We start from the raw sequence: 72,089 nt of genomic DNA, 5'->3' as shown, positions 1-72,089 counted from the left end.
AACACAATCACATCATTCACACGATGAAACGCCTTTAACGTGTTTCCTGAACCAAAACACACGGTACCCATTTTTTTTTTATTTTTTAAAATTTGAGTTTCATAAAAATGGGAGGAATCCTGGACAAATTGCACGCCAATAAAGTGACAACAAATGAATGTGAAAAGATGGGGACCTCAGTCGATCACGAGTGTATGACTACAATACGGAAGATTCGCAGCAATTCATCTGAGCCGTTAGGAGATCTATTTAAGCCACCCAATGTTCTCCTTCAATCCCCCTTCATTTCATTAACATCGTTAACTTGTTTATGCCCCTTCTGTCTTACATTTTATTCTGCGAGTCCCTGTTTCTTTCTTTCAACATATATTGCCTCCTTCCCTAGTGCATTCGCTCTTCTCCCCATATTCAACATATCTGGTATTCTTTACAGCCAATCTTCTTTGATTCTTCTGAAATTATCGGAGTTTCATAATTGGAACATAATTTTCTTGTTTGCATATACTTCAGTGTATCGGGATGATAATTTTTTGGTATATGTATTGCAGAGTGATCCATAATGGTGCTAGCTGAGAATCGACTCGAGACAGAGCAGGGCCCTCAATTTGACTGCCTTCTGTTTGGTGAGCATCACACTTCTTTCTTTGTTTTTTAAGTTTTCCCTTTTCAATGGTATTAAGCTAAAGCTGTATGTATTCGTTTCTGATTCCAATCTGTTGTTCTAGATCTGGATGACACATTATATCCCTTAAGCTCCGGACTAGCTGCAGCATGCACCAACAACATCAGAGGTAATCTTGTAGCTAATCTTCCCCGCAAAAATTATGTAATTTAAGTGTTCTTTTTAAGGAAATATTAATCTTTAGATTTTAATCTAAACCAGAGTCTGAAATGCAAACCGGAAAGCTTGGAGTTGCATATTTAGATTGCCACTGATTAATTCCTTGGAATTTACATGAGCTTGTTATATGCATCTCCAACTTTGCAACTTGAAGGTCATCAGACCCAGATGGACTATGGGCTTAGTGTTCATATTCAATACGCCCAATATATTATCTATATCTAACGCACTGTTGCACACAGAGTTGGATCACCCCACCCCTACTGGGGTTGTAGATGCAATATACACTTCTCTTAAGCCATCGAGGGAACTTCTGAGGTTTGAATTGTGTGTGATCTGGTTGTTGTATGACAGATTATGTGAATCAAAAACTGGGAGTTGAAAAGAGTAGAGTCCCTGACTTGAGCAGAGAGCTGTATAAAACTTATGGAACAACCATGGCTGGACTCAGGGTAAGCATTCAATCCCTATTGTTTCATGTAATTCAACATGGTAGCTTTGGGAGCCTTCTGTAGCTGATTACTGATTTTTAGCATTGGGAGGCTTCTGTAGCTGGTTACTGAGGAATTCTGCAGCCCCCTTATGCCTCATTGGTTAGCAAGTAGCTTAAGAGTGGGGTTATGAGCTGCTTTCAATCAGAACCTGCTTCCTGGAATGACTGCAGAACATCTGAGACATACTATCCATAATTACTCTATGGTTTTCTATGATTTTACTGGCCACTACTCTGCCAAGATACCTTTTGCAAATTCATGAGACAGAAACCCTGTTTCTCATCCGTGATCTTTAAGCCTCACGGAACTCTCTTCTTGCCCCACTAATGATGATATATGAATGTAAATATAAGGAGTTCTAGATGTCTTTATTTAACAACTACTACCCATATCAATTTCTAAAATATGGAATTATGATCAACGTCATGGCTAGGAATTGCAATTGGATTGAGATCCTTTTTCTCGACTTTCATGTTCATGAATTCATTGCATATTTTTTACAATATTCTTTGTTCTTCGCAGGCAGTGGGCCATGAATTTAACTATGACAATTACCACAGGTATCTAAGAAATCTTGTATCTTCTGGTTGGTAAATTTACAGCTATCTAATGTTTCAACTTTCAACAAAATGAGAGAAAATGCCAGTGATTTGACTTTCATTGTTTAGACTGTTTGGAATACCATTGATTGCTTTTGGCCTTAAACGCTATCCTGCTTCACTCACTGGAAACAAACATTTCTTATACAGTTTTGTTCACGGAAGATTGCCATATGAGAATCTTAAACCTGATCCTGTGCTGAAGAACTTGTTATTAAGCATGCCTCAGAGGAAAATTGTAAGATCATATGGATCCCTTCAAATTCTTTTTACGACGATAACACATGATGAAGTCCTAGGTTTTGTTTGGAAACTTATTAGCGTGCTTGTTGACCGCTTATAACTTTGTTTTGCAAAAACAGATATTTACAAACAGTGACAAAGTTCATGCTGCAAAGGCCCTTAACAGGCTGGGATTGGAAGATTGCTTTGAAGGCATAATATGCTTTGAGACACTTAATCCTCCTTCAAAAATTACTGAAAGCAATAATGAATGGAATATGCCCGCTAATAACTCTACAATCCCGAAGACACCCATAATTTGCAAGCCCTCAAAAGATGCCATGGAGCAGGCTCTTCGCCTTGCAAACGTTGATCCACAAAGAACGGTATGGTACTAAAGATTTTGATGGCCATTTTCCTTCAGCTATCCATTTTTTCATGAAAATGAATTATATAATACATTAGCAATCAGTATAGATCTACGTTAAGATTGACTCATCAAGGTACTGTAGAAAGTTTATACCAAATCCCCCTTAGTAAACAAACAAGGATAGCTAACATCTCTGCTTTGGCCCCAGGGTGAGGGTATAGGGGTATTCTATATCTAGACGTTTTCTAAAAATGGGCATTCTGGCCGAAATCCCCCAAGGTGAATGACCCAGTCGTCTTTTGAGAAGTTATGTTGCAGTGGTATTTTCACAAGAAAAAGATGCATGTTGCTCTGGTCATGTCCCACATACTGCACAATTATCCACTTGTCTCTGAAAACAGTCCTTTTTCAACGAGGAGGATCTACAAAGAGAATATTGTATTAAGTCCCAAAACATAAATCTGAAGGTGTGTGACAGAGATGTTTAAACAAGAAAGAGATGTTTGTTAGTCTGATCACTTCGCAAATACTGCTCAATTATACATCTGTTTCCGAACAGCCCCCAGCCCCTTTTCAGTGGAGAGGAGCTACAAAGGGACTGTTGTATGCAATTGTAATCTGCAACCTGCAATTCGACATCATCAATTTTTATTTACCTTATAAATATCATTTCAACAACATCTATTGTAAGAGTTTCTATTTAATCTATTATGTTTCCGTGCAGATTTTCTTTGATGACAGTCCCAGGAATATAGCCGCAGGAAAGCGTGCAGGCCTCCATACCGTATTGGTAAAGACCATATAATTGTAAATGGGATATAATGCTTTTGTAAAAATGCATAATTGGTTGAATCTTCATCTAATTTTAACATTGGCTTTCACCGTTTAACAGGTAGGCACTTCGTTCCGAACAGAGGGAGCAGATTTTGCCCTTGAAAGTATTCACAACATTAGAGAAGCTCTGCCCGAGATTTGGGAAGAAGCAGATGCAGAGAGCACCAAAAGTGTTGCGCATTCGAGAGGAGCAGGGGCAACTATTGAAACTGTTGTCACTGCATAATCCATAGTCTGATTGAATGAGGGGATAGAGTAGACTATCCCCATTGGAGTGTGACTCTGGTTAGAGGAAACTCCTGTTCTCTGTAATCTTGAGTTTTGCCTCTCGACAAAGGAAACTCCTGTAGTCTCTAACCTTGTTGAAATGTGTATCTGATCTGAAGAATCCCATTACTGGATGCAATAATATTAATTCCAGACAGATTGATCAATAGATGAAATCCATGTTTATCTGGAACAATAACTCTTCTCTCAAGATTAGATGAGATGCTTTTTTAATGTTTCCTCTTTTTGGGAGAGCTCTGTTTTAAAATTTTACCCGCAGTACTCTGGGTACAGAGTGATTAGATGAGATGTGTTTTTCATGTTTCTTCTTTTTGGGAGAGCTCTGTTTTAAAATTACCGACAGGACTCTGGGTACAGAGTGAACCTCTTTTTAGGAGAGTTCTGTTTTAAAATTACTCAAAAGACTCTGGGTACAGGGTAAAGCTACTAAATTAGTGTATGAAATTCTGGGTACAGGGTAAAGCTACTGAATTAGTGTATGAAATTTTGTTCATGAGATAAGAGATTTATTTTTATTTGGTAATTTTACAGCAAAATTTATTAAGATATATATATTTTATTTTTTGGTTTTGAACTTATACCTTTCAGAAAAAAATACGTACTATCCACTATCAAATCTACTCAAACTATATAATTCTGATTATCTTATAAATACCATCACATCAATTCAGATCAGAAAAGTCACTAATAGCGATGTAACGATGCAAAATGGCAATTAAGTACTATGATAGGGAAGTCACTGACAACGATGTAACGATGCAAAACAGCACTTAAGTAGTATGATAGGGAAACACAATTATGGTATTCATAAATAATATGACCGCCAAATTGAGCTTTTTCATTATAAGATGCGTTCCGAAAAGGGCCATTCGCAGGAAATTGGTCAGTTTGGTCATGCGCACCCAAAAATGCCAAATGTGCCCAATGTGGGGCTTGCAGAAATTTGTTCGGTTTGGTCGGGAATTAAAAATTATAAAGACATTTAGTTATTATTATTTAAAAAAAAAAACTCATAGGTTTGGAGTATGTTTTAAATGGTTGTGGCTTAGTTGGAAGTGTTCTTTTTTAAAGCTAAAGAAACCAGTTAGATATTTAATAGGAGGGAAAACCATTACAGGATAATTTCAGATTAAAGATAATTTTTTTACTAACATTAATAATAATATTCAGAAATAATAAGTTCTATGGATTAATTATTTAATTATTTTGATTTTTTTTGTTATAATAAAAAATAAAAAATAGAAATAATTTAATATTTAAAAAAATTAAGTTACAAATATGATGGAATAGACTTGTCATTTATGGGCTAAGACGTTGAATGCATAGAACAAAAATATAAAAATCTTGATTTAGGTTGGTTTTAATAAATATAAAAATTTACTGAAATTGGCTTTGGTTTTGATAATATAAAAATTTATTGAAATTGGTTTATTATTCATTATACAATTGGTAAATCTAATTTTAAAATTTAAAATTTATATAAAATTATTTTTTAAAATTATAGGGATGATAAAGTGGTTGTATATTTTTAAATACTATATTTATAAATTTAAACAAATATAAATGATTTTAATTATTTTTTAGGTATTTTGTTAGTTTTGTTGTGAGAGTGAGTGCTTTTTGGTGCGATGTACTAATCAACATCATGTTTACTTATACCATTCATGAAGGTTGAGAACAATTTCTTGGGTTTCCCATAAGATGTTCAATGTATGTAGATAGGAATCAAAATATGAATGTTGGTTTAATCATAGAGATGACATTAAAATGATATTCTCATGAACACCCTCCGATCAAGGTGCCTCTCCCAAAGACTCACACGAGAGAGCAACTGGGTGAAGTGACATAGTCACTGCCAGCCACCCCCCTCAGTAATTATCCTTAGTACACATGTTAATGGCCTTAACTCAAGCATAAAATGTGGCCGTCATGTACCTTGAAGGTCCCAATTTGGTGGTTTTTTACATCAAACTTCTACTTCTGGTGGTGTTTTTTTGTCTGACATCCATCCTTTCCTCTCACAATTTCATTCATAGTACTCTCTCCCTCTGTTAATTCAAGTTCCTGACTTTTGTTACTCGCTTTGTTCCATCTCTCCAGCCTTTCAGTCGAATTATCAAGGAAGGGCCAGGTCCTCTTGACCTAGCCTTCCCCCGTTCACCATCCTTTCCCTGCACCGTAACTCTGAGTCCCCTTACACATTGGAACAACAACGTGGAAATCATAATTGGGAGTATTTACTTCAAGGGATCATACTACGCGGCTTCCAACATTTGCGCAACACTTGTAGTCTGACTCAACATCAAGGTATTAGCTCATATTTTCAGGCATCAGCTCGTATTACCAAGTCCGTCTCATGCATTTAATTTATCAATATGGGGCATCCTTGGTAACTCGTGGCCAAGTCTTCAGTATTTCATTATTTTCACAATTTTGGTCAAAGTCATTGCCTCTTTAGAGGTTGTCTTCCTACTTTCCATTGTCTTGTCTCTTCGTCGGGATATCACTTGTTCTCGAAACCTCAACTCTTTGTTTTTAATGCCACCATAACCCTCCTTTTAGGGTTGAAGTCATCTTGGATGTCCACAACTCTCTCTTTCTCCATACTTTGTAGACACAGACTCCTCTCTCAACACCTTCAATCCTCCCTTCTCTTTGCCTGCGTATCTTCCACCCACCAACCTTGACATTGTATTTGCTCCCTCGAGCTTTCCCCCCTTAATTCTAACATGTAGTGACAATGCATGTGATGTCGTTGAGGTTCTGCTGGTAGAGGAGCTAGAAGCTCCAGAGACCGAACATGTGCCCAAAATTCTACCCAACAATATCAAGAGGCCACTCTTGAACTTATCTTGCACATGATGGGACATGCAAAAAATGAAACCATGAATGAAAGAGACTCCATTCTCGACAAAGGCATTCTATCTCAAACTATTCACTGGTTACCCAACCATGCCACACTTGTGGTTGTCCAACCATGCCCAACCATGAAAATGAAGACCCTCATCAGAATGGCCCTTGTAGATAAAGAGGAACACAAAAGAAGGCTTTTCTTCCAACTTAGTATTCTTCAAGCATAGATAAGGCACCTATCTTTAGAGCACTAAGAAATGGCTAGACAAATTAACCGTATTGAGGCCCTCATCTCCAAGGGAAAAGGACTAGCTTCCTCGGGTACCTCTGTAGCAACCATTGAGGTGTCTACTTCAGTATGATCAAGATTGGTTTCTTTGTGGCTTACATCACTTCATCCTTTTTTGATAAATTCTCTTTTAGTGGTGATATACTTTCAGCGGGGTAACAACAACCTAGTTACTTAGTTGTTTTTTGGTTAGACTTTATATTCTAATGAATCTGGTCATACTCTTATCTATTACAATATGTATGTAATTTTTTGGAATCACGGTCTACATTTCCACTGTTAATTTTAACTACGTTGTTGTATATTTTTCATGATTACCCATCTAATCTACTTAACTTACAAAAAAAGAGATATTCTTGTGAACACATGATGTTAATCATAAAATATGAATGTGATTCATATACAAATTTTGATTTGTTATGAGGAGCATCTATAAAAAAAATTGAAAAATGAAAAAAACCAGTTTCATTTTTGAACTCCCAACATTGGTATAAAAAAATGTCACATTGTTGTAACTTACATGTTAAACTTGATGATTACCACACTCATAGACTATAATATCACTAATATGAAGATTGCATTTTTCCCCATTTGGTCATATTCTCTCTTTTCCCAACACTCCTAGAAGATCGACATTGTCTTTGAGCCACAGGGTGGCCACATAATAATTGTGTTGGTCAAGTATAGTCTTTGAGCAAGTGTCGTGCTTTTCCCACTATCCAATGAAGAAGTGATTATAATCAATAACATTTATATAACTATAGACGACTGTGCTATCAATTACAACTATGCCAAGATAGTTTTATTATAAGAGACTACTTAGACACTTGGCCACAATTAGAAGTATTTAAAACTATAAAGGAAAAAATGGAAAAATAATAGAAATAACTGTCAAAGTCTAATTTTATAGTCACCCCTCCATTTTTATTACTCTGGATAATATTTAATGCTTAGTTTTTAAAACCCTATATTTTCAAACCCTAATTTTGAAATAAGTACACCCATTGGCTAGTTAATATTCCAAATCAAATAAGGTAGTAAAGACAAAAATTTCAACTTAAATATAAAGCCATACAATACATTTTGATAATTGAAAAAAAGAAAAAACCTATTATCTATTTCAATAATTGAAAAATATATCTAAATGTTATATATATTAATGTAATATTTTAACTTTATCACGTCCTAAATAATTAGAGTTGATTTGGTTTTGAGATTTGGCATTCCATGATTTTTTTTTTTTAGAGAAATGATAAAAAATAATAATTGTTATATAACATAACTTTGTGAGGACACTACGAAGGGGATGGAGAATGGAATCATGGGAAATTTTGCTTACAAAGTTCTCCTATTTGGTTTGTGCAATGCCCTTGCCACCTTCTAGAGGGTTGTGTTGAGTATATTCTCTGACCCCGTGCATGATTCAATGGAAATCTACATGGATGATTTTACACCCTACGAGGATGATTTCTAAGAGGCTCTCTCAAACATATGCAAATTCTTACCAAGGGGTAAAGAAATGAACCTCTCCCAGAGCGATGGGAAATTCCTATTTCTAATGAATGGGGGGATTGCCTTAGAGAACTTTCTCTCTTTTAAAGGAATCCAAGTGGACCCTGACAAAATAGCCATCATAAAAAAGTTCCTTATTCCTTAAAAACATAAAGATTTTAGAAGTTTTCTAGGCCTTGTTGGATATTATTGAAGATTCATCAAAGATTTTAACAAGATTGCTTCTCCTTTATTTTCGTTGCTAACAAAAGATGCGGAGTTTTGGTGGAAAAATTTATACCAAGAAGCATTTGAGGAAATTAAAGAGAAACTAATGATTGCACTTGTCCTTAGAGGTCCAAATTGGACTTTTCCCTTCCATATCCATACATATGCATCGAATAATGTAGTTGGGGAAGCAATAGGACAACTCGAAAGGTAAACTTCCCTATGAATTTATTTTATTAGCAAACATATGTCCAAGGATGAACTTAACGATACAATTACTGAGAAATAACTCCTTGCTATTGTACATTCTTTAAACAAATTTATGCATTACATTACTTGCTATCAAGTCTTTGTACATACTGACCATGCAATGATCAACTACTTAATGAATAGTCTGGATGTCAATGCTCACATAAGTAGGTGGTTACTATTGCTACAAAAATTTGATTTGACTATTGTTGAAAAACTCAGAAAAGAAAATGTTGCTGCAGATTTTGTTTTAAGACTAACCTTGTCTACAAATGATGAATAAGTGGTGGATTACTATCTCCCGAATGAGAATATTTTTTCCATATCACTTCTATCTCCATGGTTTGCTGATATTAACAACTTCCTAGCTATTGGTCAATTTCCTCCTCACTTATCTTCAAGGGAGAAAAGTAAGATTGTTAAAAAAAGCTTCCTACACTTGCATTGGGAGAACCCTCTTCAAGTTAGGACTATTGAAAAATATGTAACTAGGTTCAGTCTTCATAAATATGACATGTACTTTTGATTCTTGTATATTTTAAAATGAAAGAAAAATTATTATTGTTATTTTTGAAGCATGGGTTTCATGGTCAAGGTCTTTTATTTTAGAGGTTAAGCACCCATTGAGTGCTTCTAGGATTTGTCCTAGTTTCAAGGTGTCAAAAGATTCATTGTCATATAAGGAAGACTCCATCGGGCACATTATAACTTGTAAAAAGAATTATTTTTGTATTTTAATGTGTCAAGATACCTTCCAAGACCAAGTCGGTTTAGCACCTAAGAAATTGGCCTATTCTAGGGCATTTCGTCCACCTTGGAGGCCTATATATAGGAGGGAACTCGACCTTCTTAGGATATCATTCATTCAATCATAATTCAAGCAAAGGAGAAGAAGAAGAAGGCTAGTGAAGAAAGAAGAAGGACGAAGACAAGTGTTTGGTTTATTTCTCTCTCTCTTTTCACAAATTTGAAGGAAAGAAGGCTAGGGTTTTGTTGTTGCAAGATCGATTTTGAAGAAAGTGCATAAAGAAGGTCAAAGGAAGGCTCATTGGGTTATCCTCAAGCCCTAGAAGAAGGAAAAACTCAAGTGAAGGTCAAGAGAATCCCTAAATTAGCTCACACATGTGAAGGAAACAATTGCAGGAGGGGCCAAAAATTCCAGACCTACAGTAGAGGCTAAAATTGTATAGTTGGGGGTCGAAGTTGTGCTGTTGGAAGAGATTTGAATGGGTTTGACTTTCAAAAAGGAAACACATCATCAAGAAGGATGGACTTTGTCTTGGAAGGGTATTGGTATTGGTTTAGAGGTCTTGGAATTCGTCAATTGAAGAATCTGTAAGAGGAGAAGAGATTTGTAGTTTTCCTCTCATCTAGAGAGGTTTTGGCTCTAGCTTGTAGACTATATACTTTCTTCTTGTGTATTATTGATCTTATTGTTTTGGTAGCTATTTTATGATAATAACAAAATAATAATTAGAGAAGAAGATAATAAGTAAGAAAATGTAAAAAACATCACAATAAATTATCAAGTATAATAAAAATAATTCTAACTATTACCCTATAGATTTTTCAACATGTTATCAGAGCTAAGGTTGACTAAAGGCATGATGAAGATCCCTACTCCTTTGAAGAAGTCTCTACATAAGTGTTCTATGGTAGAAAGTCATCTCAAGAAAGGTATTAAGGCATTGTGGAACCTCTTGTTATCCATAGAGAATAATATGACCAAGACATCTATAAAGGATGGAGGATTATTCCCAGCACTTACTAGCACATTTGAAGATGAGAATAATTGGGTAATCGATAGTGGAGCATCAAGACATATGACTGGTGAGCACAAGCAACTAAATACCTTATCAAGAGGAAAATCCTCTTACTCCGTTGAGCTTGGTGATAAGAATAAATATCATGTAAGAGGAATTGGATTAACCTCGTTGGAGCTAGAAAATGGAGGAATTAGACAAGAGGAATTGGATTAACCAGACATTTGTTTTGTATTGAATGTTCTTAGTCAGTTCCAGGTAGAGCCCAAACATGATCATTGTGTTATGAAACCAGCTCACAAAAGGATAGAAAAGATAGATCAACGCCTTAGAAATAAGCCTCTTCGAGGGGGCAACCTCCTTTACATTACACAAATGAACAATTATTGGATGATACAAATGAAAAGACCTCCTTTCTATGTATAGGAGTCTAAGGGGTCATAATATAATCAGAGCCGACATAACAATAATAATGTAAGGGCACAATAATAACAATAATGGGATTCTATGGGGCACAATAATAACAATATGGGGACTACATGGGTACAACAATATAACAAGGGGGTTGTACTAATAACAATAAGGGGTTACACTAGTAGCATAGGTGCCTAACATGCCCCTCTCCTTCAAAAAGTGTTGTCCTCAATGCTTCAGTAGTTCTTGATGATTCTGTATAAAATTCTTGTCCTCCCATGTGGAATCTTCAGTGGGTAAGTTCTTCCACTCGATGAGATACTCTGAAATTGATCGATTTCGTAGATGTCGAGTTCTTGTTTCTGTGACTGCTCCAGGTTCCAATATGAGTTTTCCTTCCTCTTCAAGTTTTGGCAATATTGTTCGAATTGGGATTTTCTACAACTTTTGAATGAGTGGCCACAATTCTTCGTCCTTCTTCCATTCATCCCTTGCTTCGTTTATCCAATCTGGTTGGATAATAGAAATAGCACAAAACAATGCTTCCACATCCTCATCCTTTCTTGAGAGTGCATATGCAACAAAATGTTACTTACCTTTTCTGTAGATGATGTCAAAGTCGTAACCCAACATATTTGTGACCCATTTTTTCTATTCTTCTAAAGATAATATTTGTTCTAAAAAGTATTTAAGACTATCATGATCCATTTTTACCTTGAAGTGTCTTCCCATTGGCTAAGGTCGCCATTTATTAAGTGCATGTAGTATTGTCAACATTTCCTTCTCATAAATAGCTTGCTTGAGCAGTAGCCGTAAAAATACCCAATCACCTACATCAAAACTTTTTTCACTGCGATGTTGATTTTCCTGTTGTTTTTTTTTATTCTACATTGAAGTGGCGTTATCCTTTAAAAGTTGGAGAAAGTGTTGTTGATGCTCGATGTGATTTTTCACTTCTTGAATCATTTTCTTCTTGATATGTCCTTCTATCTTGAGAGTTTGAGGAGTGGTAATTTCTTCGAGTGCATTACAAGATATGGTCAGATTTATTTCTTGATGCTCTATGTGATCTTTCACTTCTTGAATATTTTTCTTCTTGATATGTCCTTCTATCTTGATTGTTTGAGGAGTGGTAATTCTGGCCAATGCATTAAAAGATATGATCGGATTCATTTATTCTTTCTTAATGTGGTCTTTCACTTCTTGAACCTTTTTCTTCTTGATATGTCCTTCTATCTTAAGAGTTTGAGGAGTAGTAATTCTTTCTAATGCTTTACAAGATGTGGTCGGATTCATTTCTTCATTCTCTCTGGTTGGTTCCTGGTGTCTATCCTCTTCTTTTGACATTTCTTGATCCTTTTCTTCCTCGTCTCCACAATCAATGTAAAATAATTTCTTCTCAGCACACTTACGACCTTTAACGTATTTGTTATCACAATTGTAACAAAGCCCTTTTTCTCTTTTTCCTTCCAATTGTTGTGGTGTAACCCTTGTAGGTTGTGGAAGGCTAGGAGAAACAACACTTCCATCTTTATAGTTGTGAGGGGTAGACTTCCTTATTTCCATAATTTTGCTTTCCACTTTGTTACAAATCCCTTTTGCTCTTTTTTCTTCCAATTTTTGTGGTGTTTCTCTAAAGAAGGTGTTGCTCTTTGTATCCTCATAATGTGATATCATTTCCTCTGTGAAAATTGACCACGTAACAAGTTGTTTACGAGAAAAAAGCCCTTTATACAATAAAAATTAATCCATTCTAAATATGAAGATGCAATACGTACCTTTTGTAACAGTTTCACCTCATGTAGATCAAAATATTGCTCCATATATAGTATCCAATTTACTGGATCCTTGCCATCAAACTTCCTCATATCGCCTTTTCTTGATTTTAGGAGCTCGATCTTGAAACGATTGTAACTCAATAATTTCGGATCTTCCAATTCTGAAATTACAACCTGCAGTAGCCCTCTATGTCCTTTTTCCAATGCCACTTGTCTCATTGAATTGGATTCTCCAAGAAAGAGTTATGCACAATCTCCCAAGATGACCTGATTATATACTGTTTCGGAAGAGCGAACTTGTATGAAGTGCCATGTATCACTGTTTTGACCTTCAGATCTGAAAAATATATACATAATACTACAGTCCGTGCTCTTTTTGAAACTTTTTACGAAATTTCGATCTGATTCTCAGAGAGATAGTTATGACGATTTTCCCCTGGTCACCTGTTTGGGATGTAATTTGGGAGCCTGCAGAAACCCTAAATTCCTTGGCCTATATCTCCGAAAATATAGCCAAACAAGATTTGAAATTTGGAACCGAGATTCCCCATGATTTTGGTTCAAATGGGTTTTAATTTCAGAGTTTGAACCTTCATAGAAAAGAAATTATAGCAACAATTCCACGATGACCTGTTTGAGATGAAATTGTGGAGCTTGCTAAAACCCTAACTTCCTCATATCATATCTCCGAAAATGTAGCAAGACAAGATTTGAAATTCAGAGCTAAGGTTCAACGTGATTTTGTCTCAAATGGGTTTTTGTTTTAGCTTCTGAAACATCGCAGAACAAAAGTTATAGCGAAAATTCCACGTTGACCTATTTGGAGCAGCGAAACCCTAGAATCCAAAGCTCTCATACCAAATGTTATGAAACCAGCTCACAAAAAGAGAGAAAAGATAGATCAACGTATTAGAAATAAGCCTCTTCAAGGGGGAAACCTCCTTTACATTACACAAATGAAAAATTCTTGGATGATACAAATGACAATACCTCCTTTCTGTATATAGGAGTCTAAGGGGTCATAATATAATTAGAGCCGACATAACAATAATAATGTAAGGGCACAATAATAACAATAATGGGATTCTATGGGGCACAATAATAACAATATGGGGACATGGGTACAACAATATAACAAGGGGGTTGTACTAATAACAATAAGGGGTTACACTAGTAGTATAGGTTCCTAACACATTGGATAGCAGCCAAACATATATTGAGATATTTGCAAGGACTAACACACTATTTCTTAAAGAATGATAAGAGGAATGATGTACACTTGATTGGACATACAAATTCCGACTAGGGAGGAAGTGAGCAGGATGAAAGAAGCACTACTAGAGGATCTTTTAGTTGGGATCCTCCATGGTCTCCTGGATGAGAAAAAAGTAAGAATCAGTTGCTTTGAGTAGTGTTGAGGTTGAATATATTGTAGCCTGTGAAGTAAGAAGATAAGTTGTCTGGTTGAGGAAGTTGTTGTCTGACTTGTTTGAAGGACCAATGGACCCTACGGTGATACATTATGACAACACCAGCTATATAAGGTTGTCTGAAGACCCAATGTTTCATGGAAAGACAAAACACATAAATAACAAACATCACTACATTCAAAGGATGGTGTAGGATGGAGTGTTACAGCTATGGTATATCTCCACTAATGAACATGTAGCTGACATCTTGAAAAAATCTCTTCCTAACAAGAAGCTTGTGTACTTGAGATAAAAGCTTGGTTTGGTTGAAATGTCCTCCCTAGTTGAAAGGGAGCGATAGCCACATCATTCTTTTATTCACTTTGTGAATAAATAATGGAGGATTGGGTAAGAATTTGGCATCCAATAGTATTTGAGGATTAGGTAGGGAATCCAAAATAATATTAGTCAAAGAGGATCGATATTATTTAAGGACAGGGAATCCAAGATAATAATAGTCCTGGAAGGACATACCCTGTGAACACCCGGGTGGGGTATGTGCCTTGAGAGATAATGATGATGGTGTCTATTAGTCATTGGTATCGCTAACATTATGCTCTGATCTTATGGAGAGATAAATTTGTTATTCAAGGCCTTGCTATGTGACAATGATGGATGATTTGATGCAAGAAAAAATGACCATTCTGACTCGTTTTATGAGATCTCTTTAGATTGAGAATGTCCATGTACCATTTATGAATACCTCCCTAGTTAAGAGGGAGTGTTGAAAAATATGTAACTAGGTTTGGTCTTCATAAACATGAAATGTACTTTTGTTCTTGTATATTGTAAAATGAAAGAAAAAATATTATTGTTATTTTTGAAGCATGGGTTTCATGCTCAAGGTATTTTATTTTAGAGGTAAAGCACCCATTAAGTGCTTCTAGGATTTGTCCTAGGGTCAATAATTCAAAAGAGTCATTGTCATATAAGGAAGACCCCATCGGCACATTTTAACTTGTAAAAAGAATTATTTTTGTATTTTAAGGTGTCAAGATACCTTCTAAGACCAAGAAGGCCTAGCAGTTAAGAAGTTGGCCTATTCTAGGGAACTTCGTCCACCTTGGAGGCCTATATATAGGAGGGAAATCGAACTCCTTAGGATACAATTCATTCTTGTCATCAGTCAAGCAAAGGAGAAGAAGAAGAAGGCCAACGAAGAAGGAAGAATGAAGAAGGAAGAAGATAAGCGTTGTGTTTGGGTTATTTCTCTCTCTCTTGTCACATGTGTGAAGGAAAGAAGGCTAGGGTTTTGTTGCTACAAGATCGAATTTCAAGAAAGTGCAGAAAGAAGGTCGAAGGAAGGCTCATCAGGTCATCCTGAAGCCCTAGAAGGAGGAGAAACTCAAGAAAAGTTCAAGAGAAGCCCTAGAATCCCTAAATCATCTCACACATGCGAAGGCAACAATTGCTAGAGGGGCCGAAAATTTCATACCTGTAGTAGAGGCTAAAATTATCTAGTTGGGGGTTGAAGTTATGCTGCTCGAAGAGATTTGACTAGGATTGACTTGGAAAAAGGAAGCACATCATCAATAAGGTTGGAATTTCTTGGAAGGGTATTGGTCTTGGTCTAGAGGTCTTAGAATTCGTCAATTGAAGAATCTATAAGAAGAGAAGAAATTTGTGGGTTTTCCTCTCATCTAGAGAGGTTTTCACATTGGCTTGCAGACTATATCTTGTGTTCCTGTGTATTGTTGACATTCTAGTTTTGGTAGCTTTTTGATGAAAAGAACAACATAATAATAAGAGGACAAGATAATAAGTAAGAAAAATTAAAAAGACATCACAAGCAATTATCAAGTATAAGCGAAATCATCCTAATTATTTCCCTATAGATTTGTCAACAAGGACCAGATCAAAACCTCAGAAGATGTGTGAGGGAAGATAAAGTTTATGAAGTCCTCTCAGCTTATCATGATGGACTCTGTGGGGGAAATTTTACTGCTAAGAGGACAACTTACAAGATCCTACAAACAAGATACTATTGGGAAACTCATCACAATGATGCATAGAGATACACTGCACAGTTTGATGAATGCCAAAGGATGGGGAAACCCACTCAAAAGGATGAAATTCCTTTAGAGCTTCAAGTTTATTTTGAGCCATTTGAGAATTCGAGCCTGGAATTCATTGGTCTTATTGATCCTCCATAAAAAAACAAAGATAATATTATTATGTGCAGTGATTCCCTGATTAAGTGAGCTAAGGTGAAAAAAGTAAAGGAAAGACACCAAGCATAAAGTAGTTGAGTTTCTAAAAGAAAAAATATTCTACAAGTTTGGTTTTCCAAGAGAATTGGCGATAGACCAAGGCTCCCATTTCAACTCCAATATGATCAAGGGAATAATGAATCAACACCACATTCAACAATGGAATTATAGTCCATATCACCCTAAAGAAAATGGACAAATTGTGGTTATTATACTAAGCATTAGAGAGCACTCTAACCAAGGTGATTAGAAGCAACAAAAAGGATTGGGCAGAGAGACTTGTTGAGGCCACTCGGGCCTACAACACTACCAAGAAAACCACTACAAGATTCATTTCATTACAGTTATGATGGTTTTCCTTCCTTTATTACAATTAACATAGGTTTTCGTGTTGCCTTTCATTCCTTGCAATTTCAAGTTTTTCTTGTAGCATAAAACAGTTAAAGTGACTTTTGTATAACTATATTTCATCTCAGCGCTTCCACCTCCATCAAAGTTAGCAAAGAAAGAGATATTGCTCACTACACATATAATGTTGACTCTTCTTAAGTGTACAAACCTCAAGTTAACAATTAAAGCTCAGACCATTTGGAGTTGCAACATTGTTGTTGCAATACTGAGGGCCATCAAAGATTTAATGGGGAATACCCTATTTTCTTGGAATATTCAAATGGAGGGTGGCTTAAATCCTAGGCATAATAATGAATAGTAATGTAATAATACTTAGCTAAACTCCAACTTAGACCAGATAGAATTAGATATGTAATGTTGATCTTTCTTTGAAACGATATATTTTCATTGATGGAAATAACCTACCAAAAATTATGTGTTTGTATAAAAGTATTTTTTGTAATGCTTAATATTAAACTTAGTATTTAAGCAAGAGATGCAAAACCATGAATTCTTTTTGCTTATTTTGCTTGAAGAGAGACTTTCTAGAACCTAAAATAAGGTAGTGTGTAATTTTTTCACTATTTAACTTAAAATCAACCTGTAATATTTAAATAAATTACCAAATTTTATATGAATAAAGAATATCAAATATTTACCTCGCATAAAATTAAAACCAAAAAAATATAATATTTCCTTAATTTTAGTAATGAAATTATAAAACTTTAATAATTTCCCATCCATTTCATATATACCACTAGTTGTAGCCAATTTATAAGGTTCTACTAAAAAATATGTCGATTAACCTTGAAATATAACTTTGTAATGTGATTTCAAATAAGCATTTGAACTTCATGTTTATAAATTGCTCATTGTTTAAAGTTCACTACAAAATTGGGTGGACGAGTATTAGTACCAATTAAAAATGTACCGATTCTTTCTTGCTTCATTGAGATTGGTCATTAGGTAAACCATATATTATTTATTATATTAATTCATATAATATATGAATCATATTATTTTCTTACTATTTTCCTAGTATCATTAAATATTTTTACCTTTTTATTATTCACCTTATCCTCATGAAACTTAAGAAGTGTCCATGATAATACTCTATTAATTATAAATTATGCTCAATAGTTTTCAAAGGATCACATTCATGTTATACACATAAGACACATAGCCAGTATCTAGAATGTTGATACAAGATTTGATCCTTCTCATTCTTTGATGGTTACAAAGTTAAGTTAAGTTTGATTGTATAGGTTAGTTTTTAGTCTATAGGTTAAATTATTGATTATATATGTTTTTTTCTAGATATTTAATTTAAGCTGGCATGATATGGATATAAGTGGAGATCCACAAGTAGATATAGACTTATATCTACAATATATTTTGAAAATCGAAATACAAAAAACACAAATATTATAATTAAAGAAAATAATAAAGTTAGAAACCAAAACCGAATCACAACAATAATAACTATAAGTTATAATAATGAAAGGGGCTTTTCATGCACATTATTGTTATCACAAATAATTTGATAAATTATAATTATCATTATCATTGATAATTCATCATTTTGAAGACATTTTAGTATGAGCATGAAGGTGCTCATAAAACCATCTTTGTGAGGCGCATCTATTTCTCAATATTATAAATGATAAAATTGGTTTTATGGAAGGCAACATCTTTGTGAGGCTCATCTACTTCTCAATATTATAAATGATAAAATTGGTTTTATGGAGAGCTATGTCAAGGTTGTATCATAGTGTCTGAGTACAATCAAAGATAGATCCAATACTGATAACATACATTGATGATACTTATAGATCAAACCTTGAGAGTAAACATTGATAAAGTATACCTTGAAAGAAACTATTATGATACTAGCTCACAAAAGGATAGAAAAGATAGATCAACAACTTAGAAATCAGCCTCTTCGAGGGGGCAACCTCCTTTACATTACACAAACGAACAATTCTTGGATGATACAAATGACAAAACCTCCTTTATATATATAGGAGTCTAAGGGGTCACAATATAACGAAAGCCGACCTAACAATAATAATATAAGGGCACAAAAATAACAATAGTGGGCTTCTATGGCGCACAATAATAACAATATGGGGACAATAGGGGCACAACAATAACAATAAGGGATACAATGACAATAGTAATGGGGGAATCACTAGTATTATAGGGACCTAACATGCCCCTCTCCTTCAAAAAAGTGTTGTCCTCAATGCTTGAGTAGTTCTGGAAGCTTTAGTATAAAATTCTCATCCTCCCATGTGGAATATTCAACAGGTAAGTTCTTCCACTTGATGAGATACTTTGAAATTGATCAATTTCAAAGCTGTAGAGTTCTTGTTTCTTTGACTGCTTCAGGTTCCAATATGATTTTTCCACCCTCATCAAGTTCTAGAAATATTGTTTGAAGTAGGAGCTTGTCACCTATAACCTTCTTTAAGCATGACACATGGAAAACTGGGTGCGCTCAGGAAGCTGCAGGAAGCTCCAATTTGTATGCCATAGTACCTATCTTTTGCAACACCTTATACAGACCATAATACTTTGGTGATAATTTATTATCCTTCTTAGCTTGCTTGAGGGACATTTGTTTATATAGTTGTAGCCGTAGGAACACCTAATCAGCTACATCAAAACTTCTTTCGCTGCAATGTTGATCTGCCTACTGTTTCATTCTATTCTGCGCCAAGTGAGGTTATCCTTTAAGACTTGGAGAACTTGTTGTTGATGCTCGATGTGATCTTCCACTGCTTGAACCTTAGAATTTTCTCTTAAATATGATGTGATGGATGGTGGATGATATCCATAAAGTGCCATAAATGGGGTCATTTTTGTTGCAGTATGGAAGGAAGTGGTATACCACCATTCAGCCAGAGGCAAGCATTTGACCCATTGTGTCTTCTTATCAGATACAAAGCAACAAAGATATCCTTCCAAACATTTGTTTACTATCTTAGTTTGACCATCAGTTTGAGGATGATAAGATGAGCAATGAACTAACTGAGTACTAAGACAAGAAAATAATTCTGTCAAAAATTTTCCAGTGAAAATGGGATCTCTGTCGCTTACAATAATCTTTGGGTTTCCATGTAGCTTTTGAATTGTTTCCATAAATGCAGTAGAAACTATACTTGCTTTAAATGGATGAGATAATGCACAAAAGTGTGCATACTTGGTAAGTCTGTCAACTACCACCATGATAACACTCTTTCCTTTGGACTTAGGTAAACCTGTGATAAAATCCATTGAAACCTCCTCCCAACGTTGGCTTGGAATGGATAAAGGTTGTAATAGACCCGGGGTCTTAATTGTTTCAACTTTATTTTGTTGGCAAACCAAACATTCCGCTACAAAATTTTGAATATCTGATTTAACGCCATTCCAAAAAAATTCCTTCTTAACCTTGTGGTAAGTTTTTAGAAATCCTGAGTGCCCTCCGAATAGAGAGGTGTGAAATTCCCTAAGAATATTTTGTTTGAGTTGGGAATTCTTACATAGGTATAACTGATCTTTGTACCATAATGAATCATTTTTCCAGCTAAATGTATCAGATGTAATGGGATCTTGTTGTAAATTTTGAATGAGTGCCCACGCTTCTTCGTCATTCTTCCATTCATCCCTTGCTTCATTTATCCAATCTGGTTGGGTAATAGAAATGGCACAAAGAAATGATTCCACATCCTCATCCTTTCTTAAGAGTGCATCTGCCACAACATTTTGCTTCTCTTTTTTGTAGATGATTTCAAAGTCATAACCCAACATCTTTGTGACCCATTTTTGCTGCTCTTCTGAAGATAATCTTTGTCCTAAAAAGTATTTAAGACTATCATGATCTGTTTTTACTTTGAAGTGTCCTCCCATTACGTAGGGTCGCAATTTCTTAAGTGCATGTAGTATTGCCAACATTTCCTTCTCATAAATAGCTTTGTGTAAATACTTTCCTTTGATTGGATGACTTTTGAAAGCAATGGGTCTTTCTTCTTGCATTAAAACAACACCAATTCCATTTCCTGAGGCATCACATTCCATAATAAAGGTTTTTGTGAAGTCCGGTGTAGCTAAGACCGATGCTTGGCACATTGCCTCTTTAAGATGTTCAAAGGCCTTCGTTGCTTCTGCAGTCCATGAAAATTCATCTTTCTTTAATAATGTTGTTATAGGTGCTGCTATTCTCCCATAATTCTTAACAAACTTGCAATAATACCCTGTCAACTAGAGAAATCCTTGTAGATGCTTTATGGATGTGGGGATTTTCCATTCCTTAATGGTTTTAATTTTGTTAGAGTCTACCTTAACACCTTCATGAGATACAATATGACCCAGATATTCCACCTCTTGTACTCCAACGAAACATTTGGAGCTTTTTGCATATAATTGTTTCTCCTTCGATAGTTTGAGCACCTTGTCAACATGTTGAACATGATCCTTCCAAAACTTGCTGTAGATTAGTATATCATAAAAAAATACTAAAACAAGTTTTCTAAGGAAGGGTTTGAAAATGGAATTCATCAAACCTTGAAATGTAGAAGGTGCATTGGTAAGGCCAAAAGACATGACCAAAAATTCATAATGACCCTCATGAGTTCTAAATACTGTTTTTGGAATGTCTTTAGTCTTCATTATGATTTGATGATATCCTGAATGAAGATCCAACTTGGTGAAGTAAATTGATCCATTCAATTCATCCAATAATTCATCAATGACAGGAATGGGCAATTTATCTTTAATAGTGAGCTTGTTGAGCTCCCTATAATCTGGACACATGCACCATGATCCACCCTTCTTGTGAACCAACACTATTGGAGCAGAGAAAGAACTTTGACTAGGTTGAATTATACCAGCCTCTAGCATTTATACAACCATACACTCAATTTTACTCTTTTGGGCATAGGGATATCTGTAAGGCCTGATGTTTGGAGGAGCACTTCCTGGAATCAAATGAATAGCACGATCATGATCACGAATAGGTGGGAGGCCTTTGGGAGTCTCAAATACTTTGGAATGATTGTCCAAGACTTTTTGGAGATTTGGAGAATAGATGATTTCGATGTGGGAACCTCTAGTGAACATAATTGTGCAATTATGCCTTGTTTTTATTTCTTTAGAAGCTTTGTCATTCCATTAGAGCTGATTATCTTTCTCGGTTTCCCTACAATACCCCTTAATTCAACTTCCTTTCCTTCTGAAGAAAATTTCATGAAAAGTTCTTGAAAATTAAAAGTTATTGTACCCAAGGATTGTAGCCATTGGACTCCTAGTACAACATCATCACCACCCATTGGAATGGAAAGCATTGGGTTATTCAATACATATTCTCCCATGGATAGCTTGATATTATGGCACTTTCCTGAGAAATTTATGGTTCCTCCACTTGCAACCATCACTTGACACTCTGGTGCTAGATATAGTAAGCAATTCAATTCCTTGGTTATCTTACAATGAATAAAATTATGGGTACTGCCTGAATCAATCAACACTATCAACTTTTTCTCCTTGATACGCCCTTCTATATTGATAGTTTGAGGAGTGGTAATTCCAGCCAGTGCATTACAAGATATGGTCAGATTTTGATCCAGGAGGATGTTGGTGGCCACCCACCTATCCCATTTGGACCCCCATAATTGTCTCTTTCAGTTTTTCATTTTCCTTAATTATAGCACAATTTACAATTTTTAGCAGTTTTTCGGGTCCTAAACTTTCAGAGCCGTTTTGAGGCCCTAAACGACGTTTTTTGGGAAATCTACCGCTAGTGATTTTTCTGTTAAAAAATCATCTTTTTTGTTGTAGTCCTCGGAGAGATCTTTCCAACGGGCTATCATGCGTGTCAAACGGAGATAATATGACCAATTCGTGACCCTGGGAAGTTGGCTGTCCAACTCACCCCAAAACGGGGCCCACAATTTGGCGTTTCATCTTCTAGGGTTAGGTTTTGGGATGCGAAGGGTTTTCCATTGTTTCTTAATAATAAATAGGCCTTCGAGCCTCATTGTAAGATAGTTCAGGACAGTTCAGAGGCATGTAGCCGCCACATCTCTTCTCAGAGATAAGCTACCATCATCCTAGCTGGTTTATTTCCATTTCTGTTTGTAAGCATAGTTCAGTATTTTACATAATGAAATGAAGTATTATTTCCACTGCATATCTGTCTTTATGGTTATCTCTGTATTTTATTGCATTCCTATTTAAATCTGGATCAGTGGTATCAGAGCGGTCTGCTTTTTCTCTGTTTTTCTTTGCATGTCCCCAACGAGGTCAGGATACAAGGAGTTAGGGCTTGAACTGGTTGACCCTTTGCAAGACCAGCCTCGCAAATCTCGACAACCTCCCATGGCAGATGAGAAGAAAGACGAGGGGGTAGGAGATCCTATCAAAATCTTGCTCGAAGAAGCCCTCGAGCGGCAAAGGAACGCGATGATGGATAGCTTTGCGCAGATCCTTCAGCGGCTACCCAGAGGCGACGCATCTGCTTCCAACAGCTACTCTGGGAACACCACACCGTTTAAGGTACAAGTTAATTTTGAAATCCCCATCTTCGAGGGTCAAATAGAAGTAGATATCATAGATAAATGGTTAAATCTGCTAGATGGGTATTTTTCTGTTCATGAATTTTCAAGTCGGGAAAAGATTGTTTTCGCTCTTCTCAAAAACCCCCCACGTCAAGGACTGGTGGGAAACCTACTGCAAATAAAAGGATGAAAGTACAGGCTCACTATTTTCAGCTGCACTCACTTGGAATGACTTTCAGGATGCCATCAAGGAGAAGTACTACCCTGTCAAAAGCTATGAGGACAAATACATCAAATGGACCACACTGTGGCAGGGATGAGACCAAGATGTGCCAGAGTTCACAAACATTTTCCATACCCTTCGCACACAGTTGGGTATCAAAGATTCTGAGCTGCATCTGGTACTCAAATACCGCGGCTGCCTACACAGAGACATCCAAGAAAAGATGGAGTTCTTGAACATCTCCTCACTTGGCACAGCATACCGATACGCTGTCAAAATCGAGAAAAAGTTCAAATAGAAGAAGCGAGACTTTGGATCTGCAAATCCGAAGCCCAAAGGACAAAGCCAAGGCGGGGTGACCCAAGACAACCCGTCGAAGCCGCAAGAAAAGAACGACACCACGAAGCTGAAGAAGGACACAGGAAAGTGGTGTGAGTTCCACAAGAGTCCCACTCATAACACAAGTGAGTGTCGGACCAAGTAGTCGTTGGTGGCCGAGTTGAAGGCTTCCGAATCAGATGCATGTTTCGACCCTGAGCCAGAACCCGACAAGGGGAATGGCAAAGGGAAGCAGATCATTGATGCGGAACCCAGCGCCACTGTTGCCACCGCCAAGCTCCAAAAGAATGAGCCTGAAGACCCAGAGGAGGGGGAGCGCCTTTTCCACTCACAAATGTGGGTGGAGGTTCACCACTACAATTCATTGTTGACAGTGGGAGCCAAAAGAATCTTGTTTCAACAGAGGTCGTGAAGCGGTTGGGCCTACCGATTACACCACACCCGTAGCCGTACAGTGTTGAGTGGCTTCACGAAGGACGAGATCTCAAAGTTTGCCAGCAGTGCCACCTTCCCTACAGCATCAAGCCCTTCATGGACGAGGTATTGTGTGATGTTACACCTCTGGATGTTTGCGATGTACTATTAGGCCAACCATACTTGTGGAGGCGACATGCTGTGTATGAGTCAAGGCCTCGCGCTGTCATTATTTCTTTGGATAATTCATTATACAGGATACCGGAGGTAGCCCCACCTACCGCCACCTCTTTGATCACTGCCAAGAAAGGCAACAAGCTCATCTCCCAAACTAGGAAATTTATTTTCTGTTTGGTTCACTCCCAAAGTAAGGGGAAGATCATTGCTACATCCATGACCCCCGCAAAGGGTTCCTCCACCCAGCAGCAGCAACAAAGGGATACGGTCATGATAGAACACAGGAACAACTTCTCCTCACCCACAGGGGCACCACACAAGTTTCAGGTGGGTGACAAAGTTTGGTGGCATCTGCAGAGAGAACGCCTTACCAAAACCCATCAGAAACTCAAACCACTCCGACATGGTCCTTACACTAGTAACAAGGCTACGAGCAACAAAGCTTTGAAGCACAACATTCCTCCATTCTTTCGCTTGCATCGGGTGTTCAATGTGGACCGTCGTCGACCATGCTTCCCACCATATCTGTACACATCAGAGATTGCAGAACAGCTCACCAAAGACCCAGCTCAGCAGAAGCTTCCTCATCTCAGGGAGGACCTCAACGCAATGGGGACCATTGCTTCCTAAGGGGGGAGGAATAATCCAAGTGGATGTTGGTGGCCACCCACCTATCCCATTTGGACCCCCATAACTATCTCTTTCAGTTTTTCAGTTTCCTTAATTATAGCACAGTTTACTATTTTTAGCAGTTTTTTCGGGTCCTAAACTTCCGGAGCCGTTTTGAGGCCCTAAACGACGTTTTTTTGGAAATCTACCGCCAACGATTTATCTATCATAAAGTTTTCTTTTTCGTCATAGTCCTCGGAGAGATCTTTCCAACGGGCTATCATGTGCGTCAAACGGAGATAATATGACCAATTCGCAACCCCGGGAAGTTGGCTGTCCAACTCACCCCAAAACGGGGCCCACAATTTGGCGTTTCATCTTCTAGGGTTAGGTTTTGGGATGCGAAGGGTTTTCCATTGTTTCTCAATAATAAATAGGCCTTCAAGCCTCATTATAAGACAGTTCAGGACAGTTCAGAGGCATGTAGCCACCACATCTCTTCTCAGAGATAAGCTACCATCGCCCTAGCTGGTTTATTTCCATTTCTGTTTGTAAGCATATTTCAGTATTTTACAGTAATGAAATGAAGTATTATTTCTGCTACATATCTGTCTTTATGGTTATCTCTATATTTTATTGCGTTCCTATTTAAATCCGAATCAAATTCATTTCTTCTTTCTCTAGGGTTTATCCCTGGTGTATATCCTCTTCTTTTGATGTTTCTTGTTCCTTTTCTTCCTCCTCTTCACAATCTATGTAAAATAATTTTTTCTCAGCACACTTATGACCTTTAGTGTATTTGATATTACAACTGTAAGAAAGCCCTTTTGCTCTTTTTTCTTCCAATTGTTGTGGTGTCAACCTTGTAGGTTGTGGATGGCTAGGGGAAACAATACTTCCATTTTTATGATTGTGAGTGGTAGACTTCCTTGTTGCCATAATTTTTCTTTCCATTTTTCTTGCCAACCTGAACGCCTTCTCCAATGAATCATGTTCCCAAAGGTGAACCTCATGTTGGATGTTATCCTTTAAAGTCCCTATGAACACATCAATCTTATGCTCCTCTGGAATATCTTTTACCCTTATATTCAATTTTTGGAAGTCCTCAATGTGCTCCATCATTGAACTCTTTTGTTTGAGATTTATCAATTGGCTAAAAAAATGTTGCTTTTTGTATCGTCATAATGTGCTATCCTTTCATCCGTAAAAATAACCCAAGTGACAATTTGTTTATGAGAGAAAAGCCATCGATACCATACAAATTGATTTGGTTCCAAATATAAAGTTGCAATGCGTACCTTTTGTGTGTTTTGGACATTATGGAGATCGAAAAATTGATCCATCTGTAGTATCCATGTTACGGGATCTTTGCCATCAAACTTCCTCATATCGATCTTTGGAACATGGTGGTTCTTCGATCCAACGTTAGAGTCTATGAAATCATGATTAACATTCATTTTGTTCCCATCTTGAGTTTCCTTTACTACCCTTTCACCATTAGTAAGCATTTATTGTAGAAACTTTGTCAAATCTGTCTTCAAATCTTCCATCTTAGCTTCCATGCCTTTCTTTAAATCATCCATCTTAGCTTCTGTTACTTTTTGTGCGAGTGAAATTTGTTGCACTTGGTCTCATAATTTTGATATATCATGTTGCATTTCTTCCTCTTCTTCATGAGTCATGCTAGAGCTTTCAGGTTGATTACTAGATGTTTCCATTTTCTTTCTTCAGGGCATCAATTACAGATAATAATGCTTCACTATGCCCTTTGAATTCCTTCAAACTAATTTTTCAAACCAAACTTATGCAAAAATTTAAGAAAACTACACACATTTTTTCACTTTGTAGGAGCTCGATATTGAATCTATTGTATCTCTGTAATTTTGGTTCTCCAAGGTCTGAAATTGCTTCCTGCGGTAACCCTCTGAGTACTCTTTCTAACTACGCAAGTCTGATCAAGATTGTATTCTCCAATGAAGAGTTATGTCAAATCTCCCACGATGACTTGATTATAGACTAGATCAGTAGAGCCAACTTGTACGAAGTGCCATGTGTCAATGTTTTGACCTTAGGTTCTGACACTAATATACAAAAAACTACAATTCGTCCTCTTTCTGTACTTTCTTACGAAATTGCACTCTGATGCTCAGAAAAAAAGTTATGACGATTTTTCCCAAGTCACCTACTTGAGATATAATTTGGGATCCTGCAGAAACCCTAACTTACTTGGATCATATCTCCAAAAATATAGCGAGACAAGATCTGAAATTCAGACCCATGGTTTAGAGAGATTTCAGCTCAAATGAGTTTTTTGTTTCTTCTGAAACATTGTAAACAAAAAGTTATAACGAAAATGCCACGAGGACCTGTTTGGAGCAGTGAAAACCTAGAATCCAAGCTTTGTTACCAAATGTTATGAAACTAGCGCACAAAAAGATAGAAAAGATAGATCAACGACTTATAAATCAGCCTCTTCGAGGGGGAAACCTCCTTTACATTACACAATTGAACAATTATTGGATGATACAAATGACAAAACCTCCTTTCTATATATAGGAGTATAAGGGGTCACAATATAACCAAAGCCGCCTAACAATAATAATATAAGGGCACAAAAATAACAATAGTGGGCTTCTATGGGGCACAATAGTAACAATATGGGGACAATAGGGGCACAACAATAACAATAAGGGATACAATGACAATAGTAATGGGGGAATCATTAGTATTAGAGGGACCTAACATAAACATGTGATGGATCATACCTTAGTAATGGATCTTGACATATTGATAGATGAGTCTTTATCTAGGAATGTAGTTTAAAGTTCTAGCTTTTAGGCCTTTTAGGTTTGGGAAGTTTTCCATTAAAATATAAATTTCTTTTGCGGATTAATGGGTTAAAAAAGTTGAATTTCTAAAATCCATTTCATTTTCCGTTGGATTTGTTTCATGAGATCAATATCCTTTTCTTGTTCAAGGAATCTATTTCCATGAAAGATTCTTTCTTATGAATTATTTGATGAATTATTTTATTAGCTCATCATTTATTTTTTCTAAATAATTTTCTTCCACAAAGGATAATAAGTAATAAGATAGTAATAACATGCATTGACTATAATGATAGATGAAACCTTGAAAAATTGAGAGTAAACATTCATAAAGTAGACCTTGAGAGAAAACCTTGATATATGATACTTTGAGACTAAAATTTAACATAAAGATAAATTAGTTTATGATCCAAAATGGTGCTTAAGGTTTATCTCTTAAGATTTGAAAATTTTCATCTTAAAATCTCAATTTCTTTTAAAAATTAGTAAATTAAAAAAACATTAATATTTTCAAAAAGCATTTTATTTTTTATAAAATCTATTTTTTTTAAGCAAATATATTTTCATGAAGGATTTACGAGGGATTTACTGGGGGAGCAATACCATGCCACGTGCGTTCATATTGGGAGATATATATTGAGGAAAAAATAACATAATATATTGAGCATATAATAGGGGGTAAAAGGTTTTATATTGGTAAGTATAAAAAATGGAGCTCAAAGTTAGTGAAAAAATATAAAGGGGTATACAAAATGTTAATGAAAAAATGGATACCTACAATACCTAGGGAAAGTAAGGATTTTTAAATTGGGAAGGTGTATTGGGTTTGTATTGGTAGGGGGTTAAATAATGTGATTGTTAGAGGTATTTTCCAATATGTAGTCAAATTAAGGGTATTGTTTAGTATTCCACGAACGCACGTGATATGTCAGAGGTTCATTGAATGAAGCCTTTGTGGAAAGATCCCTTGTAATATTAAAAGATCTAAATATCCTACACACGAAGTAGGAAATCCTACAAAAGTGGCAAATGTTATATTAAAAAGCCATAGATCCATTATATTGATTCTTAAGAGATTCTCATTACTATTATATTGCCAATGGTTCTTAGCTCGAGTGGTTGGGATTGTGACTTTCCATCCACCCAGGTTCAAGTCTTTGGAGGCATGCTGAAGATTTTATTGATTACGCTTAAAGAGTAGGCAACCCTATGGATTTTTCACTCCGTCCGTGGTAAATATGAGATGTTTAGGCTCTTTCTTATTTTTTTTTGTAAGTTGAAGAGTTTCTATTAATAAAAAAGCATATACATGGATATCAAAATGCATGTGGTCTCACCCAGACTAGGTTTGTTGACCAATGCGATAGCCATACAACATACAAAAAGAAAAATTGCCAACTAAGAGGTCCATAGCCTGAGAGGCCTAACATTCCAGAAAACTAAAAGAGCAAGAAAAACACCAGTGATCATAATTAGTCATCAGAGTAATTGAAACAATATTATTTGGTCCTGTACCTATAGGAGGTGGAGGGAGATACAGGAAATTGACATGGTGCTCAAAGTGAGCAAGCCAAGTTTCCTATTTTTCAACTTTTTCAGATAGCAATTTTGCCCGCGCCAGACCACTACCACCCTTTCACGAACATGACATTGAAAGCATTAGAGTTGTTCTAGTTTGGACATGACAACATCATGCTCCTCCCTATGGGATCGATCAAGGGTGTCCAATTGGGCAAAGACAAATTACACCAACTTGAGGACCGTAGAGGAGATTCTTGATCGCCTGGAAGTAGCCCAATCTGGAGACCCAACATGTCCCTGACTGTTGTGACCCCGGGATGCCGTAGAATGACCACGTCCCTATCCATGACCACCTTCACCTACACCATGACCACACTACATAGCCAAATTGTGACGATTTCCCGCAAAGGAAGCTACTGAGGAACTATGACCCCCACGTCCCATTCCCCTCAATGGACCCACACCCTACCTAGAACTCCCACAACTCACAATTACAACAGCACCCCAAGACCCAACTTGAGTAGGAGAGCCTTCAAACTTTGCTAGAGCTAAGACCCACGAGGAGAGGGGGCTAGGCTTCACGATGGATCCTAAAAGAAAGTTGATGTCCCAGAGAATTGAGACATTCAAAGCGCTACACCTACCACCCAGGACCAAGCAGACTCTGCCACAAACCAAAGAGGAGAGGTTATCCAACGCTAAAATTCCCACCACCAAAAATTCAGCACCCGACTAGAATTGAGCCAAACCATAATAGATGAGAGAGTCCCAAGTGGAAAGGACCAGATAGTAAATAGAAAACACACGAGAGGGAATTGAAGGAAAGGCTCCAAGTTCTAAACTGACACCAGAGCTGCAACAATGCACCAAAGGGGGTTTTGGGGCCAATGACTTTGAAAAATAAGAGCCAAGATGTGCGATCACCCGGAGGCCAGTACCGCCCTTGAACCAATATTGCCACCTCGAGGGAAACAACACCATCGACAGGCCCAAAACTAGAAAAACAAGAAGCGGATGTCTAATACAAACCACCCGAAAAGCACCCACCAAGAGGTTAAGGTGAGAAACCCCAATATTGCAAGATAATTAAACCCAAAGCCAGCCACAACCGCAAAAGATGTACTCTCTAGAGTAGGACGAAGAGGAAACGTTTCTTAATTAGCATGAGCAAGCAAGAGAATGCCACAAGAGACACATTGGAGGAACATAGGATGGGCGACCACCACCCTAGACCAGAAGCCAAATAAGATGAAAGAAAAGAGGGGAGCACATTACTCAAAGAGCCATAGAACAACTGGAGAATTTTCCAAGCCATGCAATATATCCATAGGTGGGACGACGCCATTGAATCCCAAATCAAGGCGAATTGATTGCACATAGGCGAAAAAAAATGGTTCACACAAGTGAGCGCAGGAACAATAACTCTTGCGTGGTGGAGGGGTTGATGTACTTCCCTCCCCGCATTAAAATTTGCCCAACTGTCATCTGTCATGTGATGGGTGGCTTCCCCAGCCCAAAACCCCATTGGGGATAGGCTCTTGCTTAGCTATTGAGTCTTTCTTGTAAAACAAATGATGAAAAAATAAATAAATCCATTAACATAAAATAAAACATTGTACATTTTTATTTAAAATTTGGTAAACATGATAAAAGAAAACAATACATATTCACATGTAATGAAAAATTATGGATTCAACTATGGAATGAATATATGCAGGAAGCCATTTATCAATATTACTTGGGAATGAACATTGATGAAAGATACTCATCTTGATATCTTCACCAATTTTGTAAGTGAACTATTTATTTCATTAACTTTGTTTATAAAAATGTGATTTTCGAAGGTTATTTATGTTAAATTGTAGTAAGAAAATACTTCATTTGACTTGTGTCTTAGTCAAATGCAGAAAATTTGAATTTCCACATCATCAGGATGACTTGAGTTGTAGTTTGCAGGAGTGACATGGTCAAGTTACTTAGTTAAGTCAACCAATTCAAGTTTGTGGGCAAGAAGTAGAGTTGTGCATGGGTTGATTGCTAAATCTAGCGATCTAGTGGAGTTATAGTTAGTGAAACTCGGTTATTTGAGCTCTATTCAAGAATAGATTTAGTAGGAGTTCGGTTGAGTAGTTGTAACTATTGTGAACTCACTGATCTTTTAGTTAACTAGACAATTTACTAAAAGTATCCCTAGTCATGCATGGAATTCGAATTACCTAGTTGAATGGAGGAAAAAGGAATCAATGTAATCATTATTATATACTAGTGAGTGTACAGTGTTTGCATGTAGCAAGTGATACTTTTCTTTTGGGAATTGCACAAGAGAGTAGGAGTTTTTCCTCTTCTTTACGAGCTGATTTCCTCAATAATTGTGCAAAAGGAAATAGGAGGAGTAGGAGGTCTATATTTGGCCAAGTATTTGCTAGAGCAGAGTCAGGAAAAGGAGATCAAGGTTGCAGTGTAGGTTGAGCTTCAGGGATTTAAGCTATCATTGTAATAGATGAAATTTTCATTTGATATAATGGAAATAGATTAGGGGTTTTTCCTAGTTGGGTTCCCTAAGAAAAATATTGTGTTCATTGCGATAAAATTATTGCATGTGTTTTTATTGTATGTTTCCTCTTCTGCATATTGAATAGAAGAAATTTGTGTCTATTATTTTCAATCTGAATTCATTAGAAACTGTGAATTTTGAGTTATTTCTACATGGTATCAGAGCTATTGAAAACTACATAGAAACCAGGTTCCTGATCAATCTCTCAAAAAGTTACTAAGATTTTTTTTTTAATGTATAAGAGTAATATCTGTCAATAAATTGAAGTTTGAGTACGCATTGAAAGGCACCAAACCTAAAAGGATAGGATGAGAATTGTGTCGGATGAAAATAGAGTACTGGACTACACACAAACAAATATTACAAAACCACCATCATCGAATGCACAACAACTGGCCGTGGAAGAAAGAGACAACAAAAGCCAAGAGGAAATTATTATTTTTTTTTGTATTTAGTAGGAAACAAATCACAGATGTCAAATGAAATGGTTCTCGATAACTCTGTTGAAGGTTCTCGTTACGACTGGCCAATCACTCGAAATCTCTGTGCGCACTCCCCTTGCTGCCATATTCCTTTTCAACGTCTAAATTTCTTGGCAGTCGATATACATTTTATATATAACTCGAAATGTTTTCAACCAAAACACAATCACATCATTCACACGACAAAACATTTTAACTTGTTTCTGAACCAAAACACACGGTACTTTTTTTTTAAATATGAGTTTTTAAAACTAGGAGGAATCCTCGACAAATTGCACGCCAATAAAGTGACAACAAATGAACGTGAAACGATGGGGACCGAAGTCGATCGCGAGGCTGTGACAACAATACAAAAGATTCACAACAATTCATCTGAGCCGTTTGGAGATCTAATTAAGCCACCCAATGTTCTCCTTCAATTCCTCCCTTCATTTCATTAACATCGTTAACTTGTTTATGCCCCTTCTGTCTTACATTTTATTGTGCGCGTCCCTGTTTCTTTCTTTCAACATACATTGCCTCCTTCCCTATTACATTCGCTCTTCTCCCCATATTCAACATATCTGGTATTCTTTACAACCAATCTTCTTTGATTCTTTTGAAATTATTGGAGTTTCATAATTGGAACAACATTTTCTTGTTTTCATGCCTTTGATGTGCATATACTTCAGTGTATCGGGATGATAATTTTTTGGTATATGTATTGCAGAGTCATCCATAATGGTGCTGGCAGAGAATTGACTCGTGACAGAGCAAGGCCCTCGATATGAGTGCCTTCTGTTTGGTGAGCATCACACTTCTTTAAGTTCATCCTTTTTCAATGGTATTAAGCTAAAGCTGTATGTATTCGTTTCTGATTCTGATCTGCTGTTCTAGATCTGGATGACACATTATATCCCTTAAGCTCCAATATTGTCAAAATTTTTATCTTTTCATCATGCAATATTAACACTGCAAATCAATAATTGATTTGTTAGTTGGGTATGTGTGGTTTTTCCTACTACAGTTGTATTTGAATATTAATGTCTTGCTCGATATGGCTGTAAGGATTTTGTTGCAAGCTAGTTTCTGATTTGTGTTGTTGGGCATTTTGTATTGTGTTTTCATGATATAAATGATTCCATTTTAAATACTATAGCTGACAAAATTAAATGTCTTTGCCTTGTTTTGACTTCTGTCTACATGACTTCACGTTCACTTTGATTATCAGGTGGGGTTTTTAACAAGGGTTTAATTTGAGGCAAAAATTTTGGGGTTTTGGAATAAATTTGTGCTTGATAGTTTTTTAAGATTTTTAAAAATAAACACTTTGTTCTTAATCTGGATTCCCCTGGGATGACAACAAACAGAAATTGTTGACCTCAATAATACAATTAATGCTCCTATCAAACCATGCCTCAATTATTGAGGGTGATAAATTTATTGTGATGTATTTAACTAGTTTGTAAATTGCTCTGTGCAGAGGGAAAGCAGAGCTTTGTAGATCCTCCTCTGAGTGAGCTCGATATTGAAATGAATGCGATAAGTGAGCAAGAAAAGCAATGACAATTCAGAGGCATCATGTCTAACAAATAGGTATTCCTGAGCGGTGATGGAAGTTGTTGCATCATGTCTAACGAACAAGTATTCAGAAGGACTCCCTGGTAACAGGTAAGCACTTGAAGTTATAACTTGGAATGTTAAGAATGGCACCGTCATGATTGTGGTTGTGTCTGAGCTACTTCGTAGTTTCTTCTTCCCACTTGGTCTTTTTCTCTTGTTAAACTCAGTTTCTCTTAGCTTTTGGACTTGTACTTTTTAGTTTGAATGCTTGACATATGTGTAATCGTTTCTGGGTTTAGCGTTATAGTGTTGAGACCTGTAGTTGTTGCATGAGTATCTGTTATCACAATGAAGGATACAATTTTTGGACACTTTTCTATATTTATTGACTACTGTGTTGGGTTGGGATTTATGCCATGCAGATACTATGCTGGAAATGAATTCATTGACCAAAGTGAGAGGCTTTGCCAACAAAGGGCCCTAGAAGCATTCCATCTTGACAACAGTACATGGGGTGTTAATGTTCAACCATTATCTGGATCCCCAGCTAATTTTGTTGTTTATACAACTCTCCTCCAACCACATGATTGCATTATGGTGTGTATGGTTCTGAACTACGAACCTCCTTTGATAAGATTATCATTCTTATTTGGGCATGTAACATGTAAAAAATTTCTTTGCAACATTTAGGGTTTGGACTTACCATATGGAGGGTATCTGTCTCATGGATTCATGACAGCAAGAAAGCGAGTATCTGCTACATCAATTTACTTTGAATCAACGCCATACCGTCTATATGAGTCCACAAGTGAGCTCACATTGTCAGTGTAAGAATAATTAGGAGGTAAACAATTCTATGATTAACAAATATTGAACCAGTCTTTTGGGGAAGTGTTCAAACTGTTAATGGTTGTGTTTGTTTTCTTGGGTTATAGGATTCATTTACTATGAGATGCTTGAGAAGACTGCCACCCTTTTTAGGCCCAAGCTTATCATTGCTGGTGCTAGTGCATATCCCCGAGACATTGGTTACCCTCGCATGAGGCAAGTATTGAAGCTAGGTATTTCTACAGATATTATAATGGTAGTCCTTTAAAAAAATTCTCTTTCCAACAACATTTATTCTAGTAGATTTTATAAATATGTTCTTTTAGTATGTAATGTTGGATTTTTTATGCCTTTTAGTACTAAAAATTTTGTGGTTTGGGAAGATTTTCGATATAGTTGGGGCATACTTAATGATGGACATGGAACACATAAGTGGTCTCATCACTGCTTCTATAATGGCCAGTCCATTTGTGATGTAGTAACAACTACAACGCACAAGGTGAGTTGATGCTATTAATTTTCTCTACACTTCACCCTTTCGATTAAAATATTGGCTATATTAGATCGATATTGTTTTGGATCTATCTTAATGCTATCTATTTGTGTCATTTCCCCCTTGTAGAAGAAAAATAATCCCATTAATATCCAAGAAATGGCGAAGAACTAAAATAAATATGTCATTCCCATCATAGGAGGAGCGATTCTAGAGTTAAGAGGTGTAGATTTTCCTTTTGATTATCTTACATGTTCTCTGATTCAGTTTCTTGTTCCATTTGTTTATTTTCTTTATATTTCTTGTCACGACTAGGTCAAAGCTTTGATGAAACTCGTTATGTTCCTTGAATTGTTTGTCGATTGTTTCACTTTTTTCTTTTCACTTTTATCTTTTTGATATTTTTCATTTTGGAATATTTTTGGATTGGAGGGTTATGATTTTTAGTCTTTACAAGGTCCTTGGGGAGGCATGATATTCTTCAGGAAGGAAAAAGTATTGGGGGTTGACCTAGAGACAACCATCAACACTGCAATTTTCCAGGGTTACAGGTCAATCTGAGTTCTCCTTCCTTTCCTTCATCATCCGTATTGTTCTCCTACTAACTAATATCATAATATTGGATATATAGATTTTTTGTGTCATTGTGTTTCTAAAAGATGCATGAAATAATCTGTGGCTTTCTAGGGAGGACCACATAACCATACTATAGGAGGTATGGTTGTTTGTTTAAAGCAAGCTGTAACTATAGAGCTCAAGGCTTATCAAGTCTAGGTGTAGCACTCTCACATGTCTAAGCTTTTGTAAAATTCATGCATGTGAATTATTTTGTGAATGGATTTTGTTTCTGATGAGAGGTAAAATAGTTTTAGCAGGTTGTAGCAAATTATCGAGCCCTTGCAAAGAGACTAATGGATTTGGGTTACAATTTGGTGTCTGGTTGTAGTGACAATCACCTAGTTCTAGTTGGTTTTAGGCCCTTGGTAAGGATGCTCTATTCATATGATGGAGTAAATAACCTACTTGTATATTGATTTCTATTGCATTTAGTTGGCTGATGTTTCCATGGTATATATTAATGGACTTGGACAGGGCATTGATGGTGCAAGAGTAGAGAATGTTTTGGATGCTGCTTCTATCACACTCAACAAGAATTCTTTACCAAGTTACATGAATTTTTGCTTTGTATATTTAGATGTAAGGGAGTCATTGATTTTCCTTGCTCCATGGGATGATATAGCTTACTTTCAGACCTTACATTTTCAGGTGATAAAAGTGTTATGGTTCCTGGTGGTATTCACATAGGGACTCCTGCATTAACCACCCATGGGCTTCTTGAGGATGAATTTATTAAGGTTACATATTTTATCCACGAGGGGGTGCAGATAAGGGATATGTGAAAAGTACAAACTTCAAATATTTTATAGAATTTATTAAGTCATACAATTTCTAGCTACAAAATAGCATTTCTAATCTCAAAAAGAAGGTTGAATAATTTGCTAGGGAATTTCCATTGCCTGGTGTTGGCAATGAAAATCTTAGTTAGAGATATGACGTGCTCACAACCTTAGAAGTGTCCTTTATTAACTTTTAGGTTGGGCTTCAGTGACAATAACTAGGTTGGTAAGATTTTGTTCCATGTGTAGATTATAGTGATGAATAATGTTGGAAGCTGAATTTGTCTAAATTTATGTGCTTTCCCAGCATTATCATTAACAGATTATGCTCTGATGTGTTGGATGTTGAGTTTGCCATTTTATTTATTGGCAATTATGTACGACTCTCTTTTTTCTCATCACAAGAATTTTGGGTTGAAAAATATTGATAACTTGTATGGAAGCTATTACAATACTTCTTTATGTGGTGTGACTATGGATATTTTATATAGGCAGGAAAGCAATATTCCATACTTCTCAATGGCCCAGGTATTGGGACAATTACATAGTTTCATAAAGTGTGTTCACTAAGATACTTCGACACATGCACAGATTCCATGTATACATGACACATTTTTAATCAATTGGGATTCTAAGATTTTATTGTTACATTCATCATCTCAAATAGGCTGGCAAGAATTGGTCCCATTTGTCGATTATAGCAATCAACCATGTTGAGATATGGATTTTGTATAAATTTATGTTCTTTCCTAGTATAAGCATCAACAGGTTATGTTTTGGTGTGATGGATGTTTAGTTTGCTATTTTATTTATTGGCAAAAAAAGTCTACATAATTTGTATGGTACTCCTTTTGTTCCTCACATTTGGGTTGAAAGTTATTGCAGCATTAGTGACAATTTATTTAGCTTAAAAAACACTCAAAGCAATAGAGGTATATTTTCTGCTAGACCATGAAACCATAGTGGAGCCCAGACTAAAACAATATCCAAAGGTTCTCTTTCTATCATTAGAGCTACCAACCCAATCAACATCAATGAAACCATATAGTTTCCATTCACCATTAGAAGCATACTTCAGACCATACTCAATGGTACCATGCAAGTACCTCAATATGTGTTTTGCTGCAACCCAGTGTACATGACGAGGGTCCACTAAGAATTGGCTCAATGTATTCACTGCACAACAAATATCAAGTTTGATGTTCACAAGATAATTCAACGAACCAATCAATTTGCAATACACAGTAGGATCAAAAAACTCTGAGTCACTGTCCTGGATCTTCTTCAAGTTCGTAACCATAGGAGTGTCCATGGACTTGCAGTTCATCATGCAAAATCTCTGAAGAATCGAAACAATGTATTTTCCTTGATCCACAAAGATCCTATATGTTTTTTGCCAAATTTCCAATCCCAAATAGTAATGCATGAGGCTAAGATCCTTCATCTCAAATTCGGAAACCAACTCCCTCTTGCACTGAATAATCAATACTTTGGCTCCTGTCAAGAACAAATCGTCTACATATAATAGTGATATCAGGGGTTCACCTTCAACAACCTCGAAATATAAATTTGGATCAACAATGCTCTTCTTGAAGCCAAGACTCAACAGATAACCATCAATGCGGGAGTACCATGCACAAGGAGCTTGCTTCAGGCCATACAGGGCCTTTTTCAACTTACAAACATGTGTCTCTCTATTATGGACCTCAAACCCTTGAGGTTGTTTAACATAGACTTCTTCATCAATGACCCCATTCATAAAAGTTGTTTTGACATCCATTTGATGCAACTTCCAATCTGCAATAGATGCAAGAGAAATAAAAGATCTAATAGATGCATACCTGGCAACGAGAGAAAAGGTGTCTTCATAATATTCTCCCTCTTTATGGGAGAATCCACGAGCCATGAATCTAGTCTTGTATTTTTTGACACTTTCGTCAACAACATGTTTTATCTTGTAGGTCCATTTTGAAGACAACGAACTTCCTTCAGGTCTAGGTGTGATATTCCAAACATCATTCTTCAATATAGATTGATATTCTTCAGTCATCAACTCTTTCCATACTTGCTCTTCAATAGCTTCCTCATAGGGGGATGGATCAGACTCAATGATCTTGCACTTCAAGGTTGTATAACTAGAGTGCGTTTAAGGCCTCTTGCTTTCCCTGAACGTTTCATGAGCATCAACATGACCTTTAACTTCCTTCAATGTTTTCTTTAACCAAACAGGTCTCTTTCTTGTCTCAACAAATAGGAGCTTTTGTAGATTCAAAAATTTCATGATCAATTCCTTTTTCATGTGGAGATTCATTCATAAATACAAGTTACTGGGGCCTTGGTTCCACATTCTTTGGAGTAGTTTCAATTTCATCACCAGCTTCCAAGTGTGAACCCTTGAACTTCCAGAATGAAACATCCTCATCAAATATAACATCTATAGATCTAGGCAATATGATGTATGCTATTTTCATTCAATATTCATTGGGTGCTTTACTATTTCTTATTCTATGTGAATGATTTCCTCTGGGTACACTTGCTTTCCTTTTGTAGGTATATGTGACGATGTACCTGAATGATTTCCAAAGGACGACATTTTATGAAGGAATTTGATTGAACACAAAATAGTTCGATATGAATGTTATAACTAAGGTGGGTTAGAAGTTTCATATATATTGCAATACTTAGAAGCCATTTTGTGTCTAAAATTGAGTTGTAGTGATTTTTTGTGTGTGATGGATTTTAGCAATGTATTTTTCTAACTGATGCAGACAAAACGAACTACAGCAAGCATTTTTCCAGCTGTCTTGGATGTTGAGAATATAGAATTCAAAAAGAAACTTGACACGATGGTAGACATCAACCAGAAGATAATAGCAATTGGATAAAGCCAAGCTCCTACCTTTGTGAAGAATCTCCAAAGAATTACTCTTATTACTGCTTCGGTGTCAAAATTAATACCAGTTTATTTGATGCCACCCATGGATTTCGTTTCTTTGGATTACATTGATTTTGAGCCACAAGTTGTGTACTAGATGCATTTCATACGTGCAAAATTGCACAGTTGCACTATATCATCAAGAATGGAGCTTTGTGACTCTATGCCTTTCTTTGTAGTTGTTTGAATTTTGAAACGTCCCACCCTTTTCTAGAAAAGCATTCATATTTTGTCAGAAGATTTTCTTTACATATGCACATGCTATATGAAATGTTGGAGTTCTCTGATCTAAAGTTCTCGGCAATAGAAATTCTCTATGTCTTGTTAGTAAAAAAAATATTTAAACTCAATAGGTGTTTTTATGCCATGATTTGTGCAAACATTAATCTCTCATAGCTTGACAGAAGTGGTAGAGAAAAGATTAATCTCTCCTACCTTGATAGAAGTGGTGGTCAAGATCAACACATACAAGAACTTTGTGGTGGAATATTATCAAAACTAATAGAGGGATATGCAAGAGTGTATAGTACGGACCTTGACAAACACGCCCACTGAAGCTTGCAACATTGTTTGTGGGAAGAGAAAATTATGTTTACTTTTTCCAAACATGTAAGTTAATATATTACAGTTTAATGAATATGTTTTCCTATTATCATACATGGTTTCACACTTTAACAAAAAATTCACCAAGACTTCACAATGTTTTATTATTCAGTAAAAGATATGCCAAGATCTTACAAGATTTTATAATTTAGTGAAAGATTCCCCATGATTTTACAATATAATATAATTTGGTGAGAGATTCACTAAAAAAATTATATATACATATTATATTATTGATAAAATCGCCTTCCATTTTTCCTTTGTATCATGGGGATTCACCCATTTATTATACATATAAATTTAGGGGGGTTCCTAAAAATTTCCCTGCCATCTAACCTCTCCTAGGAACATAAAGGCTATATTAGACCTTCCTTTTTGTACTTAATAACACTTTCTTTTAAATGAGTTCTTAGGAAGGTTAAAGAAAATTTTCATGCTTTATGTGCCTAACATGATTGTAGTGGAGGTTATTAAGAAGATTTTTCACAAATTACGAGGATATTTTACCAGAGAGATTCATGGGGCCTGCTCCCTACTACAAAAGGTTCAAACTCATCTAGCTTGGGATAATCAATACTCCTTGTTGTTTCTAGGTCACCGAGGGAAAATGATCTAATTTTTTAGGGGTTTTGGAGGGAAAGTAGTCCTCCTTTCTACGAGGCTTCCCCTCATTCATTTTGTACAAATAGAGGACTTGAGTAGTGCATTAGGAAACAAGTAGAAGTAAAATAATAACAATAGAGAGCATTAAGAAGTATATTTTTCAAGTTTTGCATCTTTCTTCCATGTACGCTATCCTTCAATTAATGAAAGCCATCTTTGGTTTCAGTTATTAGTCTACTTCTCCTTCTGGCTTATGAGATTCCTTGGGTTAGGGACCACCCTAGGTGCTTACAATCCCTCATGTACCATTATTCTTTATGCATTTTTTCATTTCTATAATTTATTTCTAAATATTGCTTTTATGTGTGGTAAATTAGATGATTAATAGCATTTCTTTACCAAAAAGCTGAGCATTAGATGATAGCATTTGTAGTTGTTATATTCTTCAAGTAACATTCTTTCTTTTCCATTTAAAAATCACTGACTTCTTCTGTTTATTTTCTATCCATCATTTACTGTTTTTAGTGTGTCTACACAATCCCCTATTTTACAGCTATAGGAAACCCTATAGCCATGTATCTTGATGAAGAAACCCTACCACCATTGGTGTGATGGCTTGGACATGTGTGCCTTATCATTTCTTAGCCCTTCCTTAGCTCCTTTCACTTTCCAACCTCTCCTTTAGCACACTTTTCTATTCATTGTAATCTTTCTTGTAGAAAAACAAAGACTCCTATAGTAGTTTGAAATTTGCTTTTGAAACTTGCCCATATTTGTTTTCATGTCATGAGTCAACTTCTTTGATGTGTTACAACATCCCTGGAACCCTGAAGATGGAATTTAGAAGTAGAGATACCAACTAGATGCATTGACTTATAAATTTCTTTTTTCTTGCAGAAATAGGGTTTACTATTTGCAAGATTTTACTTCAGCTGTGTGTTTTCTTTATTTTCACAATGGAATAGATATGCTTTCATTTCATTACAGTTAAGATGGTTTTCCTTCCTTTATTACAATTAACATAGGTTTGCATGTTGTCTTTCATTCCTTGCAATTTCAAGTTTTCCTTGTAGCATAGAACAATTAAAGTGGATTTTGTATAACTATATTTCTTCCCAACGCTTCCACCTCCATCAAAGTTAGCAAAGAAAGAGATAGTGCTCACTGCACATATAGTGTCAACCCCTCTTAAGTTTGTACAAACCTCAAATTTACAAGTAAAGTTGAGACCCTTTGGAGTTGCAACATTGTTATTGCAACACTGAAGGCCATCAAAGATTTCATGGGGAATACCCTATTTTCTTGGAATATTCAAATCGAGAGTGGCTTAAATCCTAGGCATAATAATGACTAGTAATGTAGTAATACTTAGCTAAACTCCAACTTAAACCAAATTAGAACTAGATATGTAATGTTGATCTTTCTTTAAACCAATATATTTGCATTGATAGAGATAACCTACCAAAAATTATGTGTGTATGAAAATATTCTTTGTAATACTTAATATTAAACTAGTATTTAAGCAAGAGATACAAATTCATGAATTCTTTTTACTTATTTTACTTGAAAAAAGACTTTCTAGAACCTAAAATAAAGTAGTATGTAATTCTTTCACTATTTAAAATTAACCCATAACATTTTAAATAAATTACAAAATTTTATATGAACAAAGAATATCGAATATTTACTCACATAAAATTAAAACCAAAAAAATATAATATTTCATTAATTTTAGTAATGAAATTATAAAACTTTAATAATTTCCTATCCATTTCATATATACTACAAGTTGTAGCCAATTTATAAGGTTCTACTAAAAAATATATCGATTAACATGGAAATATATCTTTGTAATGTGATTTCAAATAAGCATTTGAATTTCATCTTTATAAATTGCTCATTGTTTAAAGTGCACTGCAAAATTGGGTGGAAGAGTATGGGTGGAAGAGTATTAGTACCAATTAAAAATGTATCGATTCTTTCTTGTTTCATTGAGATGGGTCATTATGTAATCCATATATTATTTATTATATTAATTCATATGGATATGAATCATATTATCTTCTTACTATATTCTTGGTATCATTAAATATTTTTACCTTTTTATTATTCACCTTATCCCCATGAAACTTAAGAAGTGTCCTTGATAATACTCTTCTAATTATAAATTATACTCAATAATTTTCAAAAGGATCACATTCATGTAATACACACAAGACACATAGTTAGTATCTAGAATGTTGATGCAAGATTTGATCCTTTGATTGTTCCAAAGTTAAGTTTGATTGTATAGGTTAGTTTTTAGTCCAGAGGTTAAATTATTGATTATATAGGTTTTTCTTAAATATTTAATTGACGTTGGCACAATATGGATATAGATGGAGATCAACAAGTGGATGTAGATTTACATCAACAATATTTTTTTAAAATCCAAATTCAAATGCTAAATACAAAAAAACACAAATATTATAATTAAGAAAATAATAAAGTTAGAAACCAAAACTAGATCACAACAATAATAACAATAAGTTATAATAATGAAAGGGACTTCTCATGCACATTATTGTTATAACAAATAATTTGATAAATTATAATTATCATTGATAATTCATCCTTTTGAAGACATTTTGGTATGAGCATGAAGGTGCTCATAAAAGCGTTTATGTGAGGCACATTTACTTCTCAATATTATAAAGGATAGAAGTGGTTATATGGAAGGCAACATCTTTGTGAGGCTCATTCATTTCTCAATATTGTAAACCATAAAATTGGTTTTATGGAAAGCTATGTCAAGGTTGTATCATAGTGTCTGAGTATAATTAAAGATAGATCCAATGGTGATAATGTGTATTGATGATAATTATATATCAAACCTTGAGAGTAAGCATTGATAAAGTATACCTTGAAATAAACCCGTGATGGATCATACCTTAGTAATGGATCTTGACATATTGATAAATGAGTCCTTATCTAGGAATGCGGTTTAAAGTTCTAGCCTTTATGCCTTTTAGGTTTGGGGAGTTTCCATTAAAATACAAATTTGTTTTGGGGATTAATGGGTAGAAAAAGGTGGAATTTCTAATTTAATCCATTTCATTTTTCATGGGATTTGTTTCATGAGATCAAGATCCTTTTCCTGTTTAAGGAAACTATTTCCATGAAGGATTCTTTCTTATGAATTATTCATGATTTGTTTCATTAGCTCAAGATATTTTTTTTTGTAAATAATTTTCTTCCACAAAGGATAATAAGTAATAAGATAGTAATAGCATGCATTGACTATAATGATAGATCAAACCTTGAAAAATTGAGAGTAAACCTTCATAAAGTAGACCTCGAGACAAAACCTTGATATATGATACTTTGAGACTAAACCTTAACATAAAGATAAATTAGTTTATCATTTAGAATGGTGCTTAAGGGTTTATCTTTTAAGATTTAAAATTTTTCATTTTAAAATATCATTTTTTTTAATTAGTAAATTAAAAAAACATTAATATTTTCAAAAACATTTTATTGTTTTTATAAAATCTATTTTTTGTTTAAACAAATACATTTTCATGAAGGATGTACGAGGGCTTTACTGGGGAGGAACACCATACCACGTGCGTTCATATTGGGGGATATATATTGAGAAAAAAATGACATAATATATTGAGCATATAATAGGGGGTAAAAGATTTTATATTGGTAAGTATAAAAAATGGAGCTCAAAGTTTATGAAAAAATATAAAGGGGTATAAAAAATGTTAATGAAAAAATGATACCTACAATATCTAGGGAAAGTATGCTTTTTTAAATTGGGAAGGTGTATTGGGTTTGTATTGGTAGGGGGTTAAATAGTGTGATTTTTAGAGGTATTTTCCAATATGTAGTTAAATTAAGGGTATTGTTTAGTATGCCACGAACGCACGTGATATGTCAGAGGTTCATTGAATGAAGCCGTCGTGGAAGGATCCCATGCGATCTTAAAAGATCTAAATATCCTACACACGAAGTGGGAAATCCTACAGGAGTGGCAAATGTTATATTAAAAAAATGATAGATCTATTATATTGATTCCTAAGAGATTCTCATTACTATATTGCCAATGGTTCTTAGCTCAAGTGGTTGGGATTGTGACTTTCCCTCCCATCCACCCAGGTTCAATTATTTGGAGGCATGCTCAAGCTTGTATTGATTAGGCTTAAGGAGTAGGCAACCATAGGGATTTTTCACTTCGTCTGTGGTCAATATGAGATGTCTAGGCTCTTTCTTAGCTTTTTTTTGTAAGTCGAAGAATTTCTATTAATCAAAAAGCATATACAGGGATATAAAAATGCATGTGGTCTCAACCGAACCATGTTTGTTGACCAATCCGATAGCCATACAACATATAAAAAGCAAAACTGCGAGTTGAGAGTGGTGGCTGGGGTGCAGGCGTTATATAAAAACATTCAAAACCAGATACAATCTCTTCTAATTCAGGCTGGACCCCTTCTTCACTTTCTCGTGGAGTATTTCTCATATATCTCTAAATTTATCTATTCCACTAACCTAGCAGAACCGCTTCAAATTTTCCCAACAGGATGAGCCTTATAAATCTATTAAAACATAAAGCGATGCGAGGTTGATCGAATGGTCGACAACCTTAGTGATCCAACGGTCACCGTATCATCACTCGACAATCTGCGCGGCCTTTAACCGACCACACGGACCCGATGAGGTTTATAAACACTCGGCCTATAGAAGTTCGGGTCCGGCCTTTCCCACGTGTTTAACTCCTTAGGATGGACCCGATGGGATTTATAGACTGTAATATAATCGATGCCAGGTCTGGTTCATAAGTTAATGTCCACCCAATTCTTTAGCTGATATCCGTCGGATAACGATGGCCACTGGATCCTCTGACTTGCGGGGCTTCTAATAAACCATGAGTTAACACCAGGCTAACCCCTACTGTGGACTAATCGTAAGGTGTTGGAATTAAGATCAATGGCTAAGGATGAATTTGGTCCTTCAAGCCCGATCAAGGAGCTCGTATACCTTCAAACTCCATAGTTCATAACACACGCGGAAAGAGATTAAACTCGATTACACAATACTCGAAACCCTTAGAATTAAACAGGAAATTCAACAAAACAAAGTGTTACCACAGAGAGTTGCAACACCTCCGGGATTGACCAAATCTACACAGAAAGACACAAAATTTTCTGCAACTAAATATTATATATGGAAAAACAAGTCGAATCAGTCAACATCCTCTTATTATGATTCAGAACTTACATAAGTACTGTTTCAATTAACAACCAGGTCCTAAATCAAAGGACCAAACTAACTAATCCTATCTAATATGCATGATATTCTCCTCGAGAATCTCCACTACATCTAACTACTTGAATTTATTACATGATAATCTATATCCTAGATTCTAGTCTAAATCCTATCCAGAAAGCTTTGAAAATTGACAGCGAAAGGACCCCACTCCTTTGCTTGTCACTTTTTTTGGATTTTTGGAATAACACGAAGTCTTTCGTCTTTAAGCCTCATGCTCCTGCATCAGAGAGGTCCATAGCCTGAGAGGCCTAACATTCCAAAAAACCAAAAGAACAAGAAAAACACTAGTGATCATAATTAGTCGTCAGAGTAATTGAAGCAAGATTATTTGGCCTTGTACCTGGAGGAGGTGGAGGGTGATACAGGAAATTGACATGGTGCTCAAAGTGAGCAAGTCAAGTTTCCAGTTTTTCAATTTTTTCAGTCAGAAATTTTTCCTACGCTAGAACACTACCACCCTTTCACGAACATGACATTGAAAGTATTGGAGTTGTTCAATTTCAGACATGAAAACATCGCGCTCCTCCCTACGGGGTCGATCAAGGGCATCCAATTGGGAAAATATAGATTACACCAGCTCGAGGACCATAGAGGAGATTCCTGAATGCCTGGAAGTAGCCCAATCCATAGACCCAACACGTCCCTGCCTATTGCGACCTCGAGATGCCGTAGCATGACCATGTCCCTATCCACGACCACCTTCGCTTACACCATGACCACACTGCATAACCAAATTGCAGTTTTTTCCCGCCAAGGAAGCTATCGAGGAACTATGACCCCCACGTCCTGTGCCCCTCGATGGACCCGCACCCTGCCTGGAACTCTCACCACTCATAATTACGACACCACCCTAAGACACAGCTTGAGCAAGAGAGCCTTCAGACTTTGCCGGAGCCAACACGCACAAGGAACGGGGGCTAGGCTTCATGATGGAGCCTAGAAGGAAGTTGACGTCTCAGAGAATTGAGACATTCAAAGTGCTACCGCCTGCCACCCGGGACCAAGCAGACTCTACCACAAACCAAAGATGAGAGGTTATCCAACACTAATATTCCCACCACCGAAAATTCAGCACCCAACTAGAATTGAGCCAGACCAGAGTAAATGAGAGAGACCCAAGTGGAAAGGACCAGATAGTTAATAGCAAACACATGACAGGGAATTGAAATGCAAGGCCGTGAGTTGTAAACCGACACCAGAGCCGCAACAGTGCATCAAAAGGGGGTTTGGGGCCAATGAATCTGAAAAGGAAGAGCCAAGATGCGCGATCACCAGGAGGCCAATACCAACCTTGAACCAATACCGCCACCCAAGGGAAACAACACCACCGACAAACCCAAAAATAGAAAAACAAGAAGCAGATGTCCAATACAAACCACCCCAGAAGCACCCACCAAGAGGTTAAGGCGAGAAACCCCGAGATTTCATGACAATTAAACCCAAAGCCAACCACAACCGCAAAAGATGTACCTTCCAGAGTAGGACGAAGAAGGAAAGTTTCTCAATTAGCATGAGAAAGAAAGATAATGTCGTAAGAGACACGTTGGAGGCGCATAGGACGGGCGACCACCACCCTAGACTAGGAGCCAGAGGAAATGAAAGAAGAGAGGGGAGCACATTACTCAAAGATCCATAGAACAACTGGAGAATTTTCCAAACCATGCAATATATTCAGAGATGAGAAAATGACATTGAATCCCAAATCAAGGTGAATTGATTGCACATAGATGAAAGAAAATGATTCACACAAGTGAGCGCAGGAACAATAACTCTTGCGTGGTGGAGGGGTTGATGTCCCACCCTCCCCGCATTAACCTTTGCCCAAGTGTCATCTGTCATGTGACAGGTGGCTTCCACAACCCAACAACCCCATCGGGGATAAGCTCTTGCTTATTTATTGAGTCTTTCTTGTAAAAAAATGATGAAAAGATAAATAAATCCATTAACATAAAATAAAACATTGTAAATTTTTATTTCAAATTTGGTAAACATGATAAAAGAAAACAATACATATTCACAAGTAATGAAAAGTTATGCATGCAACCATGGAATGAATATATGCATGAAACCATCTATCAATATTACTTGGGAACGAACATTGATGAAAGATACTCATCTTAATATCTTCACCAATTTTGTAAGAGAATTATTTATTTCATTAACTTTGTTTATAAAAATGTGATTTTCAAAGGTTATTTATGTTAAATTGTAGTAAGAAAATACTTCATTTGACTTGTGTCTTAGTCAAATGCACAAAATTTGAATTTCCACATCATCAGGATGACTTGAGTTCAGAGTGACATGGTCAAGTCACTTAGTTAAGTCAACCAGTTCAAGTTTGTGGGCAAGAAGTAGAGTTGTGCATGGGTTGATTATTAAGATCTAGCAATCTAGTGGAGTTATAGTTAGTGAAACTCTGTTATTTGAGCTCTATTCTTGAATAGATTTAGCAGGAGTTTGGTTGAATAGTTGTAACTGTTGTTAACTCACTAATCTCTCAGTTAACTAGTCAATTTACTAAAAGTATCCCTAGTCATGCATGAAATTCTAATTGCCTAGTTGAATGGAGGAAAAAGAAATCAATTTAATCATTATTATATATTAGTGAGTGTACATTGTTTGCATGTAGCAAGTGAGACTTTTCTTTTGGGAATTGCACAAGAAAGTAGGAGTTTTTCCTATTCTTTAGGAGCTAATTTCCTCAATAATTGTGCAAGGAAATAGGAGTAGGAGGCCTATATTTGGTGAAGTATTTGCTAGAGTAGACTCAGGAGAAGGAGATCAATATTGCAGTGTAGGTTGAGCTTCAGGGATTTAAGCCATCACTGTAATAGATCAAATTCTCATTTGATATAATGCAAACAGATTAGAGGTCTTTCCTAGTTGGGTTCCCTAAGAAAAATATTGTGTTCATTGTGATAAAATGGTTGCATGTGTTTCTATTGCATGTTTCCTCTTCGGCATATTGAATAGAAGAAATTTGTGTCTATTGTTTTCAGTCTGAATTCATTAGCAACTACTAAATTTGAGTTATTTCTACATGGTATCAGAGCTATTGAAAACTACATAGAAACTAGGTTCCTGATCAATCTCTCAAGAAATTTCAAAAGCAAAGTTTTCTCATGTATAAGAGTAATATCTGTCAATAGATTAAAGTTTGAGTATGCATTGAAGGGCACCTAAATTGTTGGTGCCTAGAAAGGTAGGATGAGATGAGAATTGTACCGATGAAAATAGAGTATTAGAGTACACAGAAACAAATATTACAAAACCACCGTCATCAAATGCAGGCCTAGAATTTCAAATTCCCTTTGCCCATCAAATGAGAATTTCATGATGTTTTTACATTTTACATGCCCTTCACTTTACGTTTTACACTAATAAACCACCTTTCATACTAATAAACTAAACTAGTTGCATTGGATCTTCTCGTATTTAACTCTTCTATGTAATAATCAAGAAATAATTCTATGTTTGTTCATAAAGCTTCAAGGTAGAATCATATAATTTTCACATAGATGCTAGTAAGCAATGTACAACATCTGCAACATCATGAGCATGGTCATCCAAGCCTCCAATGTGATATAATACTAATCATTTTACATTGTATGATGTTGAAAATATAGTGGAATTATGGCAATTTATTAAAAGTAACAGCTACCAGCATTTATTCATGCTTAACACAACATGTTTTAAACCAAATTACCAAAGTTGTGCTTATAATTGCGAACTTCCAGACTTCACATAGATATATCCATCTCTAACAAAAACAAATGGTTGAAATATCAATAGGTGATCCCCAATTTGGATAATCTTCAAGCAATAGAACACTTGAAAACAAATATGGAAATATGGACAGTGTGGACTTTTAGTTGACCATTCAACTATAAATTTTCACCATTAAAGCAAGAGGATTAAACAATTACAAATCGTTCTCGTAAATTTATATTTGGGTTGACAATTCCATTATCCCAAACATTGCTAGAACATTAATTTAGGTTTTTTTTAAACAGATCAATACTAGAGTTAAATTCATAACGTTTGAATTCATAAATGACATTTTTCATTCTTCTAAAAAGGCTCAGAAAATTCTAATCATAGAGCTTTTTCATTCTTCTAAAAAGGCTCAGAAAGTTCTCATCACACACATTTTTCATTCTTCTATAACATTTTATGTAGTTTTACCATTAGCAACACATCTGCAACAATGTACAGAGGAAAAAAATGTTCAAACATTTGTCAACCCCGAAACATTATTTTTAACATATTCTGATTTATACGTATATTATATATGAAAGTTTTCAATATTTCCTCATTAACAGACTCGAATTCTAATTTTATTACAATTTTCAAATCCAAAAAAATAAGATTAGTTTGACTAAAATTAAAAAGAAATATTTGTTTTTCATTTTTTAATGTAAATAAATAAAAATACAACCGAGAGTTAGTTTTCAATCTAGTTTTATTATAATTTCTAGATCAAAAAAATAAGATGTCTGACTAAAAATAGAAAACAAATATTTGTTTTTCATTTTTTTTAAATTAATTAAATAAAAATAAAAATAAAAATACAACACAATTTCAGGGAAATTTCAGCCCCTGTAAATTTCAGGTATGATAAGATTAGGATGTATGAATGATTTAAACTTCAATTTAATTTTTTATTTATGATTTCTATATTTTTAATTTCCAAAAAAAAAAAAGTCATAATTTGAAGTTTGAGCTAAGAAATCTGTATTATTATTATTTTTTAATAGGAATTCCTATATGCATTTGAAAAAAAAAAATCAACATCTAAATCATGATTTCTTAAAAAAATAGAAATTTTATTTTTTTAGTGAAGTTTGAATTAAGAAATTTGTATTATTTCTTGGTTTTTTTTTATAGGAATTCCTATATGCATTTGAAAATCCAAAATCAAATTATCACCATGAAATTTGTGGCTTGTCAAGAGCATTTCATTTCAAAGTATTCAAATTGCCAAACATGATGGTTCGTATTGATTTTTTAAATATATTTTTAAATACATAAATAGATTTAATGTCTAGTGATATTTGAAATAGAATTAAATTGGTTATATTGTAGTTAAATTAGTTAAATTGGTTAAAAACCTCTTATCTACTCCAATTTTGAAAATTCAAAATCTTCAATTTTGGATTCCAGCAAACTACCCAATAGCATTAAACATCTTATCCACTCCAAATCCTCAACTTTCATTTCTAGAAAACTACCCAACAACATTAAACACTGTTATACAGATTTTAGATACTGAAAATTCTATACTTACTTAAAATTTATTTGGATGAGTGTTAGATAAATTACTAAATCCTGGAGAGGCTCCTTAGTTATAAAGTTCCTTATTTAACAAGGTTGCCAACGTTAAAAAATTCGTAAAACAATTTTCAGAACATCATGCACAAAACTGGGGAGAAATCGACCAAAATGTTGATTTTGAAATTTTGATCATAAATAAATCTAATACTTGAAAAACCTCTTATCTATTCCAATTTTGAAAATTCAAAATCTTCAACTTCCAATTCCAAAAAAAATAGCCAATAGCATTAAACTTCTTATCCACTACAATTTTGAAAATTCAAAAATTCTAGAAAACTACCAAATAACGTTAGAGATCGCTATACAACAAGAACAGAGTTTAGATACCGAAAATTTTACGCTACATTTGTTTATTTACTTAAACTTTAGATGTCCACGTTACATTTAGTTAATTACTTAAACTTTATTAGAATGAGTATTGGATATATTTCTAAGTAGTAGGTACTGGGAAAACTTCTTAGTTATGAAGTTCCTTATTTAACAAGGTTGCCAACCTTAAAATCTTCTTAAAACAATTGCCAGAACATCATGCAAAAAATTGGAGAGAAATCGAAGAAAATGTTTTTGAAATTTTGATTCATAAATAAATCTAATACTTTAGAAACCTTTTATCTATTCCAATTTTGAAAATTCAAAATCTTCAACTTCCCATTCTATAAAACTACCAAATAACATTAAACCTCTTATCCACTCCAATTTTGAAAATTCAAAATCCTCAACTTTTGAAAACTACCAAATAACATAAAACCATAAAACACATAATAGATTAGAATACAAAAAATAAAATACACACACTTTCTTTTTCTTAATTTACTTCAAAATTTCCTTAGGGGCTCCCTATGCTGGTTGGAAGAAATCACGCCTTAATTTACTTCTTAATTTACTTCAAAATTTCCTGAAGGGTTGTATACCATATCAAAATTTACATATAACTTGTAGCTATTTTTGAGGTTTTACAATAACTACCGACATAAGTAAATAAAGCAACCATGCCTTAATTTACTTCAAAATTTCCTCCAAGGTTGTTTACCATATCAAATTTTACATAACTTGTAAGTATTTTTGAGGTTTTACAATAAACTAACGTTATAAGTAAACAGAGAATACATACCTGATAGGTTGATACCATCAGTCTAGTAGTTTTGAACGAGAAAGCATGCCATATTCAAACGCTAACAAATTCAACAGTGCAGTAAGGTAAATTAAAAGATTGCAAGGATGTTATTGCTTTAATGTAAGACCATAAAAACACATAATTAATCAAACCACATATAGTTAGATGCCAAAGGCGAAAGTGGTAAATTCGAAGAGATGTCATTGCTTTAATGTAAGACCATAAAACACATAATTCATCAAACCACATATAGTTAGATGCCAAAGGTGAAAGTGGTAAATTCGAAAGTTGTTTTGCAAGAGAGTTGTTGAGCCTCAAACCTGCACTTCTTTACACATCCTCTCAGCCTCCTTTTCCTATTCATTTCCTTCTTTTGCCACTCATTCCCTTCATCAAATTGCTCAAATCATTGTATTTTAGGACTTTTTACATGGTCTGTTAATTATGCTAATGACTGTGTTGTTGGTTTAGAATTTTGGTTCAAGTGCTACGTTTCCGCAGCTCACACAGGGTTTCCGCAGCTGATCCCGGTTTCCGCAGCCAACCCCGGATTCCGCAACTGTTTTATTAAACGGCATGTTCCAGGTGTCCTCCGGGTAGAAGAGCCACATGGGCAAGTTCGTGGAACCAAGGACATGGTGTGTGTCCTTCCAGCTCAGCCAAACCAGTCATAAAAACCCATGGTCAACGAGGGGGCAACTACGGTCAACAAAGGTCATTGGCGGTGGCACGGCTCTGCGTGTTCTGTTTTAGAGCACGTGAAGAACAGCTGGCCTCTTCCTCAGCCACGCAGATGGTGGGAAACACGAATCCAACAGAAGATTTAATGCCCACCACGACCGTTGCCTAAATCCGAGGACGCTGCCAGATTACATGTTTTTACACAGCTGATAGAATAGCCTAATTTGCGTTAAGTTAGTTTGCTTTCTCTGTTATAAATAAAGCGTCTTTGAACGCTGGATAGTTAGCTGCTGATATGTAATTTTGAACCCCACTGTACTTTCTATTTTGATACATAATATATGAGAAGAATGTTCTCCATTTGAGCGTGTAATTGATCTTTGAGCTGGCTGGAGTAGGCAGAGAGCCCCTGTTTACTTAAGGCCTGTACAGTGCTTTTAATTTCCTGCATTTCTTTTTATCATTTTATGTATAATAGTTGTACAGAATGCCTTTGATTGCTGTGTTTTGATCATGTACAATAGCTGTATATAACTTTGAATTCCGCTTATCTATATTTCTAAACTTTTGTTCATGACTGATCAGTGTGTTTTTGCAGATTTCTTAGGAGCCCGGGACAGTTTTCTTTCTTCTCTTTTTAGAACTAGTGGCATTTGTGATCGTCTTATCTAGGCTGCTGATCTTTATTTTTTATTTTCATTAGTATCATTGCTTTAGTTTGCACTTTACTTTCTGCTCATAGCTTATCAAGTTGTTCACCTTTTGATGGCTCTTTTTACCATAATCAACTAACTTTAGTGGAGCCAGAATATCACTTAGTGCAGCTTGGTTTATTTTGTTTTAAGACTCACATTGCTAACTTGCTCATAACTCTTTCTTATATGATCAATCCAGTTGAAGGCAGAAAGGTTAAGGGAAAATTAAGTGGTGTGATTTGTCACTTAGATTTTACATTGCTTAAGATTTAATTGAAGAGTTAAAGTAGTTGTTCTTGTTTTTAATTGAGTTAATGTAGATGTCATTTTCAATTTCATTTTCATCAGCAGTAGAGGTACTGGGCCGATGCCATTGGTCTTTATTTGATGCCTTCATTTTCCTTTAAGAGTTGATTTCATTTCAGTTGTTGTTCAAAGCTTTCTTGTAGAATACTTTTAAGTTTTAAGAAATCATTTAGAACCCATCACAATAACACACACGTCACTCACTTTATTTCATTTCCATCAATCTCACAATAGGCGAAATATATTTGAAAACAAACTTAAAAAGTTAAAAACGACAAAAACTTAAGAAACAGTTGCCTAAGTACATACAGTACACATCACTTCATCAGCTTACGAGCCCCGAGTTGACATTTAAAAGTTGCAATTTAGACATCACTAAATTGACCAAACATTTTGGCGCCGTTGTCGGGGAAGTGAAAATTAGGTAGCCAATTCTTAAAAAAAAAAAAACAAGAAAATTTCAAGGAAGGAAAATTAATAACCTCTCAAAGTATGCTCTCCTATTGCACCTAGAGTGATCTGGAGGATCAGAAAAGAGAAGGTTATTGGTTTAATAGTTTCTTGAGTATGCTCTCTTCTTGCACCTAGAGTGACCTGGAAGATCAGAAAGAGAATTATTACCCTGACTTGAAGGAAAATAAAAAATGACATGCATAGAGCAAGAGATTCTAGGGGAAGGTTTTTAGCTAGAGCTAAGAGTTCGATTTTTACAAGTCCATCTACTTCAAGGAATAGACAAGAGACACCTCCATCATCTCCAACTCACGCTCCTAGCCCTAGGATTCCTGGAATTCAAGAGGCAATAGTTGACTCTCCCACACCATCCATCGAATCTGAAAGAGACCCTTTTCTTCCTTCCATAGGAGGACAAATTGTAATTGAAGAAGTAGAATCATCTGAAGAAGAGGGAGAAATTCCTTCTCGTTCACCCTTAGTAGAGGAACCGGAAAAATGCTTTGCTCTTGAGCTTTTATAGAAGGTTTGTCTAAAACTCTACCTGATCTGAGTTGTACTTCGTTGAGAGGAACAATCATATAGGTAGGAAAAATTGTAGACATCATGATGGGAAAGATTACTATGCAGAAATATGTAGATCCCGGTAGTCCAATTGTCAAAACACATATCAATGGGGTAGAAATACCAAATACTTTGATTGATTTAGGGGCTGCTATTAACATTATGAGTAGACAGACTATGGAACAGCTAAAACTTCCTAATCTTCTTTTTACACCTACTTTATTGCAACTTGCAGATCGATCAATTATTAAACCAGATGGTGTATTAGAAGACATTCCTGTCTCCTTAGATTCTTGGGAATATCCAGTGGATTTCATGATTTTAACTCCCAAAAGTAATCTAAGAGGACATCCTCTTATTTTAGGAAGACCTTGGCTAGCCACAGCTGATGCTTTCATAAGTTGTAGGTTTGGGGATATGTACATTTCTGATGGTAATTCGACAAAGAAGTTCAATCTGTATCCTCCAGCAAAAGCAATCACAGAAATAGGAGATAATGAGTGGGTTGATGATGAAGATACTATACAACCTGTCTTTACCATTTCCGAGATTAGTGAAGATAGTCAAATTCTGAACACATTAGAAAATTTTGAACCATCTTCAGAATATGACTCCACACAATTTCAGTTGGATTCTGACATAGAGTGTCTATCATCTAGACAAATGTCTCTTTTCTCTATGGAAGAGTTTGGTAGTTCTGCCATTGAGATCTTTCCAGGAAAAACACTAAACATCAACAGAAACTTGGAAAAATCACAACAGGGAGAGCTAACCAAAATCTTGCAAAGAAATTCTACTGCATTTGCATGGGAGTACACCGATATGAAAGGTATTGATCCTAAGACTTGCATTCATCACATCTACATTGAGGAAAACAGTAGACCAATCAGATAACCTCAAAGAAGGATGAATCCAAACCTTAGGGAGATAGTGAAAGAAGAGCTCCAAAAGTTACTTAATGTAAACTTCATTTACCCTATTTCAGATAGCTGGTGGGTTTCCCCTTTGGTTATAGTACCTAAAAAGAATGGTAAATGGAGGGTTTGCATTGATTACAGAGAATTGAACAAAGCAACCTTGAAGGATCACTTTCCTTTACCCTTTATTGATCAAGTATTAGATACTCTAGCAAGTAAAAAGTATTTCTCATTTTTGGATGGTTTTAGTGGTTACAATCAAATTCAGGTAGCACCTGAAGACCAGGACAAGACCACATTTACCTGTCCATGGGGAACTTTTTCTTACCGAGTACTTCCTTTTGGATTATGTAATGCACTTGCAACATTTCAAAGGGCAGTACTAGGAATCTTTTCTGATCTAATTCATGATTGTGTAGAGGTCTATATGGATGACTTTACAGTTTATGGTAATTCATTTGAAGAGGCATTAGAAAATTTGGAAAAAGTCCTTGTAAGATGTAAAGAAACAAATCTTTCATTAAGTCATGAAAAATGTTTTATGATGTTTACTGAAGGGATTGTTTTAGGACATCATATTTCAGGAGATGGAATCAAAGTTGATAGATCAAAAGTCGTAGTCATCTCCAAGTTACCTATTCCAAATTGTCAAAAAGATGTTAGAAGTTTTCTTGGGTTTACTGGGTATTATAGAAGATTTATTGAAAACTTCACCAAGATAGCATCTCCACTCTTCAAATTACTTACCAAAGACTGTGAATTCAAGTGGGATCCTGACTGTCAATCTGCATTTGAAACTTTAAAAACTAGAATATCTGAAGCACCCATTTTGAGAGGGCCAAATTGGAAACTCCCTTTCCACATTTCTACAGATGCTTCAGATACAGCTCTAGGAGCTGTGTTGGGTCAAAAGGATTTAGTTCCTTATGCCATTTATTACACCAGTAAAAATTTGACTCCCACTGAGTTAAATTATACTGTGACTGAAAAAGAGTTCTTAGCCGTTGTCCATGCAATCAACAAGTTTAGACACTATATAACAGGCTATGAAACTTTTGTCCATACTGATCATTCTGCAATTAGATATCTCATGAACAAACCTGTTACTAATGGCAGAGTTACAAGATGGCTTTTACTTCTACAAGAATTCAATATTACTGTGTTAGATAGACCAGGAAAACAAAATACAGTAGCTGATTTCTTGTCTAGAATCCAAAATACTAACGAAGATTCTCCCGCAGAGGATAAGTTTCCAGATGAATATCTGTTTGCAGTAACTACTAAAACTCCTTGGTATGCAGATATTGCTAACTATTTGGTTACAGGGAAGCTACCTCCACACTTATTTCCTAATGAGAAAAGGAAAATCATTCAGGAGAGCTCAAAGTATTCTTGGATTTCTAATGAATTGTTCAAAACAGGGCTAGATTGTGTGATCAGAAGATGTGTTCGGGAAGATGAAATGCCTGACATCCTTAAGGCATGTCATGATGAATCGTGTGGTGGACACTTTGCTGACAAGAGGACAGCCTATAAAATCCTTTCTTTAGGATATTATTGGCCTTCTCTCTTCAAAGATGCAAAGCAATATGTTAGAAGGTGTGACAGCTGCCAAAGAGTTGGGAGACCAACTCCTTCAAATGAAATTCCACTACATCCATAGGTACTCATCGAACCCTTTGAGAAATGGGCTTTAGATTTCGTTGGACCTATTAATCCACCATCTAAACAAAAGAAGTATATATTGGTTTGCACTGATTATGTTACTAAATGGGTAGAAGCCAAGGCATTGCCTTCTGCCACTAAAAATTCAATTGTTCAATTTCTTTTTGAGGATATTTTTACTCATTTTGGTGTCCCAAGAGAAATTGTGACAGATCAGGGAAGTCAATTTACATCTAAATTGATGGAGAAGCTGATGGAGGAATACAAAATCAAGCATAGAAAATCTACTCCATACCATCCGCAAGCAAATGGTCAAGTGGAATCTACAAACAAAGTTCTTGAGAGCATCATCACCAAAACTGTTCATCTCCACAGAAGAGATTGGGCAGAAAGGCTTCCTGAAGCCTTATGGGCCTATAGAACTACATGGAGGAACACAACAGGACATTCTCCCTATGAACTTGTTTATGGGAAAGAAGTCTTGCTCCCCATTGAGTTTCAAATCAAGACCTTCAAGATGGCAGTTCAGTTGGGGATGAGTCTATCAGAAGCCCAAAAGCACAGAATGGAGCAACTGAATGAGCTAGATGAAATAAGACAAGATGCAATTTTAAGGACCAATCTAGTTCAGCACCAAAGAACTAAGTGGCATGACCGATATATCAAAGAGAAGAAGTTTCAAAAGGGAGATTGGGCGTTACTGTTTGATTCAAAGTTTAAAGACTTCAAAGGGAAATTTCAAACTCATTGGCTTGGGCCATATGAGATTGATGAAGTCTTTAGTAATGGAGCAGTTCGAATCAAGACTATTGATGAGTTTCAAACTCCTCTCATTGTGAATGGCCACCGATTGAAAATTTATCATAAGCCACTCTCAAAAGAGGACTTTGTCAAAGTATTTCAAGGAAATTCTGCAATGAGGCTAGTGGAGAAGAATTATTCTCCTCCATCAGCCTAATCTTTGTTTCTTTCTGAATTGAAAAAAAAAAAAAAGAGAAAAAAAATAATATGTGTATAAGCTTGAAAACCAATCTCAGATTGGCGGTCTTATACAGAAAATATGGAGTGAAAATCAGGGACACCTGACACTCTATATTTTCCAAAAAAAAAAATCTCTCTCTCTCTCCATCCTCACTTCACCTTCATCATTTTTCATCTCCATTTCACTTCATTCCATTTCATTTTTTCCACTTCACTCCATTCACTCCATCTCATTCCATTAATAAAAGTCTCTTTCAGGGCTATTTCCATTCAGTTAGTCTTTTTCTAACTAACTTTGTGCAGTTAAAAGGGAGATGTTTTAGTTTCCGCAGCTTGCACCAGTTTCCGCAGCCAGAAATGATTTCCGCAGCCAGCACCACTCTGTCTCTACAGTTAGCAGCACTCTGTTTCAAAAAGATTAACATCATCATCATCACCAAAGGCAAAAAGGATATGAGGCACCTGCAGGATCAAAAAGAAATCATGGATCAGCAACCTTAATCAACAAATGGCAAACCTATGAAGGTATGATCAAAATATTTTCCAAACAACCATTTAAATGTCATTTTATGCATAATTATTAAATCATGGACAAAGCCACTAAATGCAATGATTCGGCAAGATCATCCCACTTCTCCTCCACGATAACACTTCATCCACCTCATAGCCCCCTAACGGTCTCATAATCACTCTTAGTTCAAACTCAAATTGAGACTGCGCTTTCATTTATTAGCCATACAAGGAAGAAGAGACCTATCGTACTACGTCTCTTCTCCACCACGATCTCCGCAGCCAATGCTGAAACGTGTGCGTAAGCCACCCGACTCCAAGGGATTCGGCCGTTATTCCATCCTCTTATCACCCCATTTCCGCACGCATTTGAACTCATTCTCGTGTTTGTCTTCTACTCCCTCGCACTCACACCATTTCCACTCTCATTTTCACTGCAAACTCCATAGCTCTGTTTCAAACCCCGCAGCTCTGTTTCAAACTCCAAAGTTCTGTTTCAAACCCGTATTGCCTTGCATTACGTAGCGGCTATTCCACTTACAGCCGTAATCCATCTGTTTTTCCCGTGAGCATCCTCCTTGAGCATCCATACACAGTCAAAGCTTCAGCCGAAGATGGGGAAGCTGCTTAGAGTTGAACCTGAAGGTTCAAAGTATTTAGAAGGGTACCCACATACGAAAGAAGCATTAAAAAAGGCAAAATGGTTGAAGTTTATTCAAAAATTCAGAGGATATGATAAGGAGGTAACGAAAGTGTTTGCTCGATCCTTCAATGGACACACTGTGGAAGTAGGGGACCTAAAATTCACAATAACAGAGAACACCATAGCAACAGCAACCAGTCTACCTCAGGTGGGAGACAGATGGTTTAAGAACAGAGGAGTGGAAGATCAGGGACGGAAAGACATGCTTAAGAACCCAGGTATGGACACTTCAATATTCACCAAAGGGATTCCTGTACATGTAATTAAGGAAGAATGGACTGCATTGTTATTACTTGTTCAAAAGTTTGTTACATGTGAGGGCCGCTTTGGCACTATGTATATGTACCATGCAAGAATTATGATGAACTTCATGGAAGGCCATGCCATCAATTTACCCTACTTTCTTTTAAGAAGCCTAATGAAAATGAGTTCCACTGTCCAAAAGAATATAGGCCATATTGAACCTCACTTGTATCATCACGGGTTCATTAAAATTCTCATAGAGGACCAATTGAAAAATAACAATGATACATGGGAAAAGTTTTTAGTCAGGAATCATTTTCAAGAGGTAACTGAAGCTTCCGCTAGTAGTTCTCCTAGAGTCCCAAAAAGAAGTAGGAGAAGGAAAAGAGATGTTGCAGCCCAAGATCCTCCTATTGTAGAAACTCAGGAAACTACTCAAGAAGAAGAGGAAGAGAGAGATAAAACTAAGAAACAGAAAAAGGATAAAGGGAAAACAATTGTTCAAGAATCATATCCATCACCTGAACCTTCAGTAGAAGAAGACTCTCAAACCTTGGCTGATAGACTCTCACAACTTCAAGCTGCTGCCCTCTCAAAGAAGAAACAGAAAGAAAAACAGAGTGCCCAGCAAAAGAGCACTAGTACACAAGTGAGAAGAAGCAGTAGACTTAAAGAAAGAATGAGTGTGACTAAAGAAAAACAATCACATTTCATTGATTTGGTAGAAAGAACACCTGAAAAGGTTCCAACTCAGCTTGACCTTGAGTCCACTCCTCCACGGGAAGAGAGCCCCTTTCAGCCAGAACCTCAAATAGAGTTTGATTTTGAACATAGCCCAAGAAGAACACCTGAAATTGACCCTGACCAGCAGGAGGTATACAATTATTTGGAGACCTTGGAGCAATCAATTGCAGGTCCAAGCACTATATTGCCTCTTAATGAACAGGTCCAATCTTTAAAACAAGAGGTGTTTGAGCTAGAAGTCCTGAACCGGCATATTAAACAAGAAAACGAAGCATTGAAAGAACAAAGCAAGGTGGACAAAATTGTCCATGACAATACCATGCTTCACTTAGGACTCTGGCAGAAGAAGAACAGAAAATTGAAGAGAAAATGTAAGAAACTGAGCAGGGCCTTGATCAATTTGAAATTCAGGTGTTTAATCAAGAAACCAAGAACAATTTTGGCAGCAAGAAGAAAGAAAAGAAGGCTAGATGTTTTGGCAGAAGCATCTGAGTACATGGATTGAAAAGCAATAACAAAGTTTTGGTTGCATGAGGACATGCAACACCTTCACAGTGGGGGTATGTTGAGCCTCAAACCTGCACTTCTTTACACATCCTCTCAACCTCCTTTTCCTATTCATTTCCTTCTTTTGCCACTCATTCCCTTCATCAAATTGCTCAAATCATTGTATTTTAGGACTTTTTACATGGTTTGTTAATTATGCTAATGACTGTGTTGTTGGTTTAGAATTTTGGTTCAAGTGCTGCGTTTCCGCAGCTGATCCCGGTTTCTGCAGCCAACCCCGGATTCCGCAGCTGTTTTATTAAACGACATGTTCCAGGTGTCCTCCGAGCAGAAGAGCCACATGGGCAAGTTCGTGGAACCAAGGACATGGTGTGTGTCCTTCCAGCTCAGCCAAACCAGTCATAAAAACCCATGGTCAATGAGGGGGCAACTACGGTCAACAAAGGTCATTGGCGGTGGCACGACTCTGCGTGTTCTATTTTAGAGCACGTGAAGAACAGCTGGCCTCTTCCTCAACCATGCAGACGGTGGGAAACACGAATCCAACAGAAGATTTAATGCCCACCACGACCGTTGCCTAAATCCGAGGACGCTGCCAAATTACGTGTTTTTACACAGCTGATAGAATAGCCTAATTTTGTGTTAAGTTAGTTTGCTTTCTCTGTTATAAATAAAGCGTCTTTGAACGCTGGATAGTTAGCTGCTGATATGTAATTTTGAACCCCACTGTACTTTCTATTTTGATACATAATATATGAGAAGACTGTTCTCCATTTGAGCGTGTAATTGATCTTTGAGCTGGCTGGAGTAGGCAGAGGGCCCCTGTTTACTTAAGGCCTGTATAGTGCTTTTAATTTCCTGCATTTCTTTTTATCATTTTATGTATAATAGTTGTACAGAATGCCTTTGATTGCTGTGTTTTGATCATGTACAATAGCTGTATATAACTTTGAATTCCGCTTATCTATATTTCTGCACTTTTGTTCATGACTGATCAGTGTGTTTTTGCAGATTTCTTAGGAGCCCGGGACAATTTTCTTTCTTCTCTTTTTACAACTAGTGGCATTTGTGATCGTCTTATCTAGACTGCTGATCTTTATTTTTGATTTTCATTAGTATCATTGCTTTAGTTTGCACTTTACTTTCTGCTCATAGCTTATCAAGTTGTTCACCTTTTGATGGCTCTTTTTATCATAATCAACTAACTTTAGTGGAGCCAGAATATCACTTAGTGCAGCTTGGTTTATTTTGTTTTAAGACTCACATTGCTAACTTGCTCATAACTCTTTCTTATATGATCAATCCAGCTGAAGGCAGAAAGGTTAAGGGAAAATTAAGTGGTGTGATTTGTCACTTAGATTTTACATTGCTTAAGATTTAATTGAAGAGTTAAAGTAGTTGTTCTTGTTTTTAATTGAGTTAATGTAGATGTCATTTTCAATTTCATTTTCATCAGCAGTAGAGGTACTGGGCCGATGCCATTGGTCTTTATTTGATGCCTTCATTTTCCTTTAAGAGTTGATTTCATTTCAGTTGTTGTTCAAAGCTTTCTTGTAGAATACTTTTAAGTTTTAAGAAATCATTTAGAACCCATCACAATCACACACACTTCACTCACTTTATTTCATTTCCATCAATCTCACAATAGGCGAAATATATTTGAAAACAAACTTAAAAAGTTAAAAACGACAAAAACTTAAGAAACATTTGCCTAAGTACATACAGTACACATCACTTCATCAGCTTACGAGCGCTGGGTTGACATTTAAAAGTTGCAATTTAGACATCACTAAATTGACCAAACAAGAGCCAATTCCAATGCTAGTAAATAGGTCATTAAATTTTGTCATCAATATTCATATGGCCTATAATGATTTCCATAATGTCTCATTAATTCTCAGCGACCAGATCTTTAAAAAATATCGCAGGCTAGCCATATCCCTGTAATCCCCATAATGTCTCGTTAATTCTCAACAACCAGATCTTGAAAGAATATAGCAATCTAGCCATAGCCCTGCAGGCTAGCCATAGCCCTGTAGTCCCCATAATGTCTCGTTAATTCTCAACAACCAGATCTTGAAAGAATATAGCAATCTAGCCATAGCCCTGCAACAACGCTGTAGTCAGTAGGTACAAAGCAATCCTACTAAATCACCAATGTAGATCACCTATGTATAATATGTACATTATGATTAGATTTTTGTAAACTCAACCTTAATTATAATAAATGATTTTGGAGATTTATAAATTCTAATACAATAAATTTTTACGATTTAAATTTTTAACTAAACGTGAAAAAAACTCCAATATATTTTAGACATGAGATTTGACATGCACAAATTTTCACCCACTGTAAAAATACGTGCTGAAACAAATACCTTCTGTAAAACGTCAATTCCCAGATGCACAACCACTGGCCGTGGAAGAAAGACACAACAAAAGCCAAAAGGTTTTTTTTTTTTTTTTTTTAATAGAAAACAAATCGCAGATGTCAAAGGAAATGGTTCTCGAGAACTCCGTTGAAGGTTCTCGTTAGGACTAGCCAATCACTCGAAATCTCTGTGCGCACTCCCCTTTCTGCCATATTCCTTTTCAACGTCTAAATTTCTTGGCCGTCGATATACATTTTCTATATAACTCGAAACGTTTTCAACGAAAACACAATCACATCATTCACACACGATGAAATGTTTTTAAGTGTTTCCTGAACCAAAACACACAGTATCCATTTTTTTTTATCTTTTTTTTTTTTTTAATCTGAGTTTTTAAAACCGGGAGGAATCATCGACAAATTGCATGCCAAATGAATATAGACTTTTTCATCAATGACCCCATTCATAAACGTTGTTTTGACATCCATTTGATGCGACTTTCAATTTGCAATAGATGCCAGGGAAATAACAGATCTAATACATGTATACGTGGCAACAAGAGCAAAGGTGTAAGGCCTTCGCGACTCGGGTAGGCACGCAACGGGCGGGCGCCCCTTGAACGACGAGCGGGCGCTCCGTGCACGACGAACGGGCGGACGATGCGACGGGCGGGCGCGGTTATGCGACGGTCATTCGAACCTCATGCGACGATAATATGCGACGTTTGGAGCTAAGTGCGACGATATAACACTTAGTGCGAAATAATGAAGTGGAGCGAATGGCTTTATACCACGATTTGGAGAGACTTGCATATGGGCAAGCCGACTTACACTTTGGTTAAAGTGTGGGCGTTATAACACAGTTTATGGGGTTGGCCTTAAGGCTGGACACCCCTTCACATATGAGTAGGCTAGCGTATATATACATGAACGCAGAGCTCATTTGCAATCAACAACTTCGCATCTCTCTTCTACGACTTGGATAGGGGTAAAAGAGGAGGCGCAAAAATAGAGTAGAGTGCGCATAACTCATGCGCTCTACCATAGGAGTGCGCAGTTTTACCGGAAGTCGAATGTAGGTGCAGAGGTACGGTTTTGAGGAGGAATTGTGCAGAACCTAAAGGAGGAGTTCTTGGTGTCTCGGGTGAGCACCCTCCTACCGTATGAGGTTGGCACATGTATTGTAAAGGCTGTCTTGCCTTGATTGTAAATTAATCTAAGTGTTGGCTTGAAGTCTGTCAAGCACACTTGTATGATGTATTATTGAAGAACTGTTATAATATATTATTGTTGGGCAGACTTGTTCAGGAGTTGCCCCTCCCTTTATACTTGTGTGCAATTGTTATTGTTCTCGGTTTAATTGCATTTGGATAATGAATGAGTATGGGCTTCATTAAGTATAAAGGATAAATGCATTTTACTTGGTTGCGAAACACAAACTAAGTAAGGATAAGTGAATTAGGCGTAGTCCATGTGCGCGAGTATTGGTGAAAATAAAGTGTTCGGTGGTGCCGCACCTCGCCGACACGGTTGAAAGACTACCGTAGGCTTGGGGGCGTGACAGTTGGTATCAGAGCAGCTGATCCGAATATTGAAGCTGCTACACAACTTCACCGAAGTGAAGTTGGTATCAGAGCTCATATCCTGGTTGAGACTTGAACAAGGTTCAGGTGTTGAAGCATTGAAGCTGATACACACCTTGAAGGTGGTATCAAAGCTCGGTCTAGAGCTGTTGAGTAGGGTTGCTCGTGACAAGATACTGCAGGTGAAGGAAACCGTTTCACACGAAGTGGAACAAGGGTTGGTTCTATTTGCAGGTGACTTGGCGAAGCTATTGGATGGTCGAAACTAGATTGCAAAAGAGCAAGAAGTTGTTAGAGATGGCAACTGAATCTCAGGCTGGGTCTAGTCATACGATGAAGGATACTACTCTTGGGTTCATTGAAAAGGTGATTGAAAAGATGGAGGCTTTGGAGACTTCTTGGGACAAGAAGATGAACTTGCTTTCTAAAGAGCAAGAGACCAACTTGAAGACCAAGGAAAAGCTTGAAGAACTCCAGGTACAACATGATGAACTCCGAGCACAGTATGAGTACATTGATCTTATGTGTACACAACTTGAAGTAAGGGTCAAGGAGGTTGAAGAATCAAGGGATCAAGGTCTTGCAGAGATCGTGAACTTGAGGAAAACTCTTGACACAGCCAATGATGAGATAGTGGTGTTGAAGAAGGCAGTGAGGCACAACTCAGGTGGAGGAGTACCTCATATGAAAGTCAAGGAACCAGAATCTTATGAGGGCACAAGGAATGCAAAGACTCTTGGCAACTTTCTATGGGATATGGAGCAATACTTGGAACGATTGGGTCTATCTGATGATGAGACAAAGGTCAAGGTAGCTGCTCAGTTCTTAACAAAGGATGCTAAGATGTGGTGGTGAAGGAGGTTAGATCAGATTGCCAATGGTAGTGCTGATGACATTACTTCGTGGGATGACATGAAGAAGGCTTTGCAGACTCATTTCAGTCCTCAGGATGAAACATGGGAAGCAAGGACGAAGATTAAGTACATAAAACAAACCGGAAGCCTACAAGCATATCAGCGGGAGTTTGCAAGTGTAGCTCTGGAACTTCCTGACATGGCGGAGAGGGACAAGGTGTTTAACTTCATTATTGGATTGAAGCCTTGGGTACGCAATGAAGTGAAGAGGCAGAAGATAAGGACACTTGAAGAAGCTTTTGCTGCTGTTGACAGGTTGGTGGAACATTATGATGAAACTTCTGATGATAAGAAGAAGAAGTTTGAGAAACCGAAAGAAAAGAAGAAAGAAGATGCTTCGAAATCAGATGATAGCTCGAAGGCAAAGAAACCTTTGAAATTTTGGATTTGTGCTGGTCCACATACGGTGAAGAATTGTCCTTCTAAACCAAAGGTGGCTGCTATTGCACAATCTGATGGAAAGAATGAAGGTGCTTCTGTGGGGATGATGCAGATACTTGGTGCTTCTGCTACTACGGAGGTGGTCTCTAGGAGAGATCCTGAAAGGAACAGGTTGGAACATGTTTGGATGAAGGTTGGAAGTGCTGATATACTCACTATGGTGGATAGTGGGGCTTCTCACAACTTCATGAGTGAAGATACTGCGAGAAGAATTGGACTGAAATTTGTACCGGTGAAGGCACAAATGAAGACAGTGAATTCTCCTCCTATGGGGATTCTTGGTATAGCTGAAAAGGTGGACACTACACTTGGTGAATGGACCGGGAAGGTGGACTTCACTATAGTGCGGATTGATGACTATGAAGCTGTATTGGGGATGGAATTCATGAAACAATTTGAGGCTATGGTTGTACCACATTTGAGGAAACTCTACATTTATGATGGAAGGGAAGATGTACCCATTGGTGTTCCAACAATTGGTGTGACAAAACCTGATCATAAATTAGGAGGAATGCAAATGGAAGATATGGAGAAGGTGAACAAGCGGTTGTCCACTGTTGAGGCAAAGCTTGTGGAGCAATCATTGGTCATTAGATCACTTTCGGATAACATCTTGGATTTGTCAAGAAGGCTAGAGTTGGTGGAGGACGATGATGAGGTTGATGAGGTGTATGTGAGGCCGGATGTCCAGAAGGAAGACCGGGAGGCATATCTACAAAGGATGGAGGTTGAGGATCCTGATAGATGGATTGAGTTGATTAGTGAGGGAGAGCCTTCAGGCTCTACTCCCTCTACATCTTCTTAGATGACATAGAAGATGGGGCTCATTGTTAGCTGCACATGGTAGTGAGTCCTTAAACATGTTGAGCAGGTATAATTGATGGTGCAAGGATGGCTTGGCATCAAGCATCATGACATGTTGCAGATGGATGGAGTTTCCATGGACCTGAGCATGGAGTGTGGATTGTAGATTCTTGATGAGTCAAGGATGTGGCAGATGTTTGAGGAACAGTTGATGAGGACATGAGGATGTTCACTCTCATGGATTGAGCGTGATGGTTGGATTAGCTACCCAACTAGTTCAGACATGAGGTCGCGAAGTGTACAGAGATATGTTGGCATTATGCTGGAGTATCATGACAAAGGTTCACATGATGACATATGGATCAAGGAGACTACTGATATATTGTTGAGATGAGATGTTGACACATGGTTGAGGTGTGTTAGCACTTGTTGGCATAGCATGGGCAGTTTTGCACATGGTGCTGGTGATATGATGGAGTTTGACACATTGTTGCGGTAGACATGTAGCTTGAGTTGGAGGGATCAACCTTCCATGGTGGAGAGCAGCATGGGGAGATTGTGACAAGGTGGTCATGGACATCTGATATACAACATACATTAGTATGGAGTATCTTGGTAACAATTGGTTACTAAGGTGGAGCATGATGGAGATGAGATTCTACATATGTTGCAGGGATGTTTGCCTTATGTGGAGGAGTTGACATCATGGTTGATGATGATCTTGGTGGAGAGCTACCGGGATGGTATGTTGTCGAGGACGACAACGATTTCAGGTGGAGGAGGATGTAAGGCCTTCGCGACTCGGGCAGGCACGCGACGGGCAGGCGCCCCTTGCACGACGAGCGGGCGCTCCGTGCACGACGAGCGGGCAGACGATGCGACGGGCGGGCGCTGTTATGCGACGGTCATCCGAACCTCATGCGACGATAATATGCAATGTTTGGAGCTAAGTGCGACGATATAACACTTAGTGTGAAATAATGAAGTGGAGCGAATGGCTTTATACCACGATTTGGAGAGACTTGCATATGGGCAAGCCGACTTACACTTTGGTTAAAGTGTGGGCGTTATAACACAGTTTATGGTGTCGGCCTTAAGGCTGGACACCCCTTCACATATGAGCAGGCTAGCGTATATATACATGAACGCAGAGTTCATTTGCAATCAACAACTTCGCATCTCTCTTCTACGACTTGGATAGGGGTAAAAGAGGAGGCGCAGAAATAGAGTAGAGTGCGCATAACTCATGCGCTCTACCATAGGAGTGCGCAGTTTTACCGGAAGTCGAATGTAGGTGCAGAGGTACGGTTTTGAGGAGGAATTGTGCAGAACCTAAAGGAGGAGTTCTTGGTGTCTCGGGTGAGCACCCTCCTACCGTATGAGGTTGGGACATGTATTGTAAAGGCTGTCTTGCCTTGATTGTAAATTAATCTAAGTGTTGGCTTGAAGTCTGTCAAGCACACTTGTATGATGTATTATTGAAGAATTGTTATAATATATTATTGTTGGGCAGACTTGTTCGGGAGTTGCCCCTCCCTTTATACTTGTGTGCAATTGTTATTGTTCTCGGTTTAATTGCATTTGGATAATGAATGAGTATGGGCTTCATTAAGTATAAAGGATAAATTCATTTTACTTGGTTGCGAAACACAAACTAAGTAAGGACAAGTGAATTAGGCGTAGTCCATGTGCACGAGTATTGGTGAAAATAAAGTGTTCGGTGGTGCCGCACCTCGCCGGCACGGTTGAAAGACTACCGTAGGCTTGGGGGCGTGACAAAAGGTGTCTTCATAATCTTCTTCCTTTTTATGGGAGAATCTACGAGCCACGAATTTAGTCTTGTATTTTTTGACACTTTCGTTAGCAACATGTTTTATCTTGTAGGTCCATTTTGAAGACACAACAGACTTCCTTAAGGTCTAGGCACAATCTTCAAAACATCGTTTTTCAATATAGATTGATATTCTGCAGTCATCAACTCTTTCCATACTTTCTCTTCAATAGCTTCCTCATGGGGGGATGGATCAGGCTCAATGATCTTGTGCATCAAGGTTGTATAACTAGAGTGTGTTTAAGGCTTCTTTCTTTCCGTGAATGTTTCACGAGCATCAACATGACCTTTAGCTTCCTTCAATGTTTTCTTTAACCAAGCAAGTCTCTTTCTTGTTTCGATAAATAAGAGCTTTTGTAGACTCAACAATTTCATGATCAATGCATTTTTCACGTGGAGCTTCATTCATAGATACAAGTTTATGAGGCCTTGGTTCCACATTCTTTGGAGTAGTTTGAATTTCATCACCAGGGTCCAAGTGTGAACCCTTGGACTTCCAGAATGCAACATCCTCATCAAATATAACATCCCTAGATCTAGGCAATATGATGTCTTCTATTTTCATTCAATATTCATTGGATGCTTCACTGTTTCTTATTCCATGTGAATGATTTCTTTTGGGTACACTTGCTTTCATTTTGCAGGTATATGTCACGATGTACCTGAATGATTGTCAAAGAACGACATTTTATGAAGGCATTGGACTGAACAAAAAATAGTTCGATATGCATATTATAACTAAGGTGGGTTATAAGTTTCATATAGATTGCAATACTTAGAAGCCATTTTGTGTCTAAAATTGAGTTGTAGTGATTTTTATGTGTGTGATGGATTTTGGCAATGTATTTTTCTAATTGATGTAGACAAACTGAACTACAACAAGGATTTTTCTAGTTGTCTTGGATGTTGAGAATCTAGAATTCAAAAAGAAACTTGACATGATGGTAGAGACCAACCAGAGGATAATAGCAATTGGAGAAAGCCAAGCTCCTAACTTTGTGAAGAATCTCCAAAGAATTACTCTTATAGCTGCTTTGGTGTCAGAATTAATAACAACTTATTTGATGCCAACCATGGATTTCTTTTCTTTGGATTTCACTGATTTTGAGCCACAAGTTGTGTACTAGATGCATTTCATACATGCAAAACTGCACAGTTGCACTATATCACCGAGAATGGAGCCTCTATGCCTTTCTTTGTGGTTATTTGACTTTTGATATGTCCTACCCTTTCCTAGAAAAGCATTCATATTTTGTCAGAAGATTGTCTTTACATATGCACATGCTATATGCAACGTTGGAGTTATGTGATCTAAATTTCTCAACGATAGAAAGTCTCTATGTCTTGTTAGTAAACAAAATATTTAAACTCAATAGGTGTTTTTATGCCATGATTTGTGCAAACATTAATCTCGCATAGCTTGACAAAAGTGGTAGAGAAAATATTAATCTCTCCTACCTTGACAGAAGTGGTGGTCAAGATCAACACATACAAGAACTTTGTGGTGGAATATTATCGAAACTAATAGAGAGATATGCAAGAGTGTATAGTTTGGACCTTGACAAACACGTCCACTCAAGCTTGCAACATTGTTTGTAGGAAGAGAAAATTATGTTTATTTTTTCCAAACATGTAAGTTAATATATTATAGTTTAATGAATATGTTTTCCTATTATCATATGTGGTTTCACACTTTAACAAAAAATTCACCAAGACTTTACAATGTTTTATTATTCAGTGAAAGATTTGCTAAGATCTTACAAGATTTTATAATTCAGTGAAAGATTCGCCATGATTTTACAAGATAATATAATTTGGTGAGATATTCATCATGTATATATATATTATTGATAAAATTGCCTTCCATTTTTCCTATGTATCACGGGGATTCACCGATTTATTATACATATAAATTTAGGAGGGTTCTTAAAATTTTCCCTACCATCTAACCTGTTCTTGGAACATAAATGCTATATTAGACCTTCCTTTTTGCATTTAACAACACTTTATTTTAAATGAATTCTTAGGAAGGTTAAAGAAATTTTTCATGCTTTATGTGCCTAACATGATTATAGTGGAGGATATTAAGAGGATTTTGCACAAATTACAAGGATATCTGACCAGAGATATTCATGGGGCCTGCGCCCTACTATAAAAGGTTCAAACTCATCTAGCTTGGGACAATCAATACTCCTTGTTGTTTCCAGGTCACCGAGGGAACATGATCTAATTTTTTAGGAGTTTTGGAGGGAAAGTAGTCCTCCTTTCTACGAGGCTTCACCTCATTCATTTTGTATAAATAGAGGGCTTGAGTAGTGCATTAGGCAACAAGTAGAAGTAAGAGAATAACAGTATAGAGCATTAGGAAGTCTATTTTTCAAGTTCTACAACTTTTTGCCATGTACGCTATCCTTCAATTAATGAAAGCCATCTTTGGTTTCAATTATTAGTCTACTTCTCCTTCTAGCTTATGAGATTCCTTGGTTTAGGGCCCACCCTAGGTGCTTAAGATCTCTTATGTACCATTATTCGTTATGCATTTG

General features: G+C 36.5%; 1 protein-coding gene and 1 pseudogene across 1 annotated transcript; both read left to right on the top strand.

Annotated features, from left to right (window-relative positions):
- Positions 1–265: 265 nt before the first annotated feature.
- LOC149150925 (uncharacterized protein C24B11.05-like) lies at positions 266–3,898 on the top strand. Its single transcript, XM_089445782.1, has 9 exons — positions 266–420; positions 549–623; positions 726–791; positions 1,196–1,293; positions 1,858–1,895; positions 2,085–2,172; positions 2,297–2,542; positions 3,251–3,316; positions 3,419–3,898. The coding sequence occupies exons 2-9, from the start codon at positions 560–562 to the stop codon at positions 3,584–3,586; spliced, it is 834 nt and encodes a 277-aa protein (XP_089301908.1). The 5' UTR covers positions 266–420; positions 549–559; the 3' UTR covers positions 3,587–3,898.
- Positions 3,899–32,779: 28,881 nt separating this feature from the next.
- Positions 32,780–36,877, top strand: LOC149150924 (serine hydroxymethyltransferase 3, chloroplastic-like; annotated as a pseudogene).
- Positions 36,878–72,089: the final 35,212 nt, after the last annotated feature.

Source organism: Pinus tabuliformis, chromosome 9 (assembly GCF_031772625.1).
Source record: "Pinus tabuliformis cultivar Carrire ecotype Pingquan chromosome 9, CPIR1, whole genome shotgun sequence".
NCBI classification, from domain to species: Eukaryota; Viridiplantae; Streptophyta; class Pinopsida; order Pinales; family Pinaceae; genus Pinus; species Pinus tabuliformis.
The sequence above is the reverse complement of the archived record's forward strand: the minus strand, read 5'-3'. Positions and strand labels throughout refer to the sequence as shown.

What these genes read in the sequence shown, in the direction of transcription:
- LOC149150925 (XM_089445782.1), top strand. Translation starts at nt 560, where the DNA reads ATGGTGCTAGCTGAGAATCGACTCGAGACAGAGCAGGGCCCTCAATTT. An exon ending in GCATGCCTCAGAGGAAAATT is followed by an intron (nt 2,173 to 2,296) that starts GTAAGATCATAT and finishes TTGCAAAAACAG; the next exon opens with ATATTTACAAACAGTGACAA. An exon ending in CAGGCCTCCATACCGTATTG is followed by an intron (nt 3,317 to 3,418) that starts GTAAAGACCATA and finishes ACCGTTTAACAG; the next exon opens with GTAGGCACTTCGTTCCGAAC.